This window comes from Orcinus orca, chromosome 13 (assembly GCF_937001465.1).
Source record: "Orcinus orca chromosome 13, mOrcOrc1.1, whole genome shotgun sequence".
NCBI classification, from domain to species: Eukaryota; Metazoa; Chordata; class Mammalia; order Artiodactyla; family Delphinidae; genus Orcinus; species Orcinus orca.
Window position 1 is genome coordinate 23,410,303 of NC_064571.1, and position 72,089 is coordinate 23,482,391.

Below are 72,089 nucleotides of genomic sequence, written 5' to 3' on the forward strand. Positions count from 1 at the left end.
GAGTTCCTGAAGTAGAACTTGGGAATAAAAAAAAAAAAATAGGAGACATTGTTGTTAATGTCACCCTGTCTAAAATGCTGAACTGTTGGGGAACACTTAAGCAGAACCCACCCAAACAAATACACTCCAGAAAACTTACACAAAGAGTAAAAAATACATGACTTTACCTGGTGAAGTAGAGGGTTTGACCAGAGAAGAAATCACTAGAGGTAACATTTGAAGTGCTGAAGAGTTCAAGAAGTAAGAAGAGAATTCCAAGCAGAGAAACAATAGGTGAAAAGGAAAAGATGTAAAGTCAGAGAAGAGAAGAGCTCATTCAGAAATGGGGAAATTTAATATGGATTAGAGTTTGGAAGCATGGGATTATGTTCATGGATGGAAAATGCAATGGGAAAGATTAGAAATGAGATAGATTATGGAGAACTTTGCATGTTGTGCTAAGTCACATAGAACTAATTTCATACATAAGGGCTATATATAGGACTGTTTTAGTAGATAATCATGTTATTAGATTTTCATTGGGAACAAAGTGAGGTTAAACATGGAGCCCAGTTAGGGAGTGATTATAAAACTTCAGATGGGAAATGATGAGTATTTGAGCTAAGGTACCTGTAGGTAAGATTAATATCAGTGATCCATTTATGAGTAAACATAAGATAAATAATGAAGACTCAAATGATAGTAATTGTTATGCAAGTATAGAGAAAGAAATACAGTTGACTGGAAAAGGTGACCCACTGGGTGCAGGCGAAGAATGTATCTAGCATTTCTTCATTTTTATGGCTTGAATAAATGTTGATAAAAAAAAAAAAAACAGGTTCTGGAGTACAAAAGGAGAAAAGATGTTGAACTTGGTTTTGTTCAGATGGGAATGCCAGAAGTTCTTGACCTTGAAGTCTTATCCCAAAAACTTTTAAACTCACCTTGACAAGCCTAGCATAAGACTGTGGCTTCCACCCTTTCTCCAGGTTTACAATAAAGACAAGACAGGCCATTTGCAGCAACATGGATGGACCTAGAGATTGTCATACTGAGCGAAGTCAGACAGAGAAAGAGAAATATCAATATATTATGATATCACTTATATGCAGAACCTAAAAAAAATTATGCAAATGAACTTATTTACAAAACAAAAACAGACTCAGACTTAGAGAATGAACTTATGGCTACCGGGGCGGGGGGGGTATAGGGAGTTTGCAATTGACATGTACACAATGCTATATTTAAAATGGATAACCAACAAGGACCTACTGTATAGTACAGAGAACTCTGCTCAATATTCTGTAATAACCTAAATGGAAAAGGAATTTGAAAAAGAATAGATACATGTATATGTATAACTGAATCACTTTGCTGTACACCTGAAACTAACACAGCATTGTGTTACTATACTTCAATATAAAATAAAAAGTTAAAAATGAAACAAAACAAAACAAAAAACAATAAAGACAAAACAGCTGACACCCCAAGGGAATAAGAAATCATAGGAAAAAATGAAAGACATTTAAGAGCTCAAGGTCTATGAAAGAAGTAAGAGAATGAATAACTTGTCAGAAAAATAAAATAATAATAAACCATACAATTTTTTTTTTTTTTTTGGTACACGGGTCTCTCACTGTTGTGGCCTCTCCCATTGCAGAGCACAGGCTCCAGACATGCAGGCTCAGCGGCCATGGTTCACAGACCCAGCCGCTCCGTGGAATGCATGATCCTCCTGGACCAGGGCACAAACCTGCATCCCCTGCATCGGCAGGTGGACTCTCAACCACTGCGCCACCTGGGAAGCCCCAAACCATAAAAATTTTGAACTTGAAAAGCACAGCATATATATTCTTTCAGATAAGCCATAAAATTAGTAGCAGACATGTAAGCTGTATAAAGAAGAACCAATTGGAAATGATGGTATGAATAATATAAAACAGGAAAAAAATAACTAAAAATAGAATAAAGAAAAAATTAGTAGCTGGAGGATGAGGTCAAGTAATATTTTACAGAAAGCACACAAAAATATTAAAAGGGTGGCAAAATAAAGATAAGTCTAGAGATATGGAATAAAAATAGAAGTTTCATCATCCATAGCATACATATAGCAGAAGGAGAAAAAAATGTAGAAATGAAGAAGCATTTGAAACAACAGTAAAAGAAGATGAAAAATGCATATATAGCATTAAACATAAAGGTAAAAGCACACACATATGTATATTATTATAATATTTGAGATCATCCAATACAGAGAACATTCTAAAGACTTCCAGAGAGAAAAGCTCAACAGCTAAACTTCATGCCAGAAGGTAATGGAATAATATTTATGTGTTGATGGAAGAGAAATTTGAAGGTGTATTTTTACCCAGTAAAGCTATAATTTAAATGTGAGTTCAAAATATTATCCTCAGGCATATGAGACTTCATAAAATTTACTATGCAAAATTTTCTTTGAAAACAATATTGGAGGAAGTACTCAAAATAGAAATGGATTCAGGCAGAAATAAGATTTAGAAGATAAAGTTGGATAAGTGGGTCAAAAAAGCTCTACAGTGGTCTAAATAAATAACATCCTAAAATTAAGAAAAGAGAAGAAAAATAGACTTGGAGAGGTTATCTATTAAGCAAAAGGAAGAAAGAAGTGAATATTGTTGTCCTTAAGAAAGAGATGGGAAAAAATATACATAAGTATACATAAAAATATACATGTGTATGAGTCACCAAGAGTAAAAATCAAATGAACAAACTTTTAAATCAGAAGACAAAGAAAATTTAAATTATTTAATGCAGTCAGGAAAGAAGAAAGAATATGAAGTAACTAGAGTCTGAAATAAATACGATATATAGAAAATCTGACATACAAAGGCAAAAGTAAGTCCTAATATAACTGTAATTATAATAACTATAAAAGGATTAGATTGCAAATTTAAAAGAGAAAGCCTCGAATTTCAGGGTAAGATGGCAGAAGAGTAAGACATGGAGATCACCTTCCTCCCCACAGATACATCAGAAATACATCTACACGTGGAACAACTCCTACAGAACACCCACTCAACGCTGGCAGAAGACCTCAGACCTCCCAAAAGGCAAGAAACTCCCCCACGTACCTGGGTAGGGCAAAAGAAAAAAGAATAAACAGAGACAAAAGAATAGGGACGAGACCCACATCAGTGCAAGGGAGCTGTGAAGGAGGAAATGTTTCCACACACTAGGAAGCCCCTTCGTGGGCGGAGACTGTGGGTGGTGGAGGGGGGAAGCTTCGGAGCCACGGAGTAGAGAACAGCAACAGGGGTGCAGAGGGAAAGGCAGAGAGAGTCCCGCACAGAGGATCAGTGCCGACCAGCACAGACCAGCCCGAGAGGCTTGTCTGCTCACCCGTCAGGGTAGGTGGGGGCTGGGAGCTGAGGCTCGGGCTTCAGTCAGATGTTGGGAGAGGACTGGTGTGTGAACACAGCATGAAGGGGTTAGTTCACCACGGCTAGCTAGCTAGGAGGGAGTCCAGGTAAAAGTCTGGACCTGCTGAAGAGGCAAGAGACTTTTTCTTCCCTTTGTTTCCTGGTGCGCGAGGATAGGGGATTAAGAACGCTGCTTAAAGGAGCTCCAGAGAAGGGTGTGAGCCATGGCTAACAGCCCGGACACCAGAGATGGGCATGAGATGCTAAGGCTGCTGCTGCCACCACCAAGAAGCCTGTGTGCGTGCACAGGTCACTATCCACTCCTCCCTTCCTAGGAGCCTGCCACTGCCAGGGTCCCGGGATCCAGGGACAAATTCCCCCAGAGAATGCATGGCACACCTCAGGCTGGTGCAATGTCCCTCCGGCCTCTGCCACCGCAGGCTCACCCCACACTCCGTGCCCCTCCCTCCCCCCAGCCTGAGTGAGCCAGAGCCCATGAATCAGCTGCTCCTTTAACCCCATCCTGTCTGGGTGAAAACAGACGCCCTCGGGTGACCTACACACAGAGGCAGGGCCAAATCCAAAGCTGAGTCCAGGGAGCTGTGCAAACAAAGAAGAGAAAGGGAAATTTCTCCCAGCAGCCTCAGGAGCAGCGGATTAAATCTCCACAATCTACTTGATGTACCCTTCATCGGTGGAATATCTGAATAGACAACGAATCATCCCAAATTGAGGAGGTGGACTTTGAGAGTAAGATTTATTATTTTTTTCCCCTTTTCCTTTTTTTTTTGAGTGTGTATGTGTATGCTTCTGTGAGAGATTTTGTCTGTATAGCTTTGCTTTCACCATTTGTCCTATGGCTCCATCCGTCTGTTTTTTGATTTTTTTTTTACTTAAAATTTTTTTTTCTTAATGATTATATTTTTATTTTAATAACTTTATTTTATTTTATCTTTATTTTATTTTATTTTATCCTCTTTCTTTCTTTCTTTCTTTCTACTTTTTCTCCCTTTCATTCTGAGCCGTGTAGATGAAAGGCTCTTGGTGCTGCAGACAGGAGTCAGTGCTGTGCCTCTGAGGTGGGACAGCCAACATCAGGACCCTGGTCCACAAGACACCTCCCAGCTCCACATAATATCAAATGGTGAAAATCTCCCAGAGATCTACATCTCAACACCAACACCCAGCTTTACTCAATGACCAGCAAGCTACAGTGCTGGACACCCTATGCCAAACAACTAGCAAGACAGGAACATAACCTCACCCATTAGCAGAGAGGCTGCCTAAAATCATAATAAAACCACAGACACCCCAAACACACCACCAGACGTGGACCTGCCCACCAGAAAGACAAGGTCCAGCCTCATCCACCAGAACACAGGCACTAGTCCCCTCCACCAGGAAGCCTACACAACCCACTGAAACAACTTTAGCCACTGGGGACACACACCAAAAACAATGGGAATTACGAACCTGAAGCCTGCAAAAAGGAGACCCCCAAACACAGTAAGATAAGCAAAATGGGAAGACAGAAAAACACAGCAGATGAAGAGACAAGATAAAAACTCACCAGACCTAACAAATGAAGAGGAAATAGGAAGTCTACCCGAAAAAGAATTCAGAATAATGATAGTAAAGATGATCCAAAATCTTGGAAATAAAGAAAATGCAAGAAACATTTAACAAGGACCTATAAGAACTAAAGAGGAAACAAGCAATGATGAACACAATAAATGAAATTAAAAATACCCTAGGGCCTTCCCTGGTGGCACAGTGTTTGAGAATCCACATGCCGATGCAGGGGACACGGGTTCATGCCCCATTCCGGGAATATCCCACATGCCGTGGAGCAGCTAGGCCTGTGAGCCATGGCCACTAAGCCTGAGCGTCTGGAGCCTGTGCTCCACAATGGGAGAGGCCACAACACTGAGAGGCCCACGTACTGCAAAATAAAAAAAAAAAATGTCCTTAAGAATACAGTTTGTTGTCTTAAAAAAAAAAATACTCTAGAAGGGATCAATAGAATAACTGAGGCAGAAGAATGGATAAGTGACCTGGAAGATAAAATAGTGGAAATAACTACTGCAGATCAGAATAATAAAAAAAGAATGAAAAGAATTAAGGACAGTCTCAGAGACCTCTGAGACAACATTAAATGCAACAACATTCGAATTATAGGGGTCCCAGAAGAAGAAGAGAAAAAGAAAGGGACTGAGAAAATATTTGAAGAGATTATAGTTGAAAACTTCCCTAATATGGGAAAGGAAATAGTTAATCAAGTCCACGAAGCACAGAGTCCCATACAGGATAAATCCAAGAAAAACAAGCCAAGACACATATTAATCAAACTATCAAAAATTAAATACAAAGAAAACATATTAAAAGCAGCAAGGGAAAAATAACAAACAAGGGAATCCCCATAAGGTTAACAGCTGATCTTTCAGCAGAAACTCTGCAAGCCAGAAGGGACTGGCAGGACATACTGAAAGTGTTGAAGGAGAAAAAGCTACAGCCAAGATTACTCTAACCAGCAAGGATCTCATTCAGATTTGATGGAGAAATTAAAACCTTTACAGACAAGCAAAAGCTGAGAGAGTTCAGCACCACGAAACCAGGTTTACAACAAATGCTAAAGGAACTTCTCTAGGCAAGAAACACAAGAGAAGGAAAAGACCTACAATAACAAACCCAAAACAATTAAGAAAATAGGAATAGGTCCATATATATCGATAATTACCTTAAATGTAAATGGATTAAATGCTCCCACCAAAAGACACAGACTGGCTGAATGGATATGAAAACATGACCCATATATATGCTGTCTACAAGAGACCCACTTCAGACCTAGGGACACATACAGACTGAAAGTGAGGGGATGGAAAAAGATATTCCATGCAAATGGAAACCAAAAGAATGCTGGAGTAGCAATTCTCATATCATAAAAAATAGACTTTAAAATAAAGACTAGGGCTTCACTGGTGGCACAGTGTTTGGGTTTCCACCTGCCTATGCAGGGGACACAGGTTCGTGCACCGGTCCAGGGGGGATCCCACATGCCACGAAGCAGCTGGGCCCCTGAGCCATGTCCACTGGGCCTGCACATCCGGAGGCTGTGCTCTGCAGTGGGAGAGTCCACAGCAGTGGGAGTCCTGTGTACCGCAAAAAGGAAAAAAATAAATAAATTTAAAAAGAAATGAAAAAAAAAAAAGACTATTACAAGGGACAAAGAAGGACACTACATAATGATCAGGGGATTGATCCAAGAAGAAGATATAACAATTGTAAATATTTATGCACCCAACATAGGAGCATCTCAATACATAAGGCAAATACTAACAGCTACAAAAGGGGAAATCAGGGCTTCCCTGGTGGCACAGTGGCTGAGAGTCTGCCTGCCAATGCAGTGGATGTGGGTTCGGGCCCCGGTCTGGGAAGATCCCACATGCTGCGGAGCAGCTAGGCCCATGACTCATGGCTGCTGAGCCTGCACATCTGGAGCCTGTGCTCTGCAATGGCAGAGGCCACAACAGTGAGAGACCCGCGAACCCCCCCCCAAAAAAAAGGGGGAAATCGACAGTAACACATTCGTAGTAGGGGACTTTAACACCCCACTTTCACCAATGGTCAGATCACCCAAAATGAAAATAAGTAAGGAAACACAAGCTTTAAATGATACATTAAACAAGATGGAATTAATTGATATTTATAGGACACTCCATCCAAAAACAACAGAATACGCATTTTTCTCAAGTGCACATGGAATATTCTCCAGGATAGATCATATTTTGGGTCACAAATCAAGCCTTGGTAAACTTAAGAAAATTGAAATTGTATCAAGTATCTTTTCTAACCACAACACTACGAGACTAGATATGAATTACAGGAAAGGATCTATAAAAAATACAAACACATGGAAGCTAAACAATACACTACTTAATAACGAAGTGATCACTGAAGAACTCAAAGAGGAAATCAAAAAATACGTAGAAACAAATGACAATGGAGACATGACAACCCAAAACGTATGGGATGCAGCAAAAGCAGTTCTAAGAGGGAAGCTTATAGCAATACAACCCTACCTTAAGAAACAGGACACATCTCGAATAAACAACCTAACATTGCACATAAAGCAATTATAGAAAGAAGAACAAAAAAAAAACCAAAGTTAGCAGAAGGAAGGAAATCATAAAGATCAGATCAAAAATAAATGAAAAAGAAATGAAGGAAATGATAGCAAAGATCAATAAAACTAAAAGCTGGTTCTTTGAGAAGATAAACAAAATTGATAAATCATTAGCCAGACTCATCAAGAAAAAAAGGGAGAAGACTCAAATCAATAGAATTAGAAATGAAAAGGGAGATGTAACAACTGACACTGCAGAAATACAAAAGGTCATGAGAGGTTACTACAAGAACGCTATGCCAATAAAATGGAAAACCTGGAAGAAATGGACAAAGTCTTGGAAATGCACAACCTGCCAAGACTGAACCAGGAAGAAATAGAAAATATGAACAGACCAAACACAAGCACTGAAATTGAAACTGATTAAAAATCTTCCAACAAACAAAATCCCAGGACCAGATGGCTTCACAGGTGAATTCTATCAAACATTTAGAGAAGAGCTAACACCTATCCTTCTCAAACTCTTCCAAAATATAGCAGACGGAGGAACACTCCAAAACTCATTCTACGAGGCCACCATCATCCTGATACCAAAACCAGACAAGGATGTCACAAAGAAAGAAAACTACAGGCCAATATCACTGATGAGCATAGATGCCAAAATCCTCAACAAAATACTAACAAACAGAATGCAACAGAACATTAAAAGGTCATACACCATGATCAAGTGGGTTTTTTTCCAGGAATGCAAGGATTCTTCAATATACTCAAATCAATCAACGTGATACACCATATTAACAAATTGAAGAGAAAAAACATGATCATCTCAATAGATGCAGAGAAAGCTTTTGACAAAATTCAACACCCCTTTATGATAAAATCCCTCCAGAAAGTAGGCATAGAGGGAAGTTTCCTCAGCATAATAAAGGCCATATATGACAAACCCACAGACAACATCGTCCGCAATTGTGAAAAACTGAAAGCATTATCACTAAGATCAGGAAAAACACAAGGTTGCCCAATCTCATGACTATTATTCAACATAGTTTTGGAAGTTTTTGCCACAGCAATCAGAGAAGAAAAAGAAATAAAAGGAATCCAAATTGGAAAAGAAGAAGTAAAGCTGTCACTGTTTGCAGATGACATGATACTATACATAGAGAATTCTAAAAATGTTACCAGAAAACTACTAGAGCTAATCAATGAATTTGGTAAAGTAGCAGTATACAAAATTAATGCACAGAAATCTCTGGCATTCCTAGAAGTTATTGATGAAAAATCTGGAAATGAAATTAAGAAAACACTCCCATTGTAGCACAAAGAATAAAACATCTAGGAATAAACCTACCTAAGGAGAAAAAAGACCTGTATGCAGAAAATTATAGGACACTGATGAAAGAAATTAATGATGATACAAATAGATGGAGAGATATACCATGTTCTTGGATTGGAAGAATCAACATTGTGAAAATGACTCTACTACCCAAAGCAGTTTACAGATTCAATGCAATCCATATCAAACTACCACTGGCATTTTTCACAGAACTAGAACAAAAAATTTCACCATTTGTATGGAAACACAAAAGACCCCGAATAGAAAAAGCAATCTTGAGAACGAAAAATGGAGCTGGAAGAATCAGGCTTCCTGACTTCAGACTATACTACAAAGCTACAGTAATCAAGACAGTATGGTACTGGCACAAAAACAGAAAGATAGATCAATGGAACAGGATAGAAAGCCCAGAGATAAACCCACACACATATGGTCACCTTATCTTTGATAAAGGAGGCAGGAATGTACAGTGGAGAAAGGACAGCCTCTTCAATAAGTGGTGCTGGGAAAACTGGACAGGTACATGTAAAAGTATGAGATTAGAAATCTCCCTAACACCATACACAAAAATAAGCTCAAAATGGATTAAAGACCTAAATGTAAGGGCAGAAACTATCAAACTCTTAGAGGAAAACATAGGCAGAACACTCTATGACATAAATCACAGCAAGATCCTTTTTGACCCACCTCCTAGAGAAATGGAAATAAAAACAAAAATAAACAAATGGGACCTAATTCAACTTCAAAGCTTTTGCCCAGCAAAGGAAACCTTAAACAAGAGCAAAAGACAACCCTCAGAATGGGAGAAAACCTTTGCAAATGAAGCAACTGAGAAAGGATTAATCTCCAAAATTTACATCATGCAGCTCAATAACAAAATAAACAAACACCCCAATCCAAAAATGGACAGAAGACCTAAATAGACATTTCTCCAAAGAAGATATACAGACTGCCAACAAAAACATGAAAGAATGCTCAACATCATTAATCTTTAGAGAAATGCAAATCAAAACTACAATGAGATATCATCTCACACCAGTCAGAATGGCCATCATCAAAAAATCTAGAAACAATAAATGCTGGAGAGGGTGTGGAGAAAAGGGAACACTCTTGCACTGCTGGTGAGAATGTGAATTGGTACAGCCACTATGGAGAACAGTATGGAGGTTCCTTTAAAAACTACAAAAAGAACTACCATATGACCCAGCAATACCACTACTGGGCATATACCCTGAGAAAACCATAATTCAAAAAGTGTCATGTACCAAAATGTTCATTGCAGCTCTATTTACTATAGCCAGGAGATGGAAACAATCTAAGTGTCCATCATCGGATGAATGGATAAAGAAGATGTGGCATATATGTACAATGGAGTATTACTCAGCCATAAAAAGAAAGGAAATTGAGTTATTTATAGTGAGGTGGATGGATCTAGAGTCTGTCATACAGAGTAAAATAAGTCAGAAAGAGAAAGACAAATACCGTATGCTGACACATATATATGGAATCTAAGAAAAAAAAAAGTCATGAAGAACCTAGGGGAAAGACAGGAATAAAGACACAGACCTACTAGAGAATGGACTTGAGGATATGGGGAGGGGGAAGGGTAAGCTGTGACAAAGTGAGAGAGTGGCATGGACATATATAAACTACCAAACATAAAATAGAGAGCTAGTGGGAACCAGCTGCATAGCACAGGGAGATCGGCTTGGTGCTCTGTGAACACCTAGAGGGGTGGGATATGGAGGATGAGAGGGAGGGAGATGCAAGAGGGAAGAGATATGGGAACATATGTATATGTATAACTGATTCACTTTGCTATAAAGCAGAACATAACACACCATTGTAAAGCAATTATACTCCAATAAAGCTGTAAAAAAAATAAAAAACATAAAAAAAATAAAAGAGAAATCCTCTCTGATTGTATAAACCAAATACAGGTCAGCCATGATAACAATCTTAGTATTAGAAAAAAAAGTATAGTTTTAGGTGATAAACATCAAAAAGAGAAAATGAGAGGAATACTATACTGGCTAACGGAATAATAGAAAATAGATTACCAAAAAATCTGAATGTATGTAACCTAACAATAAAATCATAAATAAATCAATATCTGTTACAATTCAGAAATTTTAATGTTCTATTCTAATACTTAGAAACTAATATGTCAAAAAGATGTAAATTAAGCAAACTATATAAGATATAAAAGCAAGATGTAACATTTTCAAAAACTGGATCTGTGCAGGATCACAAAATATTGCCACATATAGTCTCTCTCTCTCTCTCTCTCTCTCTCTCTCTCTCTCTCTCTCTATATATATATATATATATTTTAACCATAATGTAATAATATTAGAAATCAATATAAAAGCAAATCTATTATAGCTAAACAATTCCATATATTGAGAACATTATATTAAATAATTCTTCATTGAAGAAGAAAGACAATGAAGAATTGAATAAAATGAAGTAATCTAAATAAAAAAATATAGCATACAGCTAAGCCTTTGAGAAAAATATTAGTGAAACTTCAGAAGATAGAAGAAGGGCAAAAAAGTAAATGCAAAGAAACAGGAAGGATAGAAATAATAAGATAAAATTAATGAGGGTAAGAGGAGAAAATTAAGATTTTTTCTGAATCTTTGCTCTCTAAACTCAGGAGCAGAATAGATTTGCCTAGTAAGGAGTACTTTTATTAGTTAATCAACACTAAAAGTACATAATAATATACAAAGCACATAATACATCGTTGTGTATGTCATGTCTCTGGGAAAGTTAGTTAAAACATCAGAAAATCATCCATGTAAATTATCCTATTAGTGGACTAAAGGAGAAGAATGATCATTTCATTGACGCAGAAAAAGCATTTAATAAGGTTCAATCCTAATCTCTGATAGAAAACTCCAGAATATAAGGAGTAAAAGGTAATGTTCTTATTTTGAAACAGCAATAGCCTACCCTGACTGATAATAGGAGAACTTTTAATGCATTACCTTAGGATGAGATATAGCGAATTTCCTGCTATCCAAATGTGTAGTGGGGTGTTGAAGACAATTTAGATATCTATTACTATGGGAAACAATACTAGAAATTTTGTCTTTGTAAAGGATGAACTACTATAAAGTAGTCTACAATAAAGAAGTAAAATTTATACAGCACCGTGATTAGATTAAAATGTTTAAAGTAAGCACAAAACTATTAATTTTAAAAACTCACAAATATCAGCATATAATTTTTAGAAATGCATGCATAATTTAGAATATATTTTAATACTCTAGTTTGGTGTATATATAGTCAGAGCCCAGTCAAGAAAATGGAATCCATGCCAGGTAGTTTAATAGAGAGAGAGAGACAGGAGGAGAATCACCAGGCTTTTCGCCTTCCCTCCTTTCTTGTGCCTTCTATTGACCCAGCCTAACTTGATGCCAGAGGGTAAGTGAACCTGGCCATGTATTCTATGGGGAGGTGGTCAGTTCCTTGTGTTAAAAAGCAGACCAAGGGAAGGGCAGAGGGAAATGCAGACTGGTTGGATCTGAGAGTTAACAGGTGATGACTAGCCCAGGGTCTTTATAGGAGAGGGAAACAAAGTAGACAGGAGATGGTGTATGACATAATAATAATAATAAAATGAGAGATAAGCTTTTTGCAAACCAAGTCTACCAGTGCACCATGAACTAAGCAACTTAAACAAAGTAAGTTTATAAATTATAAACTTATAACAAATTATAACAAAACAGTAACATTATTAAAAATAATAAAAATAACATTAATGGAATGAAAACATTTTAAATGAATCAATCTGCTCTAACTCTTACTTAACTGCTTTAAATTTGATCCGTGGGAGATCAGAGAAGCAACCGCTCTGCATTCTCATAAATCCACAGTATGTCCATGGTACCATGTCATTTCTATTAGCCAAAGACTAGACCGAAGCTGAGTGTAAAGTAGCAGTGATTTAGATGAGACAATTAACAACATTTTGAAATGATTCATCATTCCTCTGAGTAAAGAAATGGTCAGAATGCAGATCATTCAACCAGCTAAAGAGAGAAAGGGAATGGTAACAGACAAATACATACCTAGTGCTCAGCATGTGTCAGGCCCCACTTTGCATGTGCTGACTCATTTAATCATCTCAGCAACCCTCTGAGGGAAGTACAAAGTAGTAGCCTCATTTTATAAATGAGGAAACTGATGGCCAGATTGGTTAAACATGTAACCATATCACACTGCTATGAATAGTAGAGACAGGATTTTAACTCACTTATCCTGCAGCTAACATGAGTTGGAAAGATAAGAACTTAATTACATTGAAATTAAATTTTATTTAATTTAAATTGAAATTAATTAAATTTTACCCTCTAAACTCTACCTCATCTTCTTTCTAAGTAAACTGGTTTGGTCACATACCAGAGGGTCTAAGAACTATTCTTCCCTCTTGGCTTAGAGAGGAGTCAGAACAGATTCTTATCTCCCTCAGTCTCCATCCTGGCTCCTGTGTGACTTTCCAAAGGCAGGCTTGCCTCAAACACAGTAGAGGGCTGCCTACCACAGTCTACAAGAGATAATGGGGTTCAAGATAAATCAAAGAAAAAACCCAAAAGAATACAAGTTGCTTACTTCATGTCTGTGTATAAATCCATTATTCCTTTCACTGAAAACATTACATTCCACATATCTTCATAGCCTGGGGCCCCACTATATCCTTATGTCTATGAGATGGCCTACTCTTCTAAAATACCTTGGAGCTAGGCACCAATTTCTCCTCTTGTCTGAATGAAATGAAGTACATAATCAAAGCTATTAAAATATTAAAATTTCCATTATTGTGTATCTATCCAAATGAGAAAATAGTGGCTACTAAGGTTAAAGGCAATTTTGAAAAACAATAAAATGAAATATCCAACCTTTTGGCCTTCCTCAATGAGTACATGATTGTCTATACTCATTACACGTGGAATGGAATTTGTTAAAAATTTATATTCATATTGATATAAATGTGTTCTCTTGATTAACTTGCTCCGTGATTACAAGCTGAGCTTCCAGTAATTCTGAAACTTAATTGCTTCTGTTCTGGATTATTTTGAACAGGAAGGGAATAGCTGTGTACACAAAGAATCATTTTGAAAAGAAACACAAGAATTAATGGCATCAGTCAGTTTTTCAGGAAAAATCTTCATAGTCCTCCTCTGTTATTTCAGGATCTGCTCCTCTTGCTTTGTTAAATGGCAGTAATTTAGCCTTCGAATTTCTTGAGGAAAATAAAGTTTGAATGTCAGGATCAAGACCACTGATTAGGAAAGGGTGAGTCCGAGGTGAAGAGTTCTTAATCCTCTGAAACAAATCTCTAATTTTAAATTTTAAAGTCAAAAAGTAATGGAAGGATTGTGCTGTTAGGGGACATTTTAAGTTGTCAAGATGATGCAAAATAGAAAAAAATGCAGTGATGTTCTCCAGTACCCTTGCTTGTCAATAGCATGTATCACAACTAAAATGGCAGAGGTTACATCTGCAGAGAGACAGTGTGAGCAAGCCTCTCAGGTGTGCACTGAGAGAATCAGGATTCTACTCAGCTGGGCACACATTCCTGAAGAAGGAAGGCAGCATAGCATCGAGGAGAAAATAAGGAGGGAGTAAAGTGGTTCGTTCATCATTAACAGTCATAATCCCACTTTTTATTTCAAAAAGTGCTTTCTTCCCCCATATCCTTCCAAACATCACTGCTCATTTGTTATAAATCAATTCACATTTAGTTTACTAAATTACTATATGTATGTACAATATTTTCACACACAAAAAAGGGTGAGCTAAAAGCCCAGAAAAGAAGCAGACATAAGTTTTATGGAGAGGCAGTTTCCAACGAATGTTCCTTTACACCTCTGGGACTTTTTTCATCTGCTCCATCTGCTTGTGCTGAGAGTAGTAACAAGTGCATCTGTGTAGGCTCTCAGCTCCCTTTCCCTTTACTCAGACACCATATATTTAAAGTTTTTATACTTGCCTGTATAATAATATACTTAATAATTATGAGTTATATATGCTCATTATTGAGAATTTGTTAAGTCTCATGAAGTTACCAAGTTTTTTTTTCATAATCCAATTAACCAGAAATAGCTACTTTTAACATTAGGTATGCTTTCACAAGGTTTCACACACACACACACACACAAATATAGCTATAAATTGGGGTACTGGCTCCTGCTTTATATCACATAGAGTACTCTACAGTCTTTATTTCACATTATACTGCAAATATTTTCACACATCATTAAATATTCTTGAAAACACCTTTCATAGCTACTACTTAATATATCATTATGTAGATGTACCAAAATCTATTTAACTATTGCCCCAAAACTGGGCACATTCATTTTTTCCTGAAATCATTTATTTCTACTTTGTAATTTAGAATTACAAGGACCTTTTCTCTAGCATATGTATTTTTTTCTAATATGGATGAGCTGCTTTCCAATTTCACATTCACAAAAGTAACTGAGAAGTCCAACTCCAGGCAAAAATCTTATGTGTAAATTTTCAAGCCTGACCTTTGGCAAAGATAAGGTTTAGCTTGGCAGATCTCAAGGAGAAAGACTACCCTCCTCACACCAGGCTTGGTGCACAGATGGTGCATTGCTTTCTGGAGAGAACCGCAGTTAAGGACTCAGTACCCCTTCCCCCCACTCAGCCATGTTCATGTACAGATCTGCACTCCTACTCCAGGTGCTTCACAGAGACCTTTTTATCAGGGGCCCTTAGCTGAGGCATTCTGTCCAATCTGACTCAGTCTTTTTCCACTCCTACTCCACCCCCTGCCTCTCTTCCCCACCCCTGGTACACTGTATCCATGATAAGACAGAAGACTTTCTTTAGTGCATCTGGGCAGTGGGCAGATTTCCTGTACCTACACTCCTTGTCATCCATTCCTCAACCAGTGCTGCTTCTTGAGGAAAATAAAACACTGGAAAGCTGGAGCTTGTTTTTGCCTCCTGATTGCACTATCACAGGAAGTGAAGAAAGGCTTGATTGTTACTTACAGTTTGGCTCATTTTCCTAACTGATCATCTACTCACATGGCAACTCAACATTTTCCTAACTGATCATCTACTCACATGGCAACTCAACAGTACTAGGTGTTTCTTTTCTGTCTTTCAGATTACAGTTGAGTACTAACATTTTTTCAGTTTCCCAATGGAATAAAGGAAAAAATTAAAAATGAATTAAATTAAAAATGAAAAGTATGGAATGAAGAGATTAATATTTGGGGGGGCAATTTCACTTTTTGAAGAACTGTTCTAGGCATTTTAATCTACATATCACTTTCAATTTATATTTACATTCTCATGTAGTCTTCACAAACATTTCATAAGGGAGGTGTTATTTACCCACTTCACAAACAGGAAAAATCAGGTGCCAAATCAAACAACCTCTTGAATATACTCAACTTTCTCCCTGCAGCAATAAATCTGAGCAAATTTCATCTTGGCAGGCAGTGAAATAGTTTAGAATAGAGACAGTCTATATTTCTCATTATATTTAAAGACAGTATGTATAAACAAATACTGAAGATCAACATACATCTACTTTGAGTCCATGGCACCAAGTTAAACAGTATTCTCCTCGCTGTTTCCTCAGATATATGTTTTGCCTTTGGGGAGACAAGATCACCAGGGCAAGCAAAAATAAAATCCTGACTTTGAATCTTACAGCATGTTCCCAACTCTCGTTGAAGGTGATTGCCAGAAGAACTTTATTCCTCACAGGAATTAAGCATATTTAGTTCCTGTCAAGTTGAATCAAAAACTTGGACAGATGCAAAGAACACTGTAGAATGCTGTAAGAAATACACCTGCTTCTTGGTCTCACCTTTCAGTATTTTCAACTATTCACCCTGGGGAAAATAAAGTGCCAACAATAAGATGTAACTTTATTATTCAAGAGAAAAAGATATTTAGAAGATACTCATAAGAGGCAAAACAAAAAATTGAGGCATGAGTTTTGGAGAGGCCAATGAGATAAAATATAAAATGGATTTATTACTTATGAGCAGGCATATTTACTGGTCTGCAGCTCTAACAAATGTTCATCTGCTTGCTGCATCTTTATGCCCGTTCTTCTATTTTAGAGATTTATATTTGATGGAATCTCAGCAAAATGACATAGAAACTTATTTTTATAACTATTGCTGAAGGGAACTCACTGGAGGTACATAAATTAGGCTTGTGCTCCATACTTCCATGATTAATTAAATAAATTTATTTGCTTGTCAGTGGTGGCTTGAATGTGCCTTAAGTTTAAGTTAGACATTTCAGGATCTTGCTAGACTAATTAATCTATCTATTCTTGAATATGTATGAGAGCCAATATTAGCAAAGTATTGAGTCAGCTTCTAGGATTTATCTGACAATGAATAAGAAACAAACAAACAAACTCAGCTCTCCTGGAACTGGGCAATGATATAAAATCAGGCATTAGAGCAAAGAGCTAGAATATAAGAAATGTAAGCCAAAATGTTTTAGAAAAAACTGTGGAAACACAGGGTAAAGACACTGAAACCCCATGAGCCAAACCAGGCTTTTCTACCCTTCAGAGTAGCCTGCTGTGGGTTAAAAATGTAGCAAAATCAGGAGTGTTTCTTTGGATAAGAAAAGCAGAATAAGAAAAACTGTCTTCAATATATTTTCTCAACATGTAAGCACTTAGAGGGTATTCATCATAAAGTCTATGTTTGATGGACAAAGATAAAATATTAGATGGGCAAAGATAAAATATTAGTTTATACTTATGGCAAGTAATATCAAACTACTTATAATTGTAATCTAGGCTAATTATGTTGTGCTGGCACTTACAAATGCATTGGTTAATAAAAGTGCATTTGAATTGGGTGCATTTGTATTTCACATATTTTGTATTTCACAGGAAGTACTGCTGCCCAGTCAAAAGGATATATGTTGATATTTATAATTGATAAATTCTGAATGTGATCTTAATTACAGAATGGTTTTTAGGTGAGTTTAATTTAAAAACACTCACCCCATGGCTAAATCTAGTTATATTTTAATGTCAGGCATTTTAAAGGAAATGTAAGGTAAAAATGAAATAATAGAAATGGCTCTAATTACTACTTCTGTGATGCCCACAGAAAATCTTAAGGTAAAAGAATCTCACAAACTAGATTTTTTTTTTTTCTCAGTCACAAATAGTCAAGGCCCACCTGTATGGGTCTTTTCTATGTTGTGCTTCCATTGTTTGTCACTTGACACATTTTTATGGGGAAAATGCCAGGGATTCCTGATGGGTATTTAGCCACCTTTGACAGAAGGAGATGTGCTCTACAGCATCACAAGCCCTTGATTGATAGTAGCTTCTCTCAGAAGTCCCAAAATCCTGTCTTTCAAAGTAGAACTAGCTCTCCATATAGTTTTGAATTAGTGCCATGACATTAAAAGTGGAATTTTTTTCTTTAATAACTTATTTTCTTCTAATAACCAGTTGAAGCAGAGAGGGGCTTGGCCCCATGGCTTAATATAGGGAGGAAAGCTTTGGCCATACAAAAAGTTCAAAGATTTTAAAATTGAGATCAAGCTAACTAGCACAAAAGTATCTTAGACAAAAGTAGAGTTTAAGCAATCTACAGATTCAAAGCAATTCTATCAAATCACCATGGAATTTTTCATAGAACTAGAACAAAAAAAAATTAATTTGTGTGGAAAAAAAAAGACCCCAAATAGCCAAAGCAATCTTGAGAAAGAAAATGGAGCTGGAGGAATCAGGCTCCCTGACTTCAGACTATACTACAAAGCTACAGTAATCAAGACAGTTGGTATTGGCACAAAAACAGAAATATAGATAAATGGAAGAGTATAGGAAGCCCAGAGATAAACCCACACACCTATGGTGACCTAATCTATGACAAAGGAGGCCAGAATATACAATGGAGCAAAGACAGCCTCTTCAATAAGTGGTGCTGGGCAAACTGGACAGGTACATGTAAAAGAATGAAATTAGTACACTCCCTAACACCATACACAAAACTAAACTCAAAATGGATTAAACATGCCAAGACACATATTCCCTTGCTGCTTTTAATATGTTTTCTTTGTATTTAATTTTTGACAGTTTGATTAATATATGTCTTGGCATGTTTCTCCTTGGATTTATCCTGTATGGCACTCTCTACACTTCCTGAACTTGATTAAGTATTTCCTTTCCCATATTAGGGAAGTTTTCAACTGGACATGTTTAATTAAGAGATATTAGGAAAAGATATAAATGATATTTTTTAGTCTTATTTGAAAACCTAAAATATCCTTGGATGCCTGCACCTGTGTATATGCATGTATGTGTTTTTTATCTTCCCCTTTTCTATGGATTTTGTTTCTACTTTGCCCCTTCCTTCTGCTTCAGCATCTTTAACTGGAATCAAAAATCTTAGATTATGTCATAAATTATTCTGGGACATCTTATTTGGCCTTTAAAATCATTTTAAAACAGTGATCATTGTGATTCTTTTACTACTTGCTTGTTATGATTCTCTTACCACTTACCATTTGCCTTCTGTGGCTATTGCAAAGACGAACATCACACTTGCTAAAATCACAATTATTGAAAGTCTGTGTGCCTCTAGAAGATAAAGCAGTAGAAATATATGTTACTAGTCTTTCTTACTATCAATGTTACTAAACTTGAAATTGAGGGGAGCAACAACAAACAAAAGATATGTTATTTCTGTGTGGATGCAATTCTTCTTGCAAAACTATTGCTCTAAAATAAAATTATTCTAAATTATGCAAAAATATGTCATAGAGAATCTCTTATATTTCATTATTTTATTACTTTTATTCATTTCAAAAAATGAAGATTAGCTATGTGTTTTATTTTTATGATGCTTTCGTTTATCAAGCATAATATAAATCCCAAATATTTACTAATCATATTAATATGGACTTTGCAAAGACAAAACTATTTAGATGATATATTCCTACAAGGCCATCAGTCATTTTTATGCTACAGTGAAATAATCTTCCTGGTATGTTCCTGGGAAGTGAACATTCTTTTAAATCATTGTAATTTAGATTCCACCCCACCGAATGCATTTTATGTGAGTAAAAAAAAAAGAATAGTAATGATTTGTGCTTTTGTTGTGCATGCAAATCTTACGTGTGACACAGAGAAAAAAGAATTCTAACGATTCATCATAATGTATTCAGAGAGACACAAATGCCCACAACACTGATTCAGAGAAATCATTGGAAGAGTAAAGGTTGACTTAAAAAAAGAAAGAAAGAAAAAGCTGATTTGTAATGGAGCAAATCAGTTGGTATTACTGGTGGGAAGGAAAAAAGAAAAATAGTATTTATTGAGCACTAGTGTGACAGATTCACAAATATCAAAACTATAAAGGCTGTAATGAAGGAAAGAAGAAATAAAAGTGAATCACAAAAATGACAAAAGTCCTGTAACTGTGGAAGTTACACTTTAAGAAACGTAATAGTGTAAAAAATAATAAACACATAAGATAATAGGGTTGGAGAAAGGGAAGTAAAATTATCAATACACTGTTTTTTGTTCTTTCATGGCAGGAAGTTAATACTGGAATTTTTAAAAATGTTGGAAATGCTAAACATTTGGAGAACACTTGGTTAAAAGACAAACTACAATAACTACAATCTTTGTTGTATTTCAAGACTCCTTTGCCCCCATTAGCTTCAGAGGGATTATTTTTAAGGAACTATTACCTCATGAAAAACTTTTGACCTTAAGTTCTGCAATGTCTTCCTTTTCATTTCAGGTTTATTATATCCTCTTATATTCATGCAAAAGTTAATATATTTAACTAAAAATATCATTAAATTCTAATAAATGTTTTATGTATCTACCTATATGTCTACTATCTTACTATTTGTCCATTGATAGAAATAACTGGAATGATGATGAACAAATGTTAATAGTTCCTATTTATGATCCATATTTTCCCTTCTTCACATTTTTGACTATCAATTGTTTTATTATTATTTGTTACATTTTAATCGTATTGAATACCATACTGAAAAACATTAAAAGATTAAATAAGTTGTGATTAAATTTAATATTAGCTTAGTTAGACCTCACTGGGCTCAAACATCTAAAATTTTTAAGCAAATTCAATTCCTCATTTATTACAAAGGCATCTGGGTGGAAGGGGCAGACAAAATTGGTTACAATTATAATCATTCTAATAAAGATAAAATATAAATTAATAAACTAGGGAAAAGTACCATATGTATAGAAAACAAGTTTTAAGAACAAATATTAAAATTGTAAGATCTAGAAAATTAATTTGACAAAAATTACCATTTTTCTCTCTTCTTTTACAAAAAGTGTACATACCAGAGGCATTTCTCGAGGTTTCCTCTTTCTTTTTCTTATTTTGGTGTTAGAAAAATAACTATTGTTTCTAAGTTACTTTCATTGTGACAATAAAAAGATAATATTCAGGAAACATACATAGTTTTTTTTGTTTGTTTTTTTGTTTTGTTTTTTTAAATCTCACCTATTTAACTACCAGGATTTAATTGACCTCAGAGTTTGATATATGTTTTCTTCCATGGTTAACACTATTGGGCACAAAATGTAACATATAATAATAGAACCACTTTTTTGTATGTGTTTTCAATGTGCCCAGCTAGATATAATGAGACAACCTCTGCAAATTCTTCAGAAGCTGCTTCCAACACCCGAGTAGAAGAAAGAATCTCTGTGAATAGTCAGCTGAATGCATAAAAGGGCTTTGAACTTTTGAAGTGAGATTTTTTGTTGAGCTCCTCTCTTTGCTTCTTCAACCTGATGTCATTCTGTGCACTTTTCAGAACATTAGAAATTTTCAGTATACTGTGCTAGAAAGTGAATTTCAGAGGATTTAATGGAGATCACAGGAGATGATGATCCATGGAAATGCAGTCTAAGCATCAGAAGAGTCTAGGAAAATCATTAAAAATTACTGATATCTAGATGAGAAAACATTCCAGCCCCTACACCAAGCTATGAAGAAAGGGTAGGAAGAAGTATAAAACTAAATAGACACTACAGAACTTTTCCCCTAAAAACATGAAAAATGAAAAAATATACATTAGGATACAATCAGAAAAGCTAAGCCTGGAAAGATAATTTTTAGAAATATATTGAAGAGTACTGTATTTATAGTCAACAAATGTGCCAAACACTGTCATCCTACATTATTTCATTTAATTTCATACATTTTTTGTGCTGCCAAATTGGGAAAAGTTTAACTGAGAGTACTGACTGAAAAAGATAACACCTTGGAGTAGATCAACAAGTGATTATCTAGAGGCGACTTGGAAATGAGATTCTCTGTGCATATTTCTGGATGGGAGTGAGCGTGATGGCAGAACTTTTAGGTACCTCTCTGTTCATCCTCATAAACTTGTACCTATACCCCTACTCTCTACTCTTTCTGAGACACAATTGCTCTCCTCTGTTCTGCTTTTTTGTTTTTAAAGATTTAACTATTATTTATTATTATCTTAGATAATTTTTCTTCTTCCCAATAGTGCTTGACCTTTGACGCTTTGGCATCCAGAAGGACTGGTTAGGAGACTTCTATGAAATATAAGTGATATCCAGAGAGTGGCTGCATGGAAAGGGTAGTGTGCATTGTTGGCCAAAGATCTGGACAACTAGTGGACAATAGGACCAGGAAATGACTAGGTGGGCCATAAATATCTGGGTCCCACCCTAAGCAGAAATATTTTTTGTTCTATATAGGTGTTTTGAATGAGCAAGATTTAAAATGATCACAAGAATTCAACCCCTGTTCTACCTCTCCGAAGAATAGTGGACATCCTTTTCCCTGTCTGTAAAATAAGTGTAGGGCATCAGAGGAACTAAGTTTTTCATCAAGGTTTTCAGACCTATGCACCTTGATGACCTGATATTAATCTGTCCTCTAATTACTTGGTTTATTTTGACTAAAAAAACATAGTAAGTTCTTTGAAAACAAATGCATTATACATCTTGCTTTGGTCACAATGCTTTTAGAGTAAAGAATAATGTGGTGGGTTCTCAAAGTTAATTCTAAAATGGTTGTTTAGCTAAATTATCAAACTTGAAGTATCCACACACAGAAAGAACATTCAAAACACAAAACTTTTAGTGTTATTTTTGTCTTCAGTTTTATTTTAAAACTCTCACTATAGTAATCTGAAGAAAAAGAAAAAAGAAAAAAACAATGCTACACTTGATCCAGAGTGGAAGGAAGTAAATTTAAATAAGTTAAAAATTAAGACCGAATTTTATGTGTTCAAACCTTTTGTTTCTAGTGACCAACAGCCTCTGATAATGAAGATTTTAATTGAATCATGATATATATATATATATATATTTATTTATTTATTTATTTAAAATTTTTAAATTAGAGAATCAACAAACTAAGTTTTAAGAATTCTTAATAAAACTGATCAATACAATTAAATATATTTATATCCTTTTCCCAATCTAAAATAGGGGTCACAAAGTAATGATACATTTTAACTAAAATCCAACACAAAAAAATGAAGATAGAACTTATCAAAAATCAATTGGCAACAGTTAAATGAACATCAGCAGCTACCTCATACTGGGGAGTAATAAAAAAGGCTGTATAAAGAATGAATCATGTCAGATTAATCTAATTTCCTTATATGTCAGAGTGACTTAGGAGATCAAGGAGAAGCAATAGATTAAATATATCTTGATGTTAACAAGATTTTCAGTGCTGTTCCATTTAACACCATTGATCATTAACAAACAAGGAAAAATGTGGCTGAGTCTATACTTAGAGGGTTGACAGATATTTGGAAAGTCTTTGACATAATGTCAATGATAACAGGGTTGGGAGATGGGGGTCACACAAATCCCTACCCTATTCTATGGTAGTCTAACATGAAGAGCAGTTATTTATGTAAATCAGTTGTTTTCAATAGATCATATTTTCCTTATATTGATAACAGACACAAGAATATTTTTGCTTCAATATGGAAGCAAATCTAAGAAAAATGGAGAACTTTGCCATAACACCTCAGCTATTAAAACGAGAATATTAACAGGGCCTACTCAAACTGCTGATGTAACAAATAAAATAATCCATGTAGAATGCTTATCACAGTGCTTGGCATACAATAACACTTCAAAAAATGGTGCGTTTTACAATTAATATTATTTCCATCATTGTATAATATACAAGTTTTGAAACATGTAATTTTGTTTCTAGATATAGCATGGCATACTCTTCACACATTATTCACTGACCATCTGATATGAGATGGTTTGATTTTATATGGTCTGGCAAACTTAGAGAGTAGAAAAAACTCAGTGAAAATTTATTACAAATAACAGCTCAGATTAAATTTGTAAATTCAAAAAAAAGTATTTTTGCACACCTGAGTAAAATTAAAATGGAGTAAATAATCAATTAAAATTACAGTTTTAAATACAACTACTAAGAAAATTATGTATAACTATTGGGTCTCATTTTTGACAGTGTGTAACAGACCTATCTCTTCAACTATCAGAATTTTTCCACAAGTTTATATTTTCAGATATACACAGAATCTGTCAATATTTATTTAGTTCAATTTTTTTTAAGTAACCTGATTATTTACTTCCACTCAAAGCGCTACAATAAATAAGTTCTGCTTATAACCTGTTTGAAATTAGTCCACATTCAAGGAATTTTTCTTCCTGCTCAAGACTAACTTCAACTCTGATATCACTTTGTAGATCTACGATACAGATGCAATTATTTGTGAAAGTAGGATTATTTAATATGGACTTATTTTTACAGACACAATGTCATTTTATTTGCTTTTTATATGCATACAAGTCAAAATTGCTATAAGCTTAAATATGTTCATATATTTGGTAAAATATACAAAGTTACTTTCTAAATTTTTTGCATTGATTATATATTGTTTTGATATTCAAGAAATAAGCAAGAAAAGAGTTTTCTGAAAAAGTGAGAAGGCATTACTAAAGCATGGTTAACTATTATTGTTCAATATACTGATCCTGTGAAAAAAAGACCCTAAAACTTGGTGTTTTATAACAGTAAGCATTTTCTTACTCTGGGTTTGTGGGACAACTGCAGCCCTGCTAATAACACAAGCTGGGTTCAGCTGTGCAGCTTTATGGCACTGCTTCGGACTGTGGGTTAGCTAGGCTTAACTGAAAGCTGAAGCTTGTGTCTATATGCCTCTCATTCTCTTTTGATCTGTTGCTATCTGGTGTATATTTTCCTCATGGCAAATTATCAAATATAAAAGGCAAGTCAAAATAAGCAATCATAATTCAAGCCTGTATTAGCATCACATCCACTAACAAACATTCCATTGACCAAAGAAAGTCACATAGCCAAGCCCAAAGTAAAAGTATGTGGAATTTCACCATGATGACATGGTAAGGATGTGGATACCCACTTTCAAATAGGAAAGTGAAGAATCAGTACCAATAATTTAATTTTCCACATAAGATTTGATGAAGCCAAGATGAACCAGAGGCAATAGTGAAAAGTAAAAAAAAGAAACTGAAAGTTATTCTATCTTTCTATGCTCCTTTCTTCTTTTGGCATTAATCTGATCAACCTGGAATCATTTCCTCGGCAGCAACCCATTCTTTCTTGTTATCCATACCACCCCTCCCTAAATTACTCTAGTTGTAAACATTATCCTGTATTGTCTACCACACCATCACATGTTTATGTCCTATTCCTTTACAGTCTGATTAGTAAACCACAGAAATTAATTCTCACTCAAGTGTTAATGACCATTTAAAACTTCTAATACCTTGCTCAAAGATTTTGGCATTTTACCCTCCATTGCTTGAAAGCTTAGCAACAGCCCAAGGCATCAAACTAGTGTGAATTATTTCAGGGTGGTTAGACAGACAAGGACATGTGGTGTTTAAGCATGACCACATTCCAACTGTTTATGCTAAATAAAGTGAGCTGAAAACAATTTTGGACTATTTAAATATGGTTTTGAAATGTAATTAGTGTAAGAGTATTTCTCCATTTATCTTCCACTGAGCATAAATTTGATGGATTTAATTCACATGCACAATGGGTCATGCATTTATTCACAGTTCCTTGTCATCTACCTGTACCTCCATCTCATCTCTCCTGTTGATATGAATTTGTTACATTAACTCAGTCCTTTAAGACCAGGGACGTTGTCGGCCCACACATAATGATTTTCCAAAAAGTCAGTCACTGAAATATAGGTTAATGTATTAGATAGTCTCAGATTTTTTCCAGAACATAATCAGGAAAAAAAGAATGTAATCATAGAATTTGCCATTATATGAATATAAAGGATATAAGATGACTGGCTTTTAATGCCAGAAGGGACCTTAGAAGTCAGTTGTTCAAAATCTTTTATCCTTCAGATGAACAAAAGGAAGTGAAGTTACTTGACAAAATCTCTTTAATTAATGACAGAGCTAGGCTTTATTCCAAATCCTCTCCTCTTTCCATTACACCAAGCATATTAGTCATGGCCATGGTGGATAATCAGTAAAAGGTAATCCATTTATAGATAATCAATATCTTTAAATTCTTATGATTATTACAAAAGAGAGTTGTCTGAAATAGTCTTGGGATTTCAGTGTTTTTAAAGGAACAAAATGAACAAGAAGCAATGACTGTTTTCTCAAATGAGGAGCTTGTTCAATGAACTGACTGTGGATATAGTAATAGTATATCTTTATGTCAGCCCAACTCCTGTCGTGAATTATTGCCCTGGGTAATTTTCAGACAGATACTATCCACACCAGACTCCCCAAAGTAGAACTGAGCAGATAGTAACCCACCTCACATAGAGCTGTTTTCATAGAGTTGTTGTCAGAACTAGCTAATGATTGTACAGCATTTTAGAAAACTATACCATATAAATACTTTACAACCAATATTGTATTCCCAGTGGATCTGTAATGTTTAGACCTAATAAGCACAGTCCTTTAACCAGTCATTCTATGGCTACAATATGAGGCAGTTGTGCTAGGAATCAGCAGTTTTTCTAGTCTATAAGCAAAGAAAAGTATTTACTACATATTTATATTTTATTCATTTGTTCCTTGTCAAAATTCTAAGAGAAGTTGGTCTTTAGGTTGAATAGTTGGTATATGGTTTGAATAATGAATACTCACTATTCAGAAAACAGCAGAATGAGCAACTAAAAAAACATATTTGACTGCTCAGGGAACTATCCATAGTAATGGGAAGTACAAGGCTAGCCTTGATGTTCTAGGTGTAATTCAGCCAGGAGTTTACTAAAATGAAATATTTTGTAAAAATCAGAATCTGGTAGGAGAAATGAACTATAAATGACTGGTGTCATCCTCAAACCACTATCCATAATGGCCCTGATTTGTTATTTTATAAGGTCAAAACAAACAGCTTAGAATTATATATATTTTTTGTCCACCTTTAACCCCTTTAAGTGGGAGCTGTGCCATGTCTGCTGGCTGAAACATTAGACAAATGAACTCTCTGGCAGTTTGTTTATTTCTTCTCATTACACTAATATGGAAAATTAACTAGGAAGCATGCTTTCTCCCCCGTTAGCCTGGTGGCACATTTATAAGGACATCATCAAGACTGTTCTTTTCATTCAGTCCTCAGATTGTCTCTGGGTAGTTGCTGCCTCTCTATTCATTTGTAATTTCTCTTCATTATATTGCAATACGATGCTACTGAGAGTCTTTTGTTGCAAGTGGCTATAGACATGACTGTCATTTTGTCTATTATTAGGTCAGTGGTGAGAATTTTGAGAACAAAGACAATGGGCATAATAGTAAGTTGGTATTAGATATTGAAGTCACTAAATTAACCCAAAGGATCCTCAGAGAGATGGGATCATTGTCCTTGTTTTCACAGATATATGAACACATACTGAATGACTTTTGCAAGGTCAAGAAAACTAGTAGTATATAGAGAGAAGATTAAAACAACTTAAGTCCTTACAGCAGCATATTTTGGGAGGATAACAGTTGCAGTGCTTGTTCCTTTTCCTTTTTCCTTTACAAATCCCCCAGCTAGACTGTGGGTGGGTTTTTCTTCTCCTTTAACATCATGTTACATTTTTAATATTGACTGCTATATTTCTTCTTTATAGGCTGATATATATTTTTTAAAACCAGAATAAATATTTTTCTTTAAGCAACTCTCCTTGAAAAGACAGGGCTTTAGAGAAACCTTCCCACCATTGTCCTAAAAATACCCTCAAGAAAACAATGATCTAAGCCTAGGCATTATTGCTTTTTCTATTTCCTTTATTCTGGATTTAATATATTCAATTATTGGAAACAAGTGAATTTTATATGTGCCCCATGATAGGAAAGGTGGGAAAGGCTTTAAGTCTCTGCACATCATCCTTGTTCAAGTCTTTCATGATATTTCTGTGGGTTGACCCCATAGTGTAATACCAATTTATTCCCATTTTAGGACCATACACAACTGATTTAAAATATTAAATTACAAATTAGTTGATATTTCTAAAAGGAAAAATTTGTTTCTATTCACACAAGCTGTGTCTAACAATCCATGCCAGTGTGAGAAACAGTAAAACTCAGAGTAATCAGTGGAGCATAGTAATGACAATGATGAAACTTTCTAAATCAGCAAACTTGACTTCATCATCTTGGATGCTGCATCTGCTCCTTAGGGCCTGCTTTAGCTGCCCGGTATATTCTTTCTCTAGATACACACTTAGCTTAGTTCACTTCCTTCCTTCCTTCAAGGCTTTTCTCAATCCTCACCCTCTTGATGAGGCCTGTCCTGACTGCTCTATTTAACTCTGCAAGTTAACACTGCCCTCCCCCTCCCAGGCCTCACTATGTCCAATGCTGTTCTACCCAGTCATCATACGCTCAGCATTTATCACATTCTAACAAATATCTAACATGATATATTATTTGTTTATTTATCAATTGTGTTTATTTTTTATTCTCATCTCCTCCAGCTAGAATTTGATTAAACAGAGTTCTTCATTTTGTTCTCTGATACATCCAAACTGCCTGCCCAATTCTTGACACAGAACTGGTACTCATCAAGTAATTGCTAAAGGAAGGAATGAAATTGGGCCTGACTCTGCCAGGATTTTGGGACTTTGAGAAAGGGTTTTTTTTGTTGTTGTTTTTTTTTTGCGGAACGCAGGCCTCTCACTGTTGTGGCCTCTCCCGTTGCGGAGCACAGGCTCCGGACGCGCAGGCTCAGTGGCCATGGCTCACGGGCCTAGCCACTCCGCGGCATGTGGGATCTTCCCGGACCGGGGCACGAACCCGTGTCCCCTGCATCGGCAGGCAGACTCTCAACCACTGCGCCACCAGGGAAGCCCTTGAGAAAGGTTTTTAACCTCTCTGGTTCTAAATCTCTTGTCCATTTGCTGCCCAATTTCAATAGATATAGGAATATGTTTTTGCCTATTACTTCTAGAGCTAATTTTTTAAATATATGAGGAAATATCCTATGTAGTATTTTTTTTTACAAAAATAGCAGCATTTTATATACCCAAGTCTGTACTTGTTCTTGCTTTTGTCTTCTTATTACTGCACGTGATAATATATCTCAGAAGGCATTTCTTTAAATGCTCAAAGTGCCTCTTTATTTATTATGAAATATTTAATATATAAAAATATTATGACATAAAGTAGAAAGATTAATAAAATGAACACCTAAGACATATCACTCAACATAAGAAATTAAATATTATCAATTAAATTGAAATACTCTGAGTCTCTGTCTCTCTGATTGCATATCTCATGATGCATTCCCCTTCTCCTCCAGAAGGGGAACCAAAGACTCTCCTGAATTGTATCCTTATATTTTCCTGCTTTTCTGTGTAGTTTTTTTACATAATTCCCTGATTTTTTGTATGTATGTATCATCCTTAAAACTACGTTGACATTTTTAACTTTATGTAAATTAGATTAAAACACATTCTTCTGTGGCTTCCTTCTTTTACACATCATCATATTTCTGAAGTTCATTAAAGTTTATGAATTTATTGTTATTTCATTACTTAGCCTATTGCATAGTATTCCATTGAAAAATACATTTTTTTGTTCATTCTCCTTGTTGATGGATATTTGCATTATTTCTAGTGTTTTGCTATTCAAGCATTGCTGCACTTTTCATTTATATGTATGCTTCTTAGTGCACATATGATAGAGTTTCTGAGGGCTACACTCTTAGAAGGAAGTGCTGAGATTTTAGGATTTATACAACTTCAATTTTACTAGATAATACCTGTTTTTGAAAAGTGCTATAAAACCTTACATGTTCTCCAGCAGTAGATAGAAATTCTTATTACTAGTCTAAGCACTCTCCAAAACTTGACGACCTTTCAATTTTTGTCAGTCTGGTTTCCATTAAATGGAATGCAGTGAGCTTTAGTATGGGTTTCCTGAACACTAATATTTTAAGTATTTTCATCTTTATTGGTTATTTCTATGTCCTTTCTGTGAAAAGCCTATTGATGTCTTTTGTTCAATTTCTACTGAGCTTTTTCTTTTCACTTTGAAAAGATATTAGTGTTCTCTCTCTATCTATTTATCTATCTACATACACACACACACATATGTGTGTGTGTGTGTGTGTGTGTGTGTGTGTGTGTGTGTATTTTATGGGTATTAACTCTTTTTTACTTATATGGGTCTCATATTTCTTATCCTAGCTTGTGGCTTGTATTTGTAATTTTTCAAGATATCGTTTAACATCTAGGAAAACTTTGATATTAAAATTAGCCCATTTTCTTTTGGGATTTTTCTTTTTACATCTTGTTTAACATTTATAAGGTATTCCTGTTTTTAAAATTTTTTTTTGGTCTACCTGGAATTATTATAATTTCTGTGAGGAAACAGTTTAATTTTTTCTAGTGTTATGTATCTTCTATTACATACCATGCTCCCAGGTATGCATAGATAAGTTTCTGGGCTCTTGATTCTGTTCTCCTAGTTCATAGGGTTTTATATTTCCTCCATGAAAATCCATACAAATTTTGTTAGTCAATATTAATTGAGAAGTAGCTTGTCAAGTTTCATAAAAATGTTTCAATTTTGATAAGAATTGCATTTATTCAATAAATCAATTTCAGGGAAACCAATGCAATTACAATATTGATGACATCTTATTCTTTATCTTGATATAATTTCCTTTTTAAAAATTTTATTACAGTACTTGGTAAATTAACTACTAGACCTCCTGTAAAATGTTTAATGGAAACAATGATAATAGCATTCTTAACTTATTCTTGATTTTAAAATGAATGTTTCTTATATTTTCACTAAATATTCTTTTGCTATAGATTATGGTAAATATATTTTATCAGACAAAGGAAGTTTTATTCTATACTTATTTGCTTATATTTGTATCAAGAATTGGTGGTTTTGGGTAAAAAGCGCATGAAAAGATACTCAACATTGCTAATTATTAGAGAAATGCAAATCAAAACTACAATGAGATATCACCTCACACTTGTCAGAATGGCTATTATCAAAAAGTCTACAAACAATAAATTCTGGAGAGGGTGTGGAGAAAAGTGAACCCTCCTACACTGTTGGTGGTAATGTAAAATGGTATAGCCACTACAGAGAACAGTATAGAGGCTTCTTAAGAAACTAAAAATAGAGCTACCATATGATCCAGCAATCCCACTCCTGGGCATATATCAGAGGAAACCATAATTCAAAAACATACATGCACCACAATGTTCATTGCAGCTCTATTTACAATAGCCAGAACATGGAAGCAACCTAAATGTCCACCAAAAGAGGAATGGATAAAGGAGGTGTGGTACATATATAAAATGGAATATTACTCAGTCATAAAAAAAGAATGAAATAATGCCATTGGCAGCAACATGGATGGACCTAGAGATTTTCATACTGTGTTAAGTAAGTCAGACAGAGAAAGACAAATATGATATGATATGGCTTATATGTGGAATCTAAAAATAGGGTACAAATGAACTTATCTAGAAAATGGAAATAGAGATACAGATGTAAAAAAAAAAAAAAACTATGGTTACCAGGGGGTAAGGGGGTGGGGAACTGGAAGATTGAGATTGATGTACACACACTATTATATGTAAAATAGATAACTAATAAGAACCTGTACAGCACAAGAAACTCTACTCAGTACTCTGTCATGTCTATATGGGAATGGAATCTTTAAAAGAGTATATATATATATATATATATATATATATATATATATATATATATATATAGCTGATTCACTTTGCTGTACAATTGAAACAAACACAACATTGTAAATCAACTATACTCCAAAATATTTTTTTTAAAGTATTGGTGTTTGTTTTATCAAGAAGCATTTTTTTTCTGCATCATTAATATGGTCAATTTTGGTTTTGTTCTTTGATGTGAGGATTTCTTAGATTATTCTCCTCCCTTACATTCACTCAATCTAGTCATGTATTTTTAATGCAACATTATATTTTCTTTACCATTATCTTGGTTAAAAAACTCAGAGAAGATGTAGTGTATATATACATATATATATATATATATGTATGTATATATACACATACAATGAAAACACTTCTCAGTCATAAAAAAAGAATGAAATTTTGCCATTTGCAACAACATGGATGGACTTGGAAGGTATTATGCTAAGTGAAATAAGTCAGACAGAGGAAGCAATGTATTATATCACATATATGTGAGATCTAAAAAATAAAACAAATTAGTGAGTATAACAAAAAAGAAACTGACTTAGGTATAGAGAACAAAGTAATGGTCACCAGTGTGGAGAGGGATGGAGAGAGAATCAAGACAGAGGTAAGGGATTAAGAGGTACAACATACTATGTAAAAACTAAATAAGCTACAAGGATATACAGTTCAACACAGGGAATATAGCCAATATTTTATAATGACTATAAATGGAAAATAACCTGAAAAATTTGTGAATCAGTATGTTGTACACCAGAAATTTATATAATATTGTACTTCAACTCTACATCAATAAAGAAGTTTAGAGATGCTTGAAAACAAGTAATTTTAATCCATTTAAGGAAACATGTGTTAACGGGATATATATATATATATATACACACACACATATATGTATACACACACATATATATATATATATACACAGAGAGAGAGAGAATAGATTTTATGAAATGTGTATCATGATACTATCACTAAATACCATAGATATGAACTTTATAAATATGTATTTGTATTAATTTAAACAATAATTACTGATGTTTATGTTATAGGAAGCAGCATGAATTTTAAAAATCATGCCAAAATTTTATCTTCAGATTAGATATACCTGAGTTTAAATAAAAAATTGACAAATGTTTGGGGGGAAGTTACTCAATCCTTTGATATAAAACTTCTTAATTTATTAAATGGAATAAATGATACACTTATGATAAGAGTATTTAGAGGCTATAGTGATATATTTGTGCTTAATAAATAGTAATAATGTTGTTTTTACTTAATTTCATCCCCAGGAGCATTAACTAAGATAAGTAATTTGAATTACATATGCAAATAATCAATGAATACAGACCAGCCCTACTGAGACATGTCTCAATTTAAAGTAGTTTGACTTAAATTATGTGAAATTAAAGAGTTTCTAAATTAGAAATTTAAGAAGCAAGTCCTTCACTCATCTCTTATAACAGAATTAATCTTTTTGAAAGTTCACTCAGGTCAAGTTTAATCACCTGCCATCTGGAACACTTATAATCAAAAACAAAATTATGATTTTGATGTTAATAGAATTGCACCAGTAAAGTATCCCAGCTCCAGGCTTAGTATTCCAATTGTGACTTTCTCCTCTGTGTTTTTACATGGTGCATTGTATATAGCCTTAATCATGGCACTTAAGTTGTATTGTAATGATTTGATTATATGCCTCATTCTCTTTCTTTGGTTGGACCTACATCTTATTTGTCTTTGTTCTTTTGTACAATTCTCAAAGCTGTTGAATAGTAATTATAATAATAAATATTATTATTATCATAAAAATAATAATAATAGCTGGTGCTTTATAGTATTTTTCTCTGTGTTAGACACTCTTTGGAAATTCACATAATTAATTAATTGAAAGGTCACAAAAAATCTATGAGGTAGGTGCTATTAGTAACCTACTTTACAGAAAAATAATGAATGAGTGAGTGAATTATCAGTGTTCTTATTATTTATTGTACCTCCCACTAGTATTAATGTATAGTTCCTCAGCTTCTTAGAAGAAATAGATACTATCTATATGGATCTCTTTACCTGGGTGTTTAATAACTGTCTATTGAAAACCATGATAGCAACATCTTTGTCTTTTTCAACATGTGCTATGCCCCCAAACATGGCTGCTTATGATGTTTTACTCCTTTAAATGTCCTTTTCATTTATGTGAAAGGGAAATATGTGGGTTCTTAAAGGTTTAATGGGAGCCCTACCTAGTTCCTCCAAAATTTCTTACTATCCACCATCTACTTGGCTTACTGTAGCTCTCTGATACCCTAACTCTCAAGTCCACTACTACCTCACACAAACCCACACCACCACACTTTTGATTGCTTAACATTCTTCTTTCATACTAATTAATGTATTTTCAACTTTGCCAATGACTATTTAATCTTTGGCTTCATGAAAATTCTGTTAAGAGCCACTCCTATCATTGTAATATATTCCTATATTTTATATCCTTCCGAGAATAGACTGATAGCTAGGATAACCTCACATGGAAGGAGGATAAGATAATACACCTGAGAACAACCAGCACTTGTGGCTACACCCACCACTGCCCCGTGATGGGACATTTGGTGGCAGCAGCTAACACCACAGCTCCATCCAGATACTGACTTCTATACCTTGTATTTTTGTAAATGCACAAAGAGAACAGATCTTGTATCTTCTTGTTTTATATGCCTAACAATTAGATCTTGGCTTTTTCCTCATTACACTTACACTGTAACCTTTCTTACCTCTGAAGAAATTTTCCACACAGATCTGAAGTCTGCCCAATTTTCTACTTAAAATTTCTCTGTGATACTGAATATACAAACAATGGCCAGACCAAATATACTAATATAACTCTGACCTACAACCTCTGAATCAATCTTCCCGGAACATTCAGAACTTGGTCAATGACTGTCAGCTCTTTCACTTTTGCCTCTGTTCCCAACTCAGGACAAACCAGATAAAATACAAGTATGCTTTCCAAACAATCATATAAAATGTTACTTCTAGTTAGCCTGCCCCCAGCATCATCATGCCAACAACCTCCAATCAGAGCATAGACATAACCAATGGTGGCTTCCTTCTATTTTTCCCTATAAAGCTTTCCTACTCCTCTGTCTTTCTTTGAGTCTCTGCCAAATGCAAGTGATGGTGGCTAACTCCCATGTTATAGCAAGCTCTGAATAAATAGCCTCTGTTTGTACTCTTTTAGATGGATTTCATTTATTTTCACATCTGCATAAACAATCAGTAAGTTCCATGTCTATAAATAAATTGGCAAGTTATAGTTGTTTCTAGTCTAAAGTCATGGAAAACTGGAATTTACATTATTTGAAGATTACATGATATTCTTTATGGATCTGAGACATCTGATTGCTAAGCTCACCTGCCCCAAACTACCCATCAGCATTATTCACAGACTTTTCAAATAGCCATGGTTGAAATTCCTTTATTCCACTGAATTTTGCCTCCTCATTCAAAGGCAAGGATCAAATGAACTCTCTCCATTTTCCTGATAATGGATATCTCCTTGAAGAAAGGAATTAATTTCTTCTCTCCAAGTAGATGCAAATCTTGTTAACATTCTAACCCAATCTTTACTGGTCTGACATTCTTCTGCCTGTGACCTATCTGAATCCTGTTGTTCCCTGTCCCTGATTCTATAATTTTAGGAAGTCTTTATAGTAAGGTGAGAGGCAGTATTAGTGTGGTGAGAGACAGTGATTAGAAGTATGAACCATGCAAACATGCCACGGAGCATAAAGCCCAATTTTCCTATTTACTAGATATTTGATATTTGGCAAATATGTGAACAGAGCATTTATACCTTCTATACACCCTTATCTTCACAAATGTTGATAATAACCTCATCTAAATCAGAGTTGCTGTGAGAATTAAATGAGTAAATTCATGTGAAGATTAGAGGAGACTATCTTCCATAATTAAAATTTTAATAAGTGCTTATTGTAGTGGTGATTATGCTTTTCTTAGCCAGCTTCAATTATATCAAATAAAATGAAAGTTACCAAGCATCAAGCAAGGTATGCAGGTGCTATTTTGAAGTAACTGGCCTCCCAGCTAACATTGTTTGACTGCTCTAATTTAGAACATTTGAGACAAGAAAGAAGCATATTATCTTCGCCAGGTTGATCTCAATATTTATTATACATGACTGCAAGTGTTTGTGCCATATGAGTGTTTTGGGTCTGCAAAATCTTTAGAGAATATGCCAGCACACTGCTGTATATATTGAAAACCTGCCTGTGGCTTACAGAACACCATCATTGTTGCATGTTTTGTCCTGCTATGTAGAATTATTTAAGAAAGATCAATTTCTTATGGTGCATACAATCCATCTGATTTTGACATAATGTTGATATTGGCAAACAGATTCAACTGCCTCTTTTTTCCATGTCAGTTTAAAGACCAATAATGTCCTGTGATCAGTAAAAAGAATAATACTTGTCTTTCTGTTTGCATTAACAGAAAGATCTGCATTTCATTGGCCTAATTGGTTTTAAAACAATGTGAGATAATAAGTAGATAAAGAAAAGACAGTTCCTACTTAGCACTACATATAATAGAAATTGCACCTGCCTAATTTCTTCTTGGGTAATATTGATGCGGGTTATAACTGCAAGACTTAACTGAATTAATGTTGATGCACACTGAAAGTCCATTTTGGGAAATTCTACAATATATTGATTTTTAGAAATTGAAATATTTTCAGGGACTGTGATCAGGTTAAACTGTCAATTGCATGATTCCTTACAACATTCTTTTTTCCCTAGCATAGTTTACATAAACCACAGCTGCAAAATTAATCCTTCCTTTATGTTTCTTTTTTTTGAAGTATAGTTGATTTACAATATTGTATTAGTTTCAACCTATAAAACCGAGTGACTCAATATTTTTATAGTTTTTACTCTACTTAAAGCTATTACAAAATAATGGCTATATTTCCATATGCTGTACAATATACCTTTGTTTCTCAATCATTTTATAAAACAAACAAATGTATATAACAAAACAGAAACAGATTCACAGATATAGAGAAAAAAGCTAGTGGTTCCCAGTGGGGAGAAGGAAGGGGGAAGGTCAAGATAGGGGCATGGGATTAAGAGACACAAACTACTTCCTTTAAGTTTTAACACAAAACCATTTTTTTCCCCATATTTTTTCTACCCATGTTTCTTTTTGCTCCATTTATGCTCCTGGTCAAATTCACTTACTTTCATGGTTTAAAAACTCACCTAGGTGAAATGACTTAAAAATATACATCTTCGAACCTGGCCTTCAAACTTGAATATACAACCACCTGTTGAATAAGTGACCATGGTAGACATAGCACTCAACCTGTCCAAAATTGACTGTATGTTCTCTGCCCAGTCTGTGCCTGTTCCTGTCATTATAATCTCTATTAATGTGCTTCCATCCAAGTAGTACTTGAGCCAGAAACTTAAGACTCATCCTACATACCTCTGTAGCATGTACTAGATAAAATCCAGCACTATGTCTTGAAAAAAAATTTTAAATCATGCCCACAATGCTAGCCCCTCCACTCTTCCTTCCATTTCAGACACTCATAATCACTGATCTGCATACTTTCTAACTGTTTTTACTGCTCTCATTCTAACCCTTGTTTAACTCATTCTTTGCTTTATAGCCAGAATGACCTGTTTTTCTTGGTCAAGTGATCTGCACATGTATTTGCCCAATATAAAAAAGTAAGACCCGTATGACTCCCATACTTCAAATCTTTTGCCTAATTCTATTAGAGCCTTTCCTAGATGATAATGCCCCCTGCTCTACTGTGTTGAAAAAGTCCTCTATGATCTACCCTTACTTTATCCTGCATGTTATATTAGTTCAGGAAAAAAATTATTCATGATGCTTGTTAAAGAACAGTAAAGGAGACATTATTCAGGAGGACTGAATGGGGTTTTGCAGTAGGAGGAAGAAATTGGGCCCAACTCTGAGTACAACAAGGAAAAGTGGAAATGTATAGTCAAAGAGTAGAGTTAGGGTTGGGGAAGTGTGGATTAGTGGATGGAAAATTACTGAGAGGTAAGGAGGAATTCTGGCTAAACCAACAGAATAGGATTCTTGCGGAAGGCAGGCCAAGGTAATAAGACATCATCTGGGGGATCATGGAAGATGAAGAACCTGATCAGATATTAAGGGTGATCAGGTACTGAGGGTGGGGAATGCTGCCTAAACTAACTTAGTGGGATTCCTGCTAAAATTAGGCAATGTAAAGTAGGACACAGAAGCACAAAATCCAAGGCCTAGTTGGGAAGAGTAGTAAAAGGGGCCTGACTAAGGTTAAGGAAAGACTCTTTCATAGTTTACTGAATGTATTTGCTTAAAATTACATGTAATACCACACTGAATGTATGTGCTAGAAATGGCACACTGCACATGATCCTCAGCACTTGAATAGCTTTTGCTCTTGCTATTTCATCTACTACTTCCTTTTCTGTGTCTACTTATTACACATACTGGACAGAGCTGAAGTCTTTTCTTCTCAAAGACTTCTCTCCCTGAAAATAGACATAATATTTTCCTTAAACAACCACTACACTCTGAAGAATAAAAATTAGTAATTTTGTAATTGTATAATAATAGTAATGATTTATTGCATAAAACTAATAATCTTATAATAATAATGTGAAAACTAAACTGCTCAACTATGACTACTACCATAATGACTCCAGTTACTACTGTTTATTGAACAGATACCATATTTTACATGCTTTGGAAGCATTATCTTATTTAATATTAAATACAGATTTCCAAGAGAGATATTATTCCCAATATAAATTGAGAAAACTGAGGATCGTGAGGATCAGTAACTTGCTTAGACCAGGAATTAGCAAACTATGGCCCATATGCCTAATATACCATACGACCCATTTTTAAATAGTTGGTAAATTTAAAGAATTGTAAACACACACATACACAGCCATACACAAAGAATATGTGTCAGAAACCGTATGTGGTCCACAAAGCCTAAAATATTTTCTATCTGGTCCTTTATAGTAAAAGTTTGCTAATCTTATGTTAGATCACAAAGCTTGTAAGAAATTTCACTGGGTTTTGAATGCAGGTCATTTTGACTACAAGCTTCAGGTCCTTGATCATTAGCTCAATTTCCTTATCTCTACTGTTATTACCTTTGTATTATGTGCATATCTCACCTTTTTCTCTCTCTATAGAGTAATTTTCTAGAGTCTAGGAGCCAAAAATATTCGTTAAACTAAGTTCTTACTGAATATTCAATGAGTTTCTATCACAGTGTTTTCCTGCTAATCTTATGATCTTTCATTCTACTTCTGAAATCTAGGTTATGATTATTCTATAACAGTATACAATTTTTTGATATCCATGTATTGTCTTCTAAGAACCCTGCACAATTTACAATCTTTTTAAATTCAACATTGAAAGGAAAAACTCTTTCTCCTCTATTCTCAATACTTCACTATTAACACCAGATCTGTGGAAAGGCTTTCCATATCAAGTAATTCTCTTACACCAGCTGAGTGTCCTCTAATTTAACTCAACTCTAATTCTATCTAACTGGAGAGAGGGTCAGATCCCACAGGTTAAGGGCTCAGTCCTACAAGACTGTCCCATTTCAGACACCACTCACAAGTCCTGGTTGTCATCTGGGTTTCTGATTGATTAACTATAAATCCAGTGTTCCCATAACCGCCTCCTTGTGTTTCATCATTTGCTAGAATGGCTCACAGAACTCAGGACAAGCTTACTTAGTAGGATTACCAATTTATTATAAAGGCTATAACTCAGGAACAGCCAGATATGACAGATGCATAGAGCAAGGTATGGAGGAAAGGATAAAGAACGTACATGCCCTCTCTGGGTATTTTACCCTCCCAAGAATATCCACATGTTAACCAACCAGGACGTTCTCCAAACCTTGTGCTGGAGGGGTTTTTAGGGAGCTTCATTATGTAGGCACAGTTAAATAATCTTTGGCCATGAGTGGTTAAGTGAACCTCCAGCCCCCAAAACTTAGGGCTGAAAGTTCCAGCATTCTAATTACATCTTTGGTTCCCCTAGCAACCAACTCCTATCCTTGGTTACCTAGGAACTTTCCAAAAATTATTCCATTAACATAAACTCAGGTATGGATGAAAAGGGCTTATTATGAATAACAAAAGACACTCTTATTGGTTTTATCACTTAGAAAATTCTAAGGATTTTAGGAATTCTGCACCAGGAAGAAGAACAAAGACAAAATATATACTTCTTGTTATAAATTGCAATGTCACAAACACTATCAGAGATTATTTTGAAGGAGAAGAGTCTTGCTTACATTTTGAAATAATTTTACTACTCATCTATTTGGCCTGTAATGCTGTCCTTGTGTTTTTGCATTTCTGCTGGAATTTGCTTTACTTGATTGTTTAATGTAAATGTAATTAGGGTTCCTTGAGTTTGTCCCACTGCACATTGATATCTATCTCAAAGCTCTGATTGCCTATTAGCCTGGTGTGTAAACCTATCTTCTGTGTGAAATAATGCTGCCATCTGTAATGTTACAGATCTCTTAGATGGCATATCTAGTGTTACTTACATGAGAAACAATCATTTGAATTCTAATAGAACATTAATGTCCTTTTGTACTGAGACTACCCTTTTTCACCTTATTTTTAAATAGTATTTAAAGTAATTAAATTCTGTGAAGTTATTATTCCAAGCTAATGATTTATATATAGTATTTTTAATGGGCTTGCCAAGAAGCAAAATGTAGCACAATCTCATAATATCAGTCATTAAGGGAATGATGTCCACTGTAAGCTAGAGACCTTACCAGAGTGCTCACATCTACTTGATGTTGTCAGATTGCTCCTGTCAATAGAGAGTGTACCTTCCTACTGAGCTTGCCACTGAGTTATTATCTCAGACTACACTTATCTGCTTGGAAATATCCATCAAAAGAGAATTGTGATAACAGAACAATAACAGCAAGAGGAAACAAAAACAAACAGTACTTTCTGTGGGACGATCATCATCAAATGGGTGGTGGGGGGAAACAGAATATTAAAGAAAATTACATAGTATCATTTCCTCCCTCACTCTCCCCAAAAACGATTTTGTTACACTGGTGGTCTTTTTTGCCAGAAAAGAAAAAAAAGATCTTTCTTCTTCTTTTGGACTCTGCTTTTGTTGCAGAGCATGACAATGCCTCCTTCTGGTCTCCTACTCTTTTTTTTTTCTTTATTGGAGTATAATGCTTTACAATGGTGTGTTAGTTTCTGCTGTATAACAAGGTGACTCCAACTCTGTTTTAATTGAATTCTCTCTCTCTCTTCCCCTTTTTTATATTTAAATTTTTATATATATATTTATTTATTTATTTATGGCTGCATTTGGTCTTCATTTCTGTGCACAGGCTTTCTCTAGTTGCGGCGAACGGGGGTTACTTTTTGTTGTGGTGCGCGGGCTTCTCATTGCAGTGGCTTGTCTTGTTGTGCAGCACGGGCTCTAGGTTCATGGTCTTCAGTAGCTGTTGCTCGCACGCTTAGTTGCTCCACGGCATGGGGGATCTTCCCGGACCAGGGCTCGAACCTGCGTCCCCTGCATTGGCAGGTGGATTCTTAACTACTATGCCACCAGGGAAGTCCATCTCCCCATTTTTAAATCTCATTCTCTCTCTCCCTTCCTATCTCCCCCCTTCTCATCTAAGATTTAAGACCGTCTATTTTAATTATGAGGTTAATCACTTTGACTATGGATTTTGTAAAGGTTATTTATTCCTATGTTAGTCAACATTCACTATATAATTTTCAAATATTAGGCCAATTTTTAGCTAAGATTCATGAAATTTTATTAGGTCTGCATATTGTGTTCACAAATCTTTAAGCAGCCACCTATTACAAAAACAGATGCAAATGAATATATGCAAGGGAATCAATTCATTTTGTTTCTTACTATAGAACAGTGTTTCTCAATCTTTTTATCACACATCTCAAAAAGCCTGTTTCTAATGGCATCCCCATTACATGTTTTTTTGCAACAGATATAGTGTACATCTGTTTATGTACTGAATATGTAATTGTGCTTTATACATAAAACAAGTAAGAATGTTTTGACCCTAAAGAAACAAGTTTTGCCTCCTTGGGGGTGATATCATTGAGAATGCATGCTACAGTGATGAAATAATATTCTGATTATTTAGGCTAGCTTGTGAAGACCTAAAATAAAACCAGGCAGAGTGGCCTGGCCAGTCCTTTCCCCAAAGCTTCCCTGTATATATTTCTCTCTAGATGAATTTTTCTCAACTTTGACAAGGGATACATATTCTAGGGTAAATCAGAGTCACTGTAGTGCTTTACCAATGCACACAATGCACACAGACACATACATACACACTCAGCTCTCCTTAATCTTTAGCAAGCACACAAATATATACACAAGTAGATATTTATAATCACTCACAAAGGAATATACCTCACATTCCAGAATTGAAAAAAAAAAAAATGCCCCAGTAGTTGTAAATGTTTTATGTGTTTAATCTACCAAACATACTGGGGCAATACAAAGAATATATATATATATACACACACACACACTATATATACATATATATATATATATATATATATACACACACACATACATATACAGTAAAATATATATGTATATATAAACCTATTAGGAAAAAGTCTCAACAAAAACAAAAAAATCCAGTTATTGAATTTTGACATTTCTATATATATTCTGGATGCTAATTATTTGCCAGGTATATGGTTGCAAATATTTCATGCACTCATTTCTAGTCTTTCACAAAGAAAAAGGTTTTAATTTTAATAGCATTCAATTTATCAATTTTTTTAATGGATGTGTTTTTGTTGTCAATTTTAATAAAGAATTTTTTGCTAATTATTAATCAGAAAGATACTCTATTTTTTCTAAATACTTTATAATTTTGAATTCTACATTTAAATTCATGACCTAGTTTGAATTAATTTCTACATAAGTTTTGAGGCTTAGGTTGTTGTTTTTTTAATTTTTTTGCATATGGTTGTCCAATTATTCCAGCACTATTTTTTTTTTACATCTTTATTGGAGTATAATTGCTACCAGCACTATTTTTTGAAAAGGCTATTCTTTTTCCATTGAATTTCTTTTATACTTTCATCAAAAAGTTACTTAGGTCTGTCTACTGGCTTCTCTGTACTATTCCATTCATTTATATGTCTATCCCTTCACCAATTTCATACAGTCTTGATTACACTAGCTATATAATGTCTTGAAATTAGGTAGGCTCATTCTTCCCACTTTATTCTCCTTTTTCAAAATTGTTAGCTATTATAGTACTTTTGACTTTACATATAAATTTTAGAATAATCTTGTCTATACCTGCAAAAATTTTTTTGCTTAGCAGGTTATAAAAATTGCCTTAAACATGGATATTAATCTCAAAAGAATTGATATCTTTACTATATTAGTTCTTCTAATCCATGAACAAATTATGTCTCCCCAATTATATAGATATTTAAATTACTTTATCAACATTTTGTAGTTTTCAGCATGCAAATCCAAAAATGTTTTGACAGACTTACACCTAAGTATTACTTTCCTTTTTAAATGGTTGCATTTTTCTCATTTATATTTTTGTTTTATTGAGATATAATTGACATACAGCACATATAAGTTTAAGGTGTACAGCATAATGATTTGACTTATATATGGGAATGTGAAATGATTACCATAGTAAATTTAGTTAAAATCCATCACCTCATACATTTACAAAAAAATGTTTTTTTCCTTGTGATAAGTACTTTTAAAACTTACCACTTAGCAACTTTTAAACATACCCTACAGCAGTGTTAATTATAGTCATCATGTTATCCATTATATCCCAGTTCTTATTTTTTTAATTTATTTTTTATTGGAGTATATCTGCTTTACAATATTGCATTAGTTTATAATGTACAGCAAAGTGAATCAGCTATATGTATACATATATCTCCTCTTTTTTGGATTTCCTTCTCATTTAGGTCACCACAGAGCACTGAGTAGAGTTCCCTGTGCTATACAGTAGGTTTTCATTAGTTATCTATTTTATACATAGTATCAGTAGTGTATATATGTCAATTCCCAACTCCCAATTCATCCCACCCTCTCCCCCGTTCCTGCTTGGTATCCATAAGTTTATTCTCTACGTCTGTGTCTCTATTTCTCCTTTGTAAATAAGAGTGTCTATACCAATTTTTTCAGTTTCCACATATGTGTTAATATATGATATTTGTTTTTCTCTTTTTGACTTACTTCACTCTGTATGACAGTCTCTAGGTCCACCCATGTCTCTATAAATGACCCAATTTCATTCCTTTTATATGGCTGAGTAATATTCCATTGTATACATGTCCCACATCTTCTTTAACCATTCCACTGTTGATGGACATTTAGGTTGCTTTGATGTCCTGGCTATTGTAAATAGTGCTGTAATGAACATGGGGATGTATGTGTCTTTTCGAATTATGGTTTTCTCTGGGTATATGGCCAGTAGTGGGATTGCTGTGTTATATGTTAGTTATATTTTTAGTTTCTTAAGGAATCTCCATACTGTTTTCCATAGTGGCTGTATCAATTTGCATTCCCAACAACAATGAATGAAGGTTCCCTTTTCTCCACACCCTCTCCAGCATTTATTCATAGATTTTTTTATTGATGGCCATTCTGATTGGGGTGAGATGACACCTCATTGTAATTTTGATTTGCGTTTCTCTAATAATTAGTGATATGAGCATCTTTTCATGTGTTTGTTGGCCATCTGTATGTCTTCTTTGGAGAAATGTCTATTTAGGTCTTCTGCCCATTTTTTCACTGGGTTGTTTGCTTTTTGATTCTGAGCTGCATGAGCTGTTTGTATATATTGAAGATTAATCCTTTGTCAGTTGCTTCACTTGCAAATATATTCTCCCATCCTGAGAGTTGTCTTTTTGTCTTGTTTATGGTTTCCTTTGCTCTGCAAAAGCTTTTAAGTTTCATTAGGTCCCATTTGTTTATTTGTTTTTTTGTTCTCATTGCTCAAGGTGGTGGGTCAAAAGCAATCTTGCTGCGATTTACATCAAAGAGTGTTCTACCTATGTTTTCCTCTAACAGTTTTACAGTGTCTGACCTTATATTTATTTAGGTCTTTAATCCATTTTGAGTTTATTTTTGTGTATGGTGTTAGGGAGTGTTCTGATTTAATTCTTTTACATGTACCTGTCCAGTTTTCCCAGCACCACTTATTGAAGAGGTTATCTTTGCTCCAATTGTATATTCTGACCTCCTTTGTCATAGATTAGGTGACTGTAGGTACATGAGATTATCTCTGGGATTTCTATACTATACTATTGATCTATATTTCTGCTTTTGTGCCAGTACCATACTGTCTTGATTACTTTAACTTTGGAGTATAGTCAGCAGTCAGGGAGCCTGATTCCTTCAGCTCCATTTCTGTTTCTCAAGATTGCTTTTGCTATTCGAGGTCTTTTGTGTTTGTATACAAATTGTAAAATTCTTTATTCTAGTCTGTGAAAAATGACATTGGTAATGTGAAAGGGATTTCATTGAATTTGTAGTTGCTTTGTGTAGTATAGTCATTTTCACAATATTGTTTCTTCAAATCCAGGAACATGGTATATCTGTCCATCAGTTTGTGTCATCTTTGACTTCCTTCATCAGTATCTTATAGTTTTCTGAATACAGGTCTACTGCCTCCTTAAGTAGGTTTATTCCTAGGTATTTTATTGTTTTTGTTTCAATGGTGAATGTGATTGTTTCCTTAATGTCTCTTTCTGCTCTTTTATTGTTAGTGTATAGGAATGCAAGAGATTTCTGTGTATTACTTTTGTATCCTGCAACTTTACTAAATTCATTGATTTGCTCTAGTAGATTTCTGGTGGCATCTTTAGGATTTTCTACATATAGTATCATGTTATCGGAAAACATTGACATTTTTACTTCTTCTTTGCCAATTCACAACCCTTTCCTTTTTTTTCCTTCTCTGATTGCCATGGCTAGGACTTCCAAAACTATGTTGAATAGTAGTGGTGAGAGTGGACATTCTTGGCTTGTTCCTGACCTTAGTGGAAATGTTTTCAGTTTTTCACCATTGAGAATAAGGTTTGTTGTGGGTTTGTCATATATGGCCTTTATTATATTGAGGTTGGTTCCCTCTATGCCCACTTTCTGGAGAGTTTTTTATCATAAATCTGTGTTGAATATTGTCAAAAGCTTTTTCTGCATCTATTAAGATGATCATATACTTTTTATTCTTCAATTTGTTAATATGATGTATCACATTGATTGATTTGTGCATACTGAAGACTCCTTGCATCTCTAGGATAAATATCACTTTATCATGTTGTATGATCTTTGCAATGTGTTGTTGGATTAGCTTTGCTAGTATATTGTTGAGGATTTCTGTGTCTATGTTCATCAGTGATATTGGCCTGTAATTTTCTGTTTTTGTGATATCTTCGTCTGGTTTTGGTATCACGGTGATGGTGGCATAGTAGAATGAGGTTGGGAGTGTTCCTCCTTCTGTAATATTTTGGAAGAGTTTGAGAAGGATAGGTGTTAACTCATCTCTAAATGTTTGAGACAATTCATGTGTGAAGCCATCTGGTCTTGGACTTTTATTTGTTGGAAAAATATTTTTTTTAACAACTTTTTTAGATTATAACTGCTCTGCATTGTTGTGTTAGTTGCTGCTGTATAACAAAGTGAATCAGCTATACTTATACATATATCCCAATATCCCCTCCCTCTTGCATCTCCCTCCAATTCTCCATATATCACCCCTTTAGGTGGTCACAAAGCACGAAGCCCATCTCCCTGTGCTAAGGGGCTGCTTCCCACTAGCTATCTATTTTACATTTGGTAGTGTATATATGTCAATGCCACTCTCACTTAGTCCCAGGTTACCCTTCCCCATCACCATGTCCTTAAGTCCACTCTCTACGTCTATGGCTTTATTCCTGTCCTGCTGCTAGGATCTTCAGAACCTTTTTGTTTTTTTAGATTTCATATATATGTGTTAGGATACGGTATTTGTTTTTCTCTTTCTGACTTACTTCACTCTGCATGACAGACTCTATGTCCATCCACCTCACTACAAATGACTCAGTTTCATTTCTTTTTAGGCTAAGTAATATTCCATTGAATATATGTGCCACATCTTCTTTATCCATTCATCTGTCGATGGACACTTAGGTTACTTCCATGTCGCAGCTATTATAAATAGTGCTTCAATGAATATTGTGGTACATGACTCTTTTTTTTTTTTTTTTTTTTGCGGTACACGGGCCTCTCACTCTTGTCACCTCTCCCGTCACGGAGCACAGGATCGGAGGCACAGGCTCAGTGGCCATGGCTCACGGCCCAGCTGCCCCATGGCATGTGGGATCTTCCCGGACCAGGGCACGAACCCATGTCCCCTGCATTGTCAGGCAGACTCTCAACCACGATGCCACCAGGGAAGCCTCATGACTCTTTTTGAATTATTGTTTTCTCAGGGTATATGCACAGTAGTGGGATTGCTAAGTCATATGGTACTTCTATTTTTAGATTTTTAAGGAACCTCCTTACTATTCTCCACAGTGGCTGTGTCAATTTACATTCCCACCAAAGGTGTAGGAGGCTTCCCTTCTCTCCACACCCTCTACAGCATTTACTGTTTGTATGTATTTTCATGATGGCCATTCTGACTGGTGTGAGGTGATACCATATTGTAGCTTTGATTTGCATTTCTCTAATGATTAGAGATCTTGAACATCCTTTCATGTGTTTGTTGGCATGTTGTCAGTTGCTTCATTTGCAAATATTTTCTCCCATTCTGAGGGTTGTCTTTTCATCTGGTTTATGGTTTCCTTTGCTGTGCAAAAGCTTTCAGGTTTCAGTAGGTCCCATTTTTGTACTTTTCTTTTTATTTCCATTTCTCTAGGAGGTGGTTCAAAAAGGATCTTGCTGTGATTTATGTGAGAGAATTTCTGTCTATGTTTTCCTCTAAGAGTTTGATAGTGTCTGGCCTTAAATTTAGGTCTTTAATCCATTTTTAGTTTATTTTTGTGTATGGTGTTAGAGAGTGTTCTAATTTCATTCTTTTACATGTAGCTATCCAGTTTTCCCAGAACCACTTATTGAGGAGGCTGTCAATTCTCCATTGTATATTCTTGTCTCCTTTACCAAAGATAAGGTGACCACATGTGAGTGGGTATATCTCTGGGCTTTCTATCCTGTTCCATTTATCTGTAATTCTGTTCCTGTGCCAGTACTATACAGTCTTGATTATTGTAGTTTGTAGTACAGTGTGAATTCAGAAAGCCTGATTCCTCCAGCTCCATTTTTCTTTTCAAGATAGCTTTAGCTATTTGGTGTCTTTTGTGTTTCCATACAAATTGTGAAATTTTTTGTTCTAGTTTTGTGGAAACTGCCATTGGTACTTTGATAGGGATTGCATTGAATCTGTAGATTGCTTTGGGTAGTAGAGACATTTTCACAATGTTGATCTTCCAATCCAAGAACAGGGTATATCTCTCCATCTGTTTGTATCATCTTTAATTTCTTTCATCAGGGTTTTATAGTTTTCTGCATACAGGTCTTTTGTCTCCTTAGGTAGGTTTTTTCCTAGGTATTTTATTCTTTTAGTTGCAATGGTAAATGGGAGTGTTTCCTTATTTTCTCTTTCATATTTTTCATCACTGGTGTATAGAAATGGAAGAGATTTCTCTGCATTAATTTTGAACCTGCTACTTTACCAAATTCCTTGATTAGCTCTAGTAGATTTCTGGTAACATCTTTAGGATTCTCTATGTAAACTATCATGTCATGTGCAAATAGTGACAGTTTTACTTCTTCTTTTCCTATTTGGGTTCATTTTATTTCTTTTTCTTCTCTGATTGCTGTGGCTAAAATTTTCAAAACTACGTTGAAAAATAGTGGTGGGAGTGGGCAACCTTGTCTTTTTCATAATCTTTGTGGAAATAATTTCCTTTTTTTTTTTACCATTGAGAACGATGTTAGCTGTAAGTTTGTCATGTATGGTTTTTATTATGCTGAGATAAGTTCCCTCTATGTCTACTGTCTGAAGAGTTTTTTTTTAATCATAAATGGGTGTTGAATTTTGTCAAATGCTTTTTCTGCATCTATTGAGATTATCATATGGTTTTTATCCTTTAATTTCTTAATATGGTTTATCACATTGATTGATTTGCATATACTGAAGAATCCCTTGCATTCCTGGGATAAACCCCACTTAACCATGTTGTATAATCCTATTAATGTGCTGTTGGATTCTGTTTGCTAGTGTTTTGTTATGGATTTTTGCACCTATGTTCATCAGTGATATTGGCTTGTAGTTTTCTTTTTTTGTAACATCTTTGTCTGGTTTTGGTAACAGAGTAATAGTGGCCTCGTAGAATGAGTTTGGAGTGTTCCTCTCCCTGCTTTATTTTGGAAGAGTTTGAGAAAGGTAAGTGTTACCTCTTCTGTAAATGTTTGATAGAACTTGCCTGTGAGACCACCTGGTCCTGGGATTTTGTTTGGAAGATTTTTAATCCAGTTTCAATTTTAGTGCTTGTAATTGTTCGATTTATACTTTCTATTTATTCCTGGTTCAGTCTCGGAATGTTGTGCTTTTCTAAGAATTTGTCCATTTCCTCCAGGTTGTCCATTTTATTGGCATATATTTGCTTGTAGTAATCTCTTATGATCCTTCGTATTTCTACAGTGTCAGTTATTTGTTCTCCTTTTTCATTTCTAATTCATTGATTTGAGTCTTCTCCCTGTTTTTCTGGATGAGTCTGGATAATGGTTTATCAATTTTGTTTATCTTCTCAAAGAACCAGCTTTTAGTTTTATTGATCTTTGCTATTGCTTCCTTCATTTCCTATTCAATTATTTCTGATCTGATCTTTGTGATTTCTCTCCTTTGGCTAACTTTGTGGGTTTTTGTTCTTCTTTCTCTATTTGCTTTAGGTATAAGGTTAGGTTGTTTATTCGAGATGTTCCTTGTTTCTTGAGGTAGGATTGTATTGCTCTAAACTTCCCTTTTAGAGCTGCTTTTGCGGCATCTCATAAGTTTTGGGTCATCATGTTTTCATTGTCATTTTTTTCTAGGTAATTTTTGATTGCCTCTGATTTCTGCAGTGATCTCTTGGTTATTTAGTAGTGTATTGTTTAGCTTCCATGTGTTTGTGATTTTTACAGTTATTTTTTCCTGTAATTGATATCTAGTCTCCTAGTATTGTGGTCAGAAAAGATAATTGATACTATCTTAATTTTCTTAAGTTTACCAAGGCTTGATTTGTGACCCAAGATATGATCTATCCTGGAGAATGTTCCATGAGCCCTTGAGAAGAAAGTGTATTCTGTTGTTTCTGGATCGAATGTCATATAAATATCAATTAAATCCATCTTATTTAATGTACCATTTAAACGTTGTGTTTCCTTATTTATTTTCATTTTGGATAATCTGTCCATTTGTGAAAGTGGAGTGTTAAAGTCCCCTACTATTATTTTGTTACTGTTGATTTCCCCTTTTATGACTGTTAGCATTTGCCTTATGTATTGAGGTGCTCCTATGTTGGGGGCATAAATATTTGCAATTGTTATATCTTCTGCTTGGACTGATCCCTTGATCATTATATAGTGTCCTTCTTTGTTTCTTGTAATAGTCTTTATTTTATTTTATTTTATTTTATTTATTTATTAATTTTTTGTGTGTGTGATGAAGGAAAGTACTGCATTTATTGCAAGCTGTCCAAAATGAGACCAAGCAAAAACAGGCAGCTCATGCTCAAAAGACCCAAACTCTGGGATGGCTTTCAGGAAAGTATTTTTATTTTATTTTATTTATTTTTTATTTTTTTAACATCTTTATTGGGGTATAATTGCTTTACAATGGTGTGTTAGTTTCTGCTTTATAAAAAAGTGAACCAGTTATACATATACATATGTTACCATATCTCTTCGTTCTTGTGTCTCCCTCCCTCCCACCCTCCCTATCCCACCCTTCCAGGTGGTCACAAAGCACCAAGTTGATCTCCCTGTGCTATGTGGCTGCTTCCCACTAGCTATCTAGCTTATGTTTGGTACTGTATATATGTCCATGCCTCTCTCTTGCTTTGTCACAGCTCACCCTTTCCCTCCCCATATCCTCAAGTTCATTCTCTAGTAGGTCTCTGTCTTTATTCCTCTCATACCCCTAGGTTCTTCATGACATTTTTTTTCTCAAATTCCATATATATATGTGTTAGCATACGGTATTTGTCTTTTTCTTTCTGACTTACTTCACTCTGTATGACAGACTCTAGGTCTATCCACCTCATTACAAATAGCTCAATTTCGTTTCTTTTTATGATGAGTAATATTCCATTGTATATATGTGCCACATCTTCTTTATCCATTCGTCCAATGATGGGCAATTAGTTTGTTTCCATCTCCAGGCTATTGTAAATAGAGCTGCAATGAACATTTTGGTACATGACTATTTTTGAATTATGGTTTTTTCAGGGTATATGCCCAGTAGTGGGATTGCTGGGTCATATGGTAATTCCATTTATAGTTTTTTAAGGAACCTCCATACTGTTCTCCATAGTGGCTGTACCAATTCACATTCCCACCAGCAGTGCAAGAGTCTTCCCTTTTCTCCACACCCTCTCCAGCATTTATTGTTTCTAGATTTTTTGATGATGGCCATTCTGACTGGTGTGAGATGATATCTCATTGTAGTTTTGATTTGCATTTCTCTAATGATTAATGATGTTGAGCATTCTTTCATGTGTTTGTTGACAGTCTGTATATCTTCTTTGGAGAAATGTCTATTTAGGTCTTCTGCCCATTTTTGGATTGGATTGTTTGTTTTTCTGTTATTGAGCTGCATCAGCTGGTTGTAAATTTTGGAGATGAATCCTTTGTCAGTTGCTTCATTTGCAAATATTTTCTCCCATTCTGAGGGATGTATTTTGGTCTTGTTTATGGTTTCCTTGGCTGTGCAAAAGCTTTGAGGTTTCATTAGGTCCCATTTGTTTATTTTTGTTTTTATTTCCATTTCTCTAGGAGGTGGGTCAAAAAGGATCTTGCTGTGATTTATGTCATAGAGTGTTCTGCCTATGTTTTCCTCTAAGAGTTTGGTGGTTTCTGGCCTTACATTTTGGTCTTTAATCCATTTTGTGCTTATTTTTGTGTATGGTGTTAGGGAGTGATCTAATCTCATACTTTTACATGTACCTGTCCAGTTTTCCCAGCACCACTTATTGAAGAGGCTGTTCTTTCTCCAGTGTACATTACTGCCTCCTTTATCAAAGATAAGGTGATCATATGTGTGTGGGTTTATCTCTGGGCTTTCTATCCTGTTCCATTCATCTATCTTTCTGTTTTTGTGCCAGTACCATACTGTCTTGATTACTGTAGCTTTGTAGTATAGTCCAAAGTCAGGGAGCCTTATTATTCCAGCTCCGTTTTTCATTCTCAAATTGTTTTGGCTATTCGGGGTCTTTTGTATTTCCATACAAATGGTGAATTTTTTTGTTCTAGTTCTGTGAAAAATCCCAGTGGTAGTTTGATAGGGATTGCATTGAATCTATAGATTGCTTTAGGAAGCAGGTCTTTTCACAATGTTGATTCTTCCAATCAAGAACATGAAATATCTCTCCATCTATTTGTATCATCTTTAATTTCTTTCATCAGTGTCTTATAATTTTCTGCATACAGGTCTTTTGTCTCCTTAGGTATGTTTATTCCTAGATATTTTATTCTTTTTGTTGCAATGGTAAACGGGAGTGTTTTCTTGATTTCACTTTCAGATTTTTCATCATTAGTGTATAGGAATGCCAGAGATTTCTGTGCATTAATTTTGTATCCTACTACTTTACCAAATTCATTTATTAGCTCTAGTAATTTTCTGTTATCATCTTTAGGATTCTTTATGTATAGTATCATGTCATCTGCAAACAGTGACAGCTTTACTTCTTCTTTTCTGCTTTGGATTCCTTTTATTTCCTTTTCTTCTCTGATTGCCGTGGCTAAAAGTTCCAAAACTATGTTGAATAAGAGTAGTGAGAGTGGGCAACCTTGTGTTGTTCCTTATCTTAGTGGAAATGCTTTCAGTTTTTCACCATTGAGGATGATGTTGGCTGTGGATTTCTCATATATGGCCTTTATTATGTTGAGGAAAGTTCCCTCTATGCCTACTTTCTGCAGGGTTTTTATCATAAATGGGTGTTGAATTTTGTCAAAAGCTTTCTCTGCATCTATTTAGATGATCATATGGTGTTTCTCCTTCAATTCGTTAACATGGTTTATCACATTGATTTATTTGCATATATTGAAGAATCCTTGCATTCTTGGAATAAACCCCACTTGATCATGGTGTATGATCCTTTTAATGTGCTGTTGGATTCTGTTTGCTAGTATTTTGTTGATGATTTTTGCATTTATGTTCATCAGTGATATTGGCCTGTAGTTTTCTTTCTTTGTGACATCCTTGTCTGGTTTTGGTATCAGGATGATGGTGGCCTTGTAGAATGAATTTGTGAGTGTTCCTCCCTCTGCTATATTTTGGAAGAGTTTGAGAAGGATAGGTGATATCTCTTCTCTAAGCGTTTGATGGAATTCGCCTGAGAAACCTTCTGGTCCTGGCCTTTTGTTTGTTGGAAGATTTTTTAATCACAGTTTCAATTCCCTTGCTTGTGATTGGTCTGTTCATATTTTCTATTTCTTCCTGATTCAGTCTCGGCAGGTTGTGCATTTCTAAGAATTTGTCCATTTCTTCCAGGTTGTCCATTTTATTGGCATAGAGTTGCTTGTAGTAACCTCTCATGATATTTTGTATTTCTGCAGTGACAGTTGTTATTTCTCCTTTTTCATTTCTAATTCTATTGATTTTAGGCTTCTCTTTTTTTTTTTTTTTTTTGATGAGTCTGGCTAATGGTTTATCTTCTCAAAGAACCAGCTTTTAGTTTTATTGATCTTTGCTATTGTTTCCTTCATTTCTTTTTCATTTATTTCTGATCTGATTTTTATTATTTCTTTCCTTCTGTTAACTTTGGGATGTTTTTGTTCTTCTTTCTCTAATTGCTTTATATGCAAGGTTAGGTTGTTTATTTGAGATGTTTCCTGTTTCTTTAGGTGGGCTTGTATTGCTATAAACTTCCCTCTTAGAACTGCTTTTGCTGCCTCGCATAGGTTTTGGGTCATCGTGTATCCATTGACATTTGTTTCTAGGTATCTTTTTTTTAATTTCCTCTTTGATTTCTTCAGTGATCACTTCGTTATTAAGTAATATATTGTTTAGCCTCCATGTGTTTTATTTTCTACAGATCTTTTCCTGTAATTGTTATCTAGTCTCATAGCATTATGGTTGGAAATGATATTTGATACAATTTCAATTTTCTTAAATTTACCAAGACTTGATTTGTGACCCAAGATATGATCTATCCTGGAGAATGTTCCATGAGCACTTGAGAAAAATGTGTATTCTGTTGTTTTTGGATGGAGTGTCCTATAAATATCAATTAATTCCATCTTGTTTAATGTATCATTTAAAACTTGTGTTTCCTTATTTATTTTCATTTTGGATGATCTGTCCATTGGTGAAAGTGGGTTGTTTAAGTCTCCTACTATGAATGTGTTACTGTCGATTTCCCCTTTTATGGCTGTTAGTATTTGCCTTATGTATTGAGGTGCTCCTATGTTGGGTGCATAAATATTTACAATTGTTATATCTTCTTCTTGGATCGATCCCTTGATCATTATGTAGTGTCCTTCTTTGCCTCTTCTAATATTCTTTATTTTAAAGTCTATTTTGTCTGATATGAGAATTGCTACTCCAGCTTTGTTTTAATTTCCACTTGCATGGATTATCTTTTTTCCATCACCTCACTTTCATTCTGTATGTGTCCCTTGGATTGAAGTTGGTCTCTTGTAGACAACATACATATGGGTCTTGTTTTTTTTTTTGCCTACTGAGCCAGTCTTTGTCATTTAGTTGGAACATTTAATCCATTTACATTTAAGGTAATTATTGATATGTAAGTTCCTGTTACTGTTTCATTAATTGTTTTGGTCTAGTTTTTGTATGTCTTTTCCTTCTCTTGTGTTTCCATCCTAGAGAAGATCTTTTAGCAGTTTTTGTAAAGCTGGTGTTGTGGTGCTAAATTCTCTTAATTTTTGCTTCTCTGTAAAGTTTTTCATTTCTCCAACAATTCTGAGTGATATCATTCCTGAGTAGAGTAATCTTGTTTGCAGGATTTTCCCTTTCATCAGTCTAAATATTCCTGCCTGTCTCTTCTGGTGTACGAATTTCTGCCAAAAGATCAGCTGTTAACCTTACGGGGATTACCTTATATATTATTTGTTGTTTTTCCCTTGTTGCTTTTAATAATTTTTCTTTGTATTTAATTTTTGTTAGTTTGATTAAAATGTGTCTCGGCATATTTCCCCTTGTGTTTATCCTATATGAGACTCTCTGCGCTTCCTGTACTTGTTTGAGTAGATCCTTTCCCATGTTTGGTAATTTTTTGACTGTAGTCTCTTCGAATATTATCTCAGACACTTTTTATTTCTCTTGTTCTTCTGGGACCTCTATAATTTGAATGTTGGTGCATTTAATATTGTCCCAGATGTCTCTGAGACTGTCCTCAATTCTTTCATTCTTTTTTCCTTTATTGTATTCTGCAGCAGTTATTTCCATCATTCTATCTTCCAGCTCACTTACCTGTTTTTCTGCATCAGTTATTCCACTATTGATTCCTTCTAGTGTATTTTTAATTTCAGTTATTGTATTGTTCATCACAGTTTGTTTGTTCTTTAGTTCTTCTAGGTCCTTGTTATACATTTATTTTATTATCTCCATTCCATTTCTGAGATTTTGGGTCATCTTTACTATCATTACTCTGAATTTTTTTTCAGGTAGCCTGCCTATTTCCTCTTCATTTATTTGTTCTTTTGGTTTTTATCTTACTCCTTCATTGCAACTTATTTCTCTGTCTTCTCATTTTGTCTTACTGTGTTTGAGGTCTCTTTTTCACAGGGTGCAGGCTTGTAGTTCCTCTTGCTTCAGGGTTCTGTCCCTAGTGATTAAGATGCTCCAGTGGCTTGTGTTGGCTTCCTGGTAGTAAGGACTTGTGCCTGTGTTTTGAGGTGTTTGTGGTCTTAGTATGACTTTAGGCAGCTTGTCTGCTGATAGGTGGGTTTGTGTTTCTGTCTTGCTTGTTGTTTTCCATGGGGGATTCTGCAGGCAGTTGGGTGGAGCTGGGTCTTGGAGTTGAGATGGAGACCTCTGGAAGAACTCTCACCATTTAATATTCCCTGGGACCAGGAATTCTCTGGTGTTCCAGCATCATAGATTTGGTGCTCCCTCCCCAGAGGCTCGGGCCCAACCCCTGCCCTGGGCGCCAAGACCCTGCAAGCCATATGGCTTGGCAATAAGAGAGAAGAAAAAAGAAAATAAAAAAGAAATGGTGAGAAGAAAACAAATGAAAACAAACATGCAAAAACTCCCAAGACAAATAGCAAAAACAAGCAAACAGCAAAAACAATTTAGAACAAACAATGAATGGACAGACAAAACCCCATACAGATGATAGAAGCAGAACCAAACAAAACCCCAAAATACAAAGGAGCACACACATACAAAAAAAGAAACAAAAACAAAAACAGGGAAAACATAAAACAAGAGAACAACCAGAGAAACAAAAGAACTCCCAAATGAAATCAAAGAATTAAAAATAAAACTGACAAAAATTAAAAAAACAAAACAAAAGCAGAATGCAAACTGAAGGAAAAGGCAAAGAAAACAAACACATTAAAATGATAATAAAAAGACAAAACAGATAAATAGAACCAAGGAAAAAAGATATAAACAAGTAGAACAAAGAAAAAAGAAAACAATGAAAAAACACAGAACAGAAAAAGTAATGTACAAATAGAAATATATATAAATTAAAACAAATTTTAAAGTCTAAATGAAAATAAAAACAAATAATAATAAAACAACAACAGAACATAACAAAACATTAAAAAAAAACAATAATTATATTTTCCTGGGGTGTCAGCTGACAGTGTCCTTGCCACCACCATGAGTTACACGGTCCCCCAGTGGGCACTGTGGGAGAAGCTCAGACTCTAACCTGGCTCAACTCCTGCATGTACTAGTCCCCAAAGTCCACAGCTGCTAAAGCTAGAAAGGTTTCATTTGTGGGAACACTCATTGTCCATTCAGATATTCCATGGGTGCAGGGTTTACCAAGCTGATCATGGGGATTTATCTATGGCTTGTTCAGCTGCACAGGGAGACTTCTGTTCCTCTTCGCTAGTCACCCTGCCCCTGGGGCTCAGCAGTGATTTTAGCCTCATCACTGCATGTGGGCCACCCACAGGAGTCTGCTCCTGAGGCTGTCCTGGAGCACTCGGGTCTGCCCCAGGGAGGAAAGGGCATGGAGGACTGCCTGGATCATGGGGGCCCTGGTGGCAAGAGGTGCATGGGAAAGCCAGAGGTCACGGGCATTATCGATCTGGCCCTAGCAGCTGGTGGTGCACATGAGAATGTCAGCCCTTTTGGGGACTTTTCTTAGTGCCTGGTTGCAGGCATGTAAAGATCAGCCCTGGAGGGGGCGTTTTTTAGCACCTGGTGGGACAGGGGGCTGACATGTGGAGAGAGAGGCTTCAAAGGTGGCTCCACCCCTGTGCATCACTCAGCTGTGGCACCTTGGTTCTGTGGCAGTCTGGGTTTCCTCCACAAGCATTTCTGATTGTGAATTTCCTCCCTCCCTTCCCTTCAGGCTGTCTCCTTGCAACCAATAGCAGTCTTCCCCCTGGGTTTTCTCTCCAATCCCCACATTCCAGCTCTCAGCTCCCATGAGCACCAGTGGACACATATCCCAGTTTGGGGTGGACAGGACTGTGGCTTGGACCATCTGTGGAGGTCTCACTCTATCCTGTCTGCTACAGACTGGTCATTTCGTCCTCCTCCAACAGCCTCAGAAGCTCCCCTTCTGTCCCAACTACTCTACCAGTCAGTGAGGGGGCTTCCCCAGATGTAAGAGCCTCTCTTGTGCTTCAGCTCGTCCCCAGGGCACAGATCCCATCCAGCTTCTTCTCCTTTTTTTCCCTTCTTTATTTTGTCCCACCTAGTTATGTGGGGATTTTTTTTGTCTTTCTGGTGTCCAAGGTCTTCTGCTAGTGTTCAGCTGGTCTTCTGTGAGAATTGTTCTATCTGTAGATGTATTCTTGATGCATTTGTGGAGAGAGATGAACCCCACATCCTCCTAATCTTCCGCCATGTTGGTGAGTCATGTCCTTATTTATCTTATTACTAGAAGTTTGTACCTTTTGAACACCTTCATTCAATACTCCCACCCACCACCTATCACCTCTTATAACCACAAATCTGTTATCTTTTTCTACAAGTTTTTGTTTTGTTTTCTCCTTTCAATTTTACTCATGTGTGATCATGCACTATTTATCTTTCTCTATCTGACTTATTTCACTAAGCATAATGTCTTCAAGGTTCATCCATGTTGTCACAAATGACAGGATTTCCTTCATTTTTAATGGTTGAATAGTATTTCCTTATACATATAATGTGTCCCCGCCTCCACATTTTCTTTACCCATTTATCTGTCAGTAGACATGTACGTTATTTCTATGCCTAGGTATTGTAAATAATGCTGCGATGAGCATGGTGGAGCAGATATCTCTTTGACATAGTGATTTTGTTTCCTTTGGATATATGCCTAGAAATGGAATTGATGGACAATATTGTAGAAGCTCCTGCATAACAAAAGTAATGATCAACAAAATGAAAAAGCAACCTATAGAATGGAAGAAATTTGCAAATCATATATCATATATTTGAAAATATTTGCAAAGGAATTAATATACAACTATATAAGAAACTCATAAAACTCAATAGCAGAAAAATACATAATCCAATTTTAAAAATAGGCAGGGATTTCCCTGATGGCCCAGTGCTTAAGACTTTACCTTTTAATGCATGGGGTGTGGGTTAGATCCCTGGTCAATGATCTAAGATCCCACATGACTTGTGGCCAAAAAACCAAAACATAAACCAAAAGCAATATTGTAACAAATTCATTAAAGAGTTTAAAAATGGTCCACATCAAAAAAATATCTTTTAAATAAATAAATAAATAGACAAAGGACCTGGGAATGACATTTCTCCAAATAAGACATTTAAATTTCCAATAGGTACATGAAAGGATATTCAACATCACTAGTAATCAGGGAAATGCAAATTGAAGCCACAATAGGATATCACTTCACACCTGTTACAATTTGTATTATCAAAAAGACAAGAAATAAGTGTTGGTGAGGATGTGGAAAAAGGGAATACTAGTACACTGTTGGTGGGATTGTAAATTGGTACAGCCACTATGGAAAACATTATGGAGTTTTCTCAAAAATGAAAAACAAAACTACTATATGATCAAGAAATTCCACTTCTGGTTATAGATTTATATATAATGGAGTGGGATACTATTCAGTAAAAATGGAAAATTATTTAGCCATAAAAAGAAGGAAATCTTGCCATTTGTGACAACTTAGGTGGACCTTGAGGGCAGGCATTATGCTAAGTGAGATAAGCCAGACAGATTAAAAACAAATACATTATGATCTCACTTATATCTGAAATTCAAAACAAATTAACAAACAACTCATAAAAAATATCAGATTTATGGTTACTAGAGGTGGTAAGTGAAGGGTAGAGGACTTAAATGAAGATAGTCAAAGGGGAATGATTGTCTTTTTAAGTTCACTGCCAACATGTTAACTACTAGTATATAGAAATATAATTTATTTTTGTATCTTTATATTATACTTAGTGATGCTCCTGAACTCAGTAGTAAAGTGAGTTATTTTTGTAGATCCCTTGGTACTTTCTATGTAGACAGTCATGTCATCTGCAATAGGGACAGTTTTATCTCTTCCTTTACAATCTGTATGCCTGTATGTATACAAACTGTATACAACCTATTTGCTTTTTTTGTCTTATTGCATTGGTAGAAATTCCAGCATTATGTTGAGTAACAGTGGTGAAAGTGAACATCCTTGTCTTGTTCCCAGTCTTAGAGAGAATGCATTCAGTCTTTCACCATAAGTATAATGCTAGATGTAGACTTCCTTAGATAGTCTTTAACAAATTGTAGTCTTGTAGATAGTCTTTGTAGAAGTCTTTGTACATAGTCTTGTACAAACTGAGGTTTTCTTTTATTCCTAATTTTCCAAAAGTTTTTATCATGAATGGGTGCTGAATTTTCTTAAATGTTTTTTCTGCATTGATATGATCATGCTACTTTTTTTCTTTAGCTTCTCAATATGATTGGATTACATTACCTTTCAAATATTAAAGTGACCATACATCCCTGCTATAAATCCCATTATGTCAAAAGGTATGTATGTGTGTATAATTCTGTTTGCTCATATTCTGTTAAGGATTTATGCACCTATATTTATGAAAGATGTTGCTCATTGGTTTCCTTATTTTATACTGTCATCTAGTTTTGGAATCAGGGGAATAGTAGCTTCATAAAATAAATTCTGTTTTTAAGAGGAGGTCGTGTTGAATTGGTGTGTTTTGTTTGTCTGTTTGTTTGTTTTTGCCTTTATCTTTGGTAGAATTGTTCAGTGAAAACTTCAGGGCCCAGGAATTTCTTTCATGGGAAATTTTATATTACAAATTTAATATCCTTAATAAGGTTTCTCAATTTATCAATTTCATAATGAACGAGTTGTGGTGGTTTATTGTTTTAAAGAAATTGTTCATTTCATCTATGTTGTCAAATTTATGTGTATAGAGTTGTTTATATTATTTCCTTATTCTGATGTCTTCAGGATTTGTAGTGATATCCTTTATTTCATTCCTGATATTGAATATTTGTGTCCTCTCTTTTCTTCTTGTCAGTCTTACCAGATATTTGTATATTTTGTTAATCTTTCCAAAGAAAACACTCTTTATTTTCTTTCAGTTTTCTTTTACAGTTTCATTGATTTATAATCTTTATTTCCATTCTTCTGTTTGCTTTTTTTCCCCCTCTTTTTCTATGTTCTTGATGTAGAACTTAAATTATTGTTATGAGACTTTTCTTTTTTTGTATCATATGTACTTAATGCTATAAATTTCCCTCTTAGCACGGCTCTAGATGTATCCCACAATTTTTTATATGTTGTATTTTCATTTGTATATATATAAATTTTCATATATATATATATATATATATATATATATATATATATATATATTTCCCTTGACATTTCATCTTTGACCCATGAATTATTTAGAAGTGTTGTTTTGTTCCCAGTGTTTGGTAGTTTTCTTTTTTTTTTTTTTTTTTTTTTTTTAAACATCTTTATTGGAGCATAATTGCTTTACAATGGTATGTTAGTTTCAGCTTCACAACAAAATGAATCAGTTATATATATACATATGTTCCCATATCTCTTCCCGCTTGCGTCACCCTCCCTCCCACCCTCCCTATCCCACCCCTCCAGGCGGTCACAAAGCACCGAGCTGATCTCCCTGTGCTATGCGGCTGCTTCCCACTAGCTATCTACCTTACGTTTGGTAGTGTATACATGTCCATGCCTCTTTATTGCTTTGTCACCGTTTACCCTTCCCCCTCCCCATAGCCTCAAGTCCATTCTCTAGTAAGTCTGTGTCTTTATTCCTGTTTCACCCCTAGGTTTTTCATGACATTTTTTTTTCTTAAATTCCATATATATGTGTTAGCATACGGTATTTGTCTCTCTCTTTCTGACTTACTTCACTCTGTATGACAGACTCTAGGTCTATCCACCTCATTACAAATAGCTCAATTTCGTCTCTTTTTATGGCTGAGTAATATTCCATTGTATATATGTGCCACATCTTCTTTATCCATTCATCCGATGATGGACACTTAGGTTGTTTCCATCTCCGGGCTATTGTAAATAGAGCTGCAATGAACAGTTTGGTACATGACTCTTTTTGAATTATGGTTTTCTCAGGGTATATGCCCAGTAGTGGGATTGCTGGGTCATATGGTAGTTCTATTTGTAGCTTTTTAAGGAACCTCCATACTGTTCTCCACAGTGGCTGTATCAATTTACATTCCCACCAACAGTGTAAGAGGGTTCCCTTTTCTCCACACCCTCTCCAGCATTTATTGTTTCTAGATTTTTTGATGATGGCCATTCTGACTGGTGTGAGATGATATCTCATTGTAGTTTTGATTTGCATTTCTCTAATGATTAGTGATGTTGAGCATTCTTTCATGTGTTTGTTGGCACTCTGTATATCTTCTTTGGAGAAATGTCTATTTAGGTCTTCTGCCCATTTTTGGATTGGGTTGTTTGTTCTTTTGTTATTAAGCTGCATGAGCTGCTTATAAATTTTGGAGATCAATCCTTTGTCAGTTGCTTCATTTGCAAATATTTTCTCCCATTCTGAGGGTTGTCTTTTGGTCTTCTTTATGGTTTCCTTTGCTGCGCAAAAGCTTTTAAGTTTCATTAGGTCCCATTTGTTTACTTTTGTTTTTATTTCCATTTCTCTAGGAGGTGGGTCAAAAAGGATCTTGCTGTGATTTATGTCATAGAGTGTTCTGCCTATGTTTTCCTCTAAGAGTTTGATAGTTTCTGGCCTTACATTTAGGTCTTTAATCCATTTTGAGCTTATTTTTGTGTATGGTGTTAGGGAGTGATCTAATCTCATACTTTTACATGTAGCTGTCCAGTTTTCCCAGCACCACTTATTGAATAGGCTGTCCTTTCTCCACTGTACATTTCTGCCTCCTTTGTCAAAGATAAGGTGACCATATGTGCGTGGGTTTATCTCTGGGCTTTCTATCCTGTTCCATTGATCTATATTTCTGTTTTTGTGCCAGTACCATACTGTCTTGATTACTGAAGCTTTGTAGTATAGTCTGAAGTCAGGAAGCCTGATTCCTCCAGCTCCATTTTTCGTTCTCAAGATTGCTTTGGCTATTCGGGGTCTTTTGTGTTTCCATACAAATTGTGAGATTTTTTGTTCTAGTTCTGTGAAAAATGCCAGTGGTAGTTTCATAGGGATTGCATTGAATCTGTAGATTGCTTTGGGTAGTAGAGTCATTTTCACAATGTTGATTCTTCCAATCCAAGAACATGGTATATCTCTCCATCTATTTGTATCATTTTTAATTTCTTTCATCAGTGTCTTATAATTTTCTGCATACAGGTCTTTTGTCTCCTTAGGTAGGTTTATTCCTAGGTATTTTATTCTTTTTGTTGCAATGGTAAATGGGAGTGTTTTCTTGATTTCACTTTCAGATTTTTCATCCTTAGTGTATAGGAATGCCAGAGATTTCTGTGCATTAATTTTGTATCCTGCTACTTTACCAAATTCATTGATTAGCTCTAGTAGTTTTCTGGTAGCATCTTTAGGATTCTCTATGTATAGTATCATGTCATCTGCAAACAGTGACAGCTTTACTTCTTCTTTTCCGATTTGGATTCCTTTTATTTCCTTTTCTTCTCTGATTGCTGTGGCTAAAACTTCCAAAACTATGTTGAATAAGAGTGGTGAGAGTGGGCAACCTTGTCTTGTTCCTGATCTTAGTGGAAATGCTTTCAGTTTTTCACCATTGAGGACGATGTTGGCTGTGGGTTTGTCATATATGGCCTTTATTATGTTGAGGAAAGTTCCCTCTATGCCTACTTTCTGCAGGGTTTTTATCATAAATGGGTGTTGAATTTTGTCAAAAGCTTTCTCTGCATCTATTGAGATGATCATATGGTTTTTCTCCTTCAATTTGTTAATATGGTGTATCACGTTGATTGATTTGCGTATATTGAAGAATCCTTGCATTCCTGGAATAAACCCCACTTGATCATGGTGTATGATCCGTTTAATGTGCTGTTGGATTCTGTTTGCTAGTATTTTGTTGAGGATCTTTGCATCTATGTTCATCAGTGATATTGGCCTGTAGTTTTCTTTCTTTGTGACATCCTTGTCTGGTTTTGGTATCAGGGTGATGGTGGCCTCGTAGAATGAGTTGGGGAGTGTTCCTCCCTCTGCTACATTTTGGAAGAGTCTGAGAAGGATAGATGATAGCTCTTCTCTAAATGTTTGATAGAATTCGCCTGTGAAGCCATCTGGTCCTGGGCTTTTGCTTGTTGGAAGATTTTTAATCACAGTTTCAATTTCAGTGCTTGTGATTGGTCTGTTCATATTTTCTATTTCTTCCTGATTCAGTCTTGGCAGGTTGTGCCTTTCTAAGAATTTGTCCATTTCTTCCAGGTTGTCCATTTTATTGGCATAGAGTTGCTTGTAGTAATCTCTCATGATCTTTTGTATTTCTGCAGTGTCAGTCGTTACTTCTCTTTTTTCATTTCTAATTCTATTGATTTGAGTCTTCTCCCTTTTTTTCTTGATGAGTCTGGCTAATGGTTTATCAATTTTGTTTATCCTTTCAAAGAACCAGCTTTTAGTTTTATTGATCTTTGCTATCGTTTCCTTCATTTCTTTTTCATTTATTTCTGATCTGATTTTTATGATTTCTTTCCTCCTGCTAACTTTGGGGGTTTTTTGTTCTTCTTTCTCTAATTGCTTTAGGTGCAAGGTTAGGTTGTTTATTCGAGATGTTTCCTGTTTCTTAAGGTAAGATTGTATTGCTATAAACTTCCCTCTTAGAAATGCTTTTGCTGCATCCCATAGATTTTGAGTCGTCGTGTCTCCATTGTCATTTGTTTCTAGGTATTTTTTGATTTCCCCTTTGATTTCTTCAGTGATCACTTCGTTATTAAGTAGTGTATTGTTTAGCCTCCATGTGTTTGTATTTTTTACAGATCTTCTCCTGTGATTGATATCGAGTCTCATAGCATTGTGGTCGGAAAAGATACTTGATACAATTTCAATTTTCTTAAATTTACCAAGGCTTGATTTGTGACCCAAGATATGATCTATCCTGGAGAATGTTCCATGAGCACTTGAGAAAAATGTGTATTCTGTTGTTTTTGGATGGAATGTCCTATAAATATCAATTAACTCCATCTCATTTAATGTATCTTTTAAAGCTTGTGTTTCCTTATTTATTTTCATTTTGGATGATCTGTCCATTGGTGAAAGTGGGGTGTTAAAGTCCCCTACTATGAATGTGTTACTGTCGATTTCCCCTTTTATGGTTGTCAGTATTTGCCTTATGTATTGAGGTGCACCTATGTTGGGTGCATAAATATTTACAATTGTTATATCTTCCTCTTGGATTGATCCCTTGATCATTATGTAGTGTCCTTCTTTGTCTCTTCTAATAGTCTTTGTTTTAAAGTCTATTTTGTCTGATATGAGAATTGCTACTCCAGCTTTCTTTTGGTTTCCATTTGCATGAAATATCTTTTTCCATCCCCTTACTTTCAGTCTGTATGTGTCTCTAGGTCTGAAGTGGGTCTCTTGTAGACAGCAAATATATGGGTCTTGTTTTTGTATCCATTCAGCCAATCTGTGTCTTTTGGTGGGAGCATTTAGTCCATTTACATTTAAGGTAATTATCGATATGTGTGTTCCCGTTCCCATTTTCTTAATTGTTTTGGGTTTGTTATTGTAGGTCTTTTCCTTCTTTTGTGTTTCTTGCCTAGAGAAGTTCCTTTAGCAGTTGTTGTAGAGCTGGTTTGGTGGTGCTGAACTCTCTCAGCTTTTGCTTGTCTCTAAAGGTTTTAATTTCTCCATCAAATCTGAATGAGATCCTTGCTGGGTAGAGTAATCTTGGTTGCAGGTTCTTCTCCTTCAACACTTTCAATATGTCCTGCCACTCCCTTCTGGCTTGCAGAGTTTCTGCTGAAAGATCAGCTGTTAACCTTATGGGGATTCCCTTGTGTGTTATTTGTTGTTTTTCCCTTGCTGCTTTTAATATGTTTTCTTTGTATTTAATTTTTGACAGTTTGATTAATATGTGTCTTGGCGTATTTCTCCTTGGATTTATCCTGTATGGGACTCTCTGTGCTTCCTGGACTTGATTAACTATTTCCTTTCCCATATTAGGGAAGTTTTCAACTATAATCTCTTCAAATATTTTCTCAGTCCCTTTCTTTTTCTCTTCTTCTTCTGGAACCCCTATAATTCGAATGTTGGTACGTTTAATGTTGTCCCAGAGGTCTCTGAGACTGTCCTCAGTTCTTTTCATTCTTTTTTCTTTATTCTGCTCTGCAGTAGTTATTTCCACTATTTTATCTTCCAGGTCACTTATCCGTTCTTCTGCCTCAGTTATTCTGCTATTGATCCCATCTAGAGTACTTTTAATTTCATTTATTGTGTTGTTCATCGTTGCTTGTTTCATCTTTAGCTCTTCTAGGTCCTTGTTAACTGATTCTTGCATTTTGTCCATTCTATTGTCCATTCTATCTCCAAGATTTCGGATCAACCTTACTATCATTATTCTGAATTCTTTTTCAGGTAGACTGCCTATTTCCTCTTCATTTGTTAGGTCTGATGGGTTTTTATCTTGCTCCTTCATCTGCGGTGTGTTTTTCTGTCTTTTCATTTTGCTTATCTTACTGTGTTTGGGGTCTCCTTTTTTGCAGGCTGAAGGTTCGTAGTTCCTGTTGTTTTTTGTGTCTGTCCCCAGTGGCTAAGGTTGGTTCAGTGGGTTGTGTAGGCTTCCTGGTGGAGGGTACTAGTGCCTGTGTTCTGGTGGATGAGGCTAGATCTTTTCTTTCTGGTGGGCAGGTCCACGTCTGGTGGTGTGTTTTGGGGTGTCTGTAGACTTATTATGATTTTGGGCTGCCTCTCTGCTAATGGGTGGGGTTGTGTTCCTGTCTTGCTAGTTGTTTGGCATAGGATGTCCAGCACTGTAGCTTGCTGGTCGTTGAGTGAAGCTGGGTGCTGGCGTTGAGAAGGAGATCTCTCGGAAATTTTTGCTGTTTGATATTATGTGCAGCTGGGAGGTCTCTTGTGGATCAGTGTCCTGAAGTTGGCTCTCCCACCTCAGAGGCACAGCACTGACTCCTGGCTGCAGCACCAAGAGCCTTTCATCCACAGGGCTCCTTAATTTGGGATGATTCGTTGTCTATTCAGGTATTCCACAGATGCAGGGTATATCAAATTGATTGTGGAGCTTTAATCTGCTGCTTCTGAGGCTGCTGGGAGAGATTTCCCTTTCTCTTCTTTGTTTGCACAGTTCCCAGGGGCTCAGCTTTGGATTTAGCCCCGCCTGTGCGTGTAGGTCGCCAGAGGGCGTCTGTTCTTTGCTCAGACAGGACGGGGTTAAAGGAGCCGCTGATTCGGAGGCTTTGGCTCACTCAGGCCCGGGGGTAGGGAGGGGCACGGAGTGTGGGGCGGGCCTGCGGCGGCAGAGGCCGGCGAGACGTTGCAGCCTGAGGCACGCCTGTGCGTTCTCCCGGGGGAGTTGTCCCTGAATCCCGGGACCCTGGCAGTGGCGGGCTGCACAGGCTCCCCGGAAGGGCGTGTGGCTAGTGACCTGTGTTCGCACACAGGCCTCCCGGTGGCGGCAGCAGCGGCCCTAGCGTCTCATGTCTGTCTCTGGGCTCCGCACTTTTAGCCGCGGCTCGCGCCCGTCCCTGGAGCTCTCTCAAGCAGCGTTCTTAATCCCCTCTCCTCGTGCACCAGGAAACAAAGAGGGACGTAAAAGTCTCTTGCCTCTTCGGCAGTTCCAGACTTCTCCCCGGACTCTCTCCCGGCCAGCCGCGGTGCACTAACGCTCTGCAGGCTGTGTTCACGCCGCCAACCTCAGTCCTCTCCAGGCGCTCCGACAAAAGCCGGAGCCTCAGCTCCCAGTCCCGCCCGCCCCGGCGGGCGAGCAGACAAGCCTCTCGGCTGGCGAGTTCCAGTCGGCCCGATCCTCTGCGCTGGAATCTGTCCGCTTTGCCCTCTGCACCCCTGTTGCTGTGCTCTCCTCCGCGGCTCCCAAACTCCCCCACTCCGCCTCCCGAAGTCTCCACCCGCGAAGGGGCTTCCTAGTGTGTGGACACTTTTCCTCCTTCACAGCTCTCTCCCGCTGGTGCAGGACCCGTCCCTATCCTTTTGTCTCTGTTTAGTTTTTTCTTTTGCCCTACCCAGGTACGTGGGGGGTTTCTTGCCTTTTGGGAGGTCTGAAGTCTTCTGCCAGCGTTCAGTAGATGCTCTGTAGGAGTTGTTCCACGCGTAGATGTATTTCTGGTGTATCTGTGGGGAGGAACGTGATCTCCGCGTCTTACTCTTCCGGTAGTTTTCTTTTTATGTCTGTTATTGAATTCAATTATTTTAAATTTGATGTTATCTGTCCTTAAGTCCCAAAATATAGTTCTGGGACTATATATGTTATTATATGGCCTAGTGACACTTGAAAAGAATGTGTACTCTCATGTTATTGGATACAGTGTTCTGTAAATGTTGATCAGATTCTGTTGTTTTATGGTATTATTGAGTTCTATATTATTGCTGATTTTCTGTCTAGTTGTTCTGTCAATTACTAAGAGAAGGGTGTTGAAGTCTCCAACACCTGTGTGTTTGTCTATTTCTCCTTTTAGTTCAATTAGTTTTTGCTTCACATATTGTTTAGCTTTGTTATTTGGTGCATGCATATTTAGGATAATTATGTCTTCTTAATTGGCTGACCATTTTATCAGTATATAATGCCCATCACTGGTAATTTTCTTTGTTTCAATATTTACTTTATTGATTATTAATATAGCTATTCCTGTTTTTCTTAGGTTATTTGCTGTTGATTACTAATTACTATTGATATATATTTTTTCATCTTTTTGCTTTCAACCTAACTATACAATTATATTTGAAATAAATTTCTTGTGGGTATAGTTAGGCCATGTTTAACCCTCTCCATCAATATTTTTCCCTTAATTGGCATATTTAGAACATTTACATTAAGTGTAATTATATATATGTTAGGGGTTAAGCCTGTCATTGTATTTTTGTTTTCTGTTATCTCTTTTTTTTTTTTTTTTAACATCTTTATTGGGGTATAATTGCTTTACAATGGTGTGTTAGTTTCTGCTTTATAACAAAGTGAATCAGTCATACATAAACATATGTTCCCATATGTCTTCCCTGTTGCGTCTCCCTCCCTCCCACCCTCCCCATCCCACCCCTCCAGGCTGTCACAAAGCACCGAGCCAATATCCCTGTGCCATGCGGCTGCTTCCCACTAGCTATCTACCTTACTGCGTTTGTTAGTGTGTATATGCCCATGACTCTCTCTCGCCCTGTCACAGCTCACCCTTCCCCCTCCCCATAACCTCAAGTCCGTTCTCTAAGAGGTCTGCGTCTTTATTCCTGCTTTACCCCTAGGTTCTTCATGACATTTTTTTCTTAAATTCCATATATATGTGTTAGCATACAGTATTTGTCTCTTTCTTTCTGACTTACTTCACTCTGTATGACAGACTGTAGGTCTATCCACCTCATTACAAATAGCTCAATTTCGTTTCTTTTTATGGCTGAGTAATATTCCATTGTATATATGTGCCACATCTTCTTTATCCATTCATCCGATGATGGACACTTAGGTTGTTTCCATCTCCGGGCTATTGTAAATAGAGCTGCAATGAACAGTTTGGTACATGACTCTTTTTGAATTATGGTTTTCTCAGGGTATATGCCCAGTAGTGGGATTGCTGGGTCATATGGTAGTTCTATTTGTAGTTTTTTAAGGAACCTCCATACTGTTCTCCATAGTGGCTGAACCAATTCACATTCCCACCAGCAGTGCAAGAGTGTTCCCTTTTCTCCACATCCTCTCCAGCATTTATTGTTTCTAGATTTTTTGATGATGGCCATTCTGACTGGTGTGAGATGATATCTCATTGTAGTTTTGATTTGCATTTCTCTAATGATTAATGATGTTGAGCATTCTTTCATGTGTTTGTTGGCAGTCTGTATATCTTCTTTGGAGAAATGTCTATTTAGGTCTTCTGCCCATTTTTGGATTGGGTTGTTTGTTTTCTTGTTATTGAGCTGCATGAGCTGCTTGTAAATTTTGGAGATTAATCCTTTGTCGGTTGCTTCATTTGCAAATATTTTCTCCCATTCTGAGGGTTGTCTTTTGGTCTTCTTTACGGTTTCCTTTGCTGTGCAAAAGCTTTGAAGTTTCATTAGGTCCCATTTGTTTATTTTTGTTTTTATTTCCATTACTCTAGGAGGTGGGTCGGAAAGGATCTTGCTTTGATTTATGTAATAGAGTGTTCTGCCTATGTTTTCCTCTAAGAGTTTGATAGTTTCTGGCCTTACATTTAGGTCTTTAATCCATTTTGAGCTTATTTTTGTGTATGGTGTTAGGGAGTGATCTAATCTCATACTTTTACATGTACCTGTCCAGTTTTCCCAGCACCACTTATTGAAGAGGCTGTCCTTTCTCCATTGTACATTACTGCCACCTTTATCAAAGATAAGGTGTCCATATGTGCATGGGTTTATCTCTGGGCTTTCTATCCTGTTCCATTGATCTATCTTTCTGTTTTTGTGCCAGTACCATACCGTCTTGATGACTGTAGCTTTGTAGTATAGTCTGAAGTCAGGGAGCCTGATTCCTCCAGTTCCTTCTTTCGTTCTCAAGATTGCTTTGGCTATTCGGAGTCTTTTGTGTTTCCATACAAATTGTGAAATTTTTTGTTCTAGTTCTGTGAAAAATGCCAGTGGTAGTTTGATAGGGATTGCATTGAATCTATAGATTGCTTTGGGTAGTATAGTCATTTTCACAATGTTGATTCTTCCAATCCAAGAACATGGTATATCTCTCCATCTATTTATATCATCTTTAATTTCTTTCCTCAGTGTCTTATAATTTTCTGCATACAGGTCTTTTTTCTCCTTAGGTAGGTTTATTCCTAGATATTTTATTCTTTTTGTTGCAATGGTAAATGGGAGTGTTTTCTTGATTTCACTTTCAGATTTTTCATCATTAGTATATAGGAATGCCAGAGATTTCTGTGCATTAATTTTGTATCCTGCCACTTTACCAAATTCATTGATTAGCTCTAGTAGTTTTCTGGTAGCATCTTTAGGGTTCTCTATGTATAGGATCATGTCATCTGCAAACAGTGACAGCTTTACTTCTTCTCTGTTATCTCTTTTATGTTTTTTTTTATACATGCCTTTCTGAGGGTTACTAAAACATTTTTTAAAAAAATTCTATTTATAATTGTGTACAGTGTTTTCAAGTATATCTCTTTGAATATATTCTATAATGGTTCCTATAATTACTATGTTGTATATTAATAATTTATATCAGTCTATTTGTGTTGTTATTTACTAGTTTGTTTGAATAATAGAGCCTGACATCTCTTTACACCATTTTACCCTCTAATATAAGGCAATATGATTGCCTTAAATATTTCCTCTACATACATTTAGAACCACAGCACAGCAGGCAGGTACCATGTTTAATTCAATCATCAAACATAACTTAGAAAACTTAAAGGAGGGAAAAAGTCAATTGTATTAATTCATTTTTTTTCTTACTGTGTTCTTTCTTTCTTCCTAACATTCTAAAATACCTTGTTTTATCATTTCCTTTTGTTTAGAAAACTTCCTTTAGCTTGTGCTTGTAAGTGTGAGTATGTGTGTGTGTGTAGTTCTGCCAATGACACATTTCCTTAGGTTTCCTTCACTTGAAAATACTTTATTTCTCCTTCATTCTTTTTTTTCTTTTTTAGCATCTTTACTGGAGTATAATTGGTTTACAATGTTGTGCTAGTTTCTGCTGTATAGAAAAATAAATCAGCTATACGTATACATATATCTCCATATGCCCTCCCTCTTGCATCTCCCTCCCACACTCCCGATCCCACCCCTCTAGGTGGTCACAAAGCACTGAGTAGATCTCACTGTGCTGTGTGGCTGCTTCCCATTAGTTATCTATTTTACATTTGGTAGTGTGTATATGTCAATGTCTCTCTCTCACTTTGTCCCAGATTACCCTTCCCCCTCCCGTCGTCCTCAAGTCCATTCTCTACATCTGCATCGTTATTCCTGTCCTGCCTCTAGGTTCTTCATAACCTTTTTTTATTTT

General features: G+C 35.7%; 1 long non-coding RNA gene across 1 annotated transcript; it reads right to left on the reverse strand.

Moving 5' to 3' along the window:
- Positions 1 to 16,573: 16,573 nt before the first annotated feature.
- Positions 16,574 to 40,098, reverse strand: LOC125960893 (uncharacterized). Its single transcript, XR_007471019.1, has 3 exons — positions 40,015 to 40,098; positions 19,378 to 19,453; positions 16,574 to 16,721 (listed from the first exon to the last, which is right to left on the reverse strand). It is a non-coding gene; the product is annotated as an uncharacterized LOC125960893 (long non-coding RNA).
- Positions 40,099 to 72,089: the final 31,991 nt, after the last annotated feature.